We start from the raw sequence: 72,089 nt of genomic DNA, 5'->3' as shown, positions 1-72,089 counted from the left end.
GGACAATTCGGCTAGCTTGGTTCACATTTAATGGCTTTTTAATGGTTGGTGTTCACACCTAAAAAAGGCTAATGAGCTTTCCACATTAACTCCAACACTTTTGGCTAGGCATCACCATTTTATGGCTCACTTATTAGCCTTGGTCGAATCTAGCCTTAGCTCCAAGGGTCTTGTTCACACCTTGTTCATTCATCTTCCATTCCTTAGCCATGAAGGTGACTTTTTGGAAGAAGGTGTAGCCGAACATGGACAAATTCATTAGGTGATATTTTTCTAGAATTTTCAAGAATATTTAAGGCTTATCTTACTTAGTTCATAAGTTTATGAATGTGCCTATTCGGCTGGACCTGTAAGGACTATAAATTCAGCCATTTGCATTGTGTAAAAGACATTTGCCAAAAATATAGCCAAACCTTTGTTCTTGTGAGAATTTTCTTCTCTAAATCTCGTTTAAGATTTCATTGGCTTATCTACCTAGTAGTGGCATCAACCGAGTTCTTTTTACAAAACTAAACTTATGACTAATTTTAGTGTGGCATTCAAAAACAAACTCAATACCGAGGTTCCTATCTGCCTAGATAGTGGTTCGAGGTCCAACTTCCTTTCAACCATCCCAACTTAAGAACCAATAAGTCTCGGGTCGATATTTGCTAGTATCGGTTCAACTTGTTCTTAGGGCAACTATTTACCATATTTCTTCCCATTACCAAAACATTTTGACCAACCGTAAAACATTTCAACCAATCGTAATTTGTTTACTTGCCGAACCTAAACAAAACTACTATCTTTATTAAACCTATTCATATAGTAGAACGAACCACATTGAACCAAATATCCTAACTCTTCTCCTTCTTGAACCTAAACTTCTTAACTAATTTTGAACCCAACCTTAGACATCCAAATCTTCCTAAACTGAAATTACTTTCTTCCTTCAACTTTCAACGACACTTCTTCGTAGACGATCGGGCATCTTACAGATGACTCAAATCAAACCGAGTTGAGCGCGTATCACACGTCCGTGTCTCTGCCCGTGTGGACAAAAATAGGCCATTTGCAAGGCCAATTCGCCACCCTTTCTCATGTTCACCTAATCAACCAAAATGGTACCCTTTCATCAAACAATAGGCAGCCAAAAACATAATCAATATACACAATTTATACCATATCCATTTCAACCACAATCAATACGCAAGTCAATGCCAATTACTTATTCAAATACTTATATCATCAAGCATTAAGTCACAGGCACATAACTTCTCAAGTTATCGACTTCAACCACACCATATAGATCATTTACCAAACTCAAAATATAACTATTTGAGAAATTATGAAACCATAACCAAATTTATACCAAAACATACCAAAATAAGCCATCACTCATGGATAAATATAAAAAACAAACATATGCATTTACAAGCCAACTCTCATGGCTATATTCACAACCACAGTAAAACAACTAGCTTATACATGCCATATACCATATATACACAACTCAAAAGTACCAACTTAAGTGTTTGATAGTGCGATGATGTTCCCAACGACTCCCAGATCCGAGCTAGCTTTAATTCTCTATAAAAATAATAGACAAATAACACAAAGTAAACTTCACAGCGAAGTAAGTTCATAGGTGAATAACTCAATTCATCAAATAAATATAATCAACCAATTTAACCATAATATCACTATATACACATTAATTACAAACCTTTCTTGTAACACCCCTAACCCGTATCCATCGCCGGACTAGGGTTAAGCGGTATTACCGAACATATCGAAACACTTTGCATTCATTTCACAAACATCATAGCATCATAGTCAAATTCATTTCACAAACATCATAGCATCATAGTCAAACATCAAAATAAAGTCCCTTTCTTAAGTCAACGAGACCTTAAACATGCATTAGGAATAGGTCAGGACTAAATCGAACACTTTCAAAATTTTTAGAAATTAACAAAATCCCTCAACTCTATTGAGGTCACACGCCTGTGTAACCAGGCCGTTCCAAAACAGAGTTTACATACTGACTTTTCCCCACGGCCAACACGCCCATGTGCTATGGCCGTGTGGTTCTTCGCTAGCTATTGACTTAAGCCCACGGCCAACAGACACGCCCGTGTGCTATGGCCATGTGGCACAATGCAGGCTTGGTTAAAGCCAAATTGCCACCCCTTTTTGGGTCAACCTGCAAGCATGGAAACAAGCATATATGTACAATCCAATCGACCAATTTTTTTTTATGCTTAAACACATATCACTCATACCATAATATTATCAACCATTTACATACTTATAAACCTTACCTATTTATAATGAACATAATGTAAGATTATATCAAATCATCATACAATCTCATTCCAAAAATTCACCACACTTACCATTTTCTTTATCCAATTAAGCATACTACAATTTCAAATTAACATCACATATCATAAACCATTATCAGCTATGAGTTCAAACACAAATTAGCCAATTCACATGGCTAAATATATATACATTACAAAACATACTTCCACAACTACTAGCCTATACATGCCATACTTTAAATATATATACATTTTCAAAAATACCAAAATGAGGTTCAATAGTGTGGCGATGATCCTTGACGATCCCTGAGCTTGGTAGCTTCGATATCTACAATACAAGTCAAACACACACACAAAGTAAGCTTTCAAAAGCTTAGTAAGCTCGTACTCAAATCATCAATAGTATATGGAACATAAAATGACAACATATGAGTATTTGCACAATTTCAATCCATAAGACCCTATCAACTCAATGAAATTCACATATATAACATCATCTACCACTTAGGTATTATATATACCTGAATCTTCATGTACTTATTCACTTTCATACTTACCTCTTGTTGAATGTTATAAGACTTTCCATAACTTATTCGTATTTTAGACTTCTGCACACTTAGTGCAATAAGATTAGCCGAAGCTAAATATCAAACACTTAGTGCCAAAGCTAGTTTAAATCGCACACTTAGTGCCAAAACTTCCGATTCATCATCATATTATCCAATTCAATTATATACAACCCATGTATAATAAAGACGTCAAAGCTTACTTAACATCATATTTAAGTACGAACTTACCTCGTACTTGAAGGTGTCAACTCGAACGTTTATTCTACAATCTTCGATTTTCCTCGATCTAAATCTAAACTCCTCTTTTCTTGATCTATAAGTATTCAAAATTAATCCTTTTATTCACCAAATAATTCAATTCAATCCATAAACACATATTTAGGGTAATTTGCAAACTAGCCCTCACATTTTCACATTTCGACACTTTAGTCCCTATTTCACAAAATACACATAATTTGCATATACACAAGCTTAGTCGAATTCTCCTAGTACTCATCCTAGTTCACACATTTCATTTATTTCACATTTTAGCCCCTCAAAATAATATTTTTACAAATTAGCCCAATTTACTCAATTTCATCAAAAATTCAAATACAACATATGTCAACGCAAAACATACCTTCCATAATTCACCATTTAACAACACAAAACTCATGAATTCATCCATGGCATATTTCAAAATCATCACCAAAATCAGAAATTGAAGCATGGGCTTTCTAGTATACTAAACAACGATCACAAAAACATAGAAATTATCAAAAACCGAATCAAAACCATACCTTAATCACCAAAAATAGTAGCCGAACCCTAGCTTAGCTTTTCGCTTTTATTTTCTTTTCAATTTCGGTTAATGAGCATGAAAATGAGCTTATTTTAAGCTTTGTTTTGTTAATATTAACATAAAAATCTAAATGACCATTTTGCCCTTTCATTAAACCAATATAAGTTCACCTAACACATGCGTTTTTATGTCCATTCAAACTTCCAATGGTCAAATAATCACATAAGGACCTTTATTTTAGAAAGGCAACTCAAATAGGTACTTTAACATCTAGCACACAACTTTTACCTTTTACACGATTAGGTCTTTTTTACAAATTAGGCACACAAACAATTAAATTTTCACACGAGACTTTCACATATGTCAATTCACTTATAATATGCACAAAAAATAATATTAAAATATTTTCTGACTCGGATATGTGGTCCCGAAACCACTATTCCAACTAGGGTCAAAACTAGACTTTTACAATTCTCCCCCTTAGGGATTTTCGTCCCCAAAAATCTTACCGTTAAGCAGATTTGGATATTGTTATTTCATAGCATCTTCAGATTCCCACGTCGCCTCTTCAATACCGTGTCGATGGCACATCACTTTAACTAACAAAATCTTCTTATTACGTAACTCTTTAACCTCTCGAGCTAAGATTTAGATTGGCTTTTTCGGATTGGCTTTTCTTCGTAAGTCATATTACACTGAATTTCAATCTTAGACAGAGGAATTACATGCAAAGGATCAAATCTGTACCGTCGAAGCATCGACACTTGAAACACATTACGTATCTTTTCTAACTCAGATTGTAGCCCCAAGCTATAAGCAACCGGCCCAACTCGCTCGATGATTTCATACGGTCCAATGAACCTTGGACTCAACTTGCCTTTTCTACCAAATCGAGTCACTTTCTTCCACGGAGACACTTTCAGAAACACTTTATCGCCGACCTCAAACTCAATGTCTTTTCTTTTCAAATCTGTATATGATTTTTGACGATCGGAAATTGTTTTCAAACTATCTCGAATCACTTCCACTTTCTGTTTAGTTTCTTTTATCAAATCAACCCCATAAATTTTATTTTCACTAAGCTCTGACCAATATAAAGGTGTACGGCATTTGCGACCATATAAAGCTTCGTATGGTGCCATTTCAATGCTCGACTGAAAACTGTTATTATAAGCAAATTCAATCAAAAGTAAATATTATTCCCACGTACCTTCAAACTCAAGAATGCAACATCTCAACATATCCTCGAGTATCTGAATAATTCGTTTAGATTGACCATCTGTTTGCAGATGATAAGCAGTGCTAAAATGCAATTTGGCACCTAGAGCATCTTGCAACTTCTTCCAAAATCCTGACGTGAATCTCGGATCTCTGTCTGACACTATAGACAATGGCACACCATGCAATCTCACTATATCAGAAATGTATAATTTAGCTAATTTATCAAGCGAATAATAAGATTAAACTGGAATAAATTGAGCTGATTTCGTCAATCGATCAACTACAACCCAAATTTAGTCTTTCTTTCTTGAAGATAAGGGCAAACCTGACACAAAGTCCATAGTTACTCGATCCCATTTCCACTCCAGAATCATAATCGGTTGTAATAATCCAGATGGCACCTGATGTTCAGCTTAGACTTGCTGACAGATCAAACATTTAGAAACAAAATAAGAGATATCTCTTTTCATTCTGGACCACCAATAATGCTACTTCAGATCATTAAACATTTTTGTATTGCCCGGATGCACAGATAACCGACTACTGTGGGCTTCACTCAAAACCATTTGAATTAACTTTGGATTTCTCAGAACACAAATCCTATCTCGAAATCTCAAGTAATTATCTTTATCAACTCTAAATTCTGAATCTGTCTCTACATCACACTGAGCTCGTTTAGCCGAAATCTCATTATCAATCTTCTGAGCTTCGATAATCTGCTGTAAGAACAAGGGTCTTGCTTTTAATTCAGCTAAAACTGAACCATCATCAGACATAACCAAATGAGCATTCATTGCACTCAAAGCAAACAATATTTTTTGACTTAAGTTTTCAGCAACAACATTTACTTTTCTCGAATGCTAATCAATAACAAGTTCGTAGTCTTTTAATAATTCTAACCACCTTCTTTGTCGTAGATTCAAATCTATCTGAATCATCAAATACTTCAAGCTTTTATGATTAGAAAACACTTGACATTTCAGACCATACAGATAGTGGCGCCAGATCTTCAAGGCAAACACAATAGCAGCTAACTCGAGATCGTGAGTTGGATAATTCTTTTCATGTGGCTTCAATTGTCTCGAAGCATAAGCAACTACTTTTCCTTCTTGCATTAGAACACATCCCAAACCAATTAACAAAGCATTACTATAAATCACAAATTCTTTACCCAATTCAGGTTGTACCAAAACTGGAGCTTCAGTCAATAAAGTTTTCAACTAATCAAAGCTGTTCTGACACTATTCAGACCACTCAAACTTCACATCTTTCTGGAGCAATTTTGTTAACGGAGTCACAATCATCGAAAAACCTTTTACGAACCTTCTATAGTAACCAACAAGTCCCAGAACTACGGTATTTAGAAACATTTCTTGGTGGTTTCTAATCCAAAATAGCTAAGATTTTACGCGGATCAACTCTGATACCAGAGGCTGATACAATATGACCCAGAAAACCCACTTCTCGCAACCAAAACTCATATTTACTGAACTTTGCATATAACTGTTTATCTCGCAAAGTCTGTAACACTATTCTCAGATGTTCGGCAGGTTTGGATTCGTCACGTGAATAAATTAATATGTCATCAATGATTACCACAACAAATTGATCTAAATACGGTCTAAAAGTTCTATTCATCAAATCCATAAAAATAACAGGCGCATTAGTCAATTCGAAAGGCATAACTAAAAATTCATAGTGGTCGTACCTCGTTCTGAAAGTAGTCTTCGAAATATGTGAATCTTTCACTCATAGCTGATAGTAGCCCGATCTCAAATCTATTTTCGAAAACACAGTAGCTCCTTTCAACTGATCAAACAAATCATCAATTTAGGGCAAAGGATACTTGTTCTTGACAGTCACTTTATTCAACTGACGATAATCTATACCCATTCTCATCATACCGTCTTTCTTTTTCACAAATACAACTGGAGCACCCCAAGGTGAGAAACTCGGTCTAACAAATCCTCGATCGGTCAATTCTTGCAACTGAGACATTAATTCTTTTAACTCAGTTGGAGCCATTCTATACGGAGCTATCAAAATCGGATTAGTACTAGGTACCAATTTAATGCCAAATTCTACTCCTCTAACGGAAGGTAATCCCGAAAGTTCTTCAGGAAACACATCAGGGAACTCACGAACAAAGGTACAGATTCAGCTTTCTTTTCTGACACTTTCGAATCAATCACATAAGCAAAGTAGGCTTTACAACCCTTTCTCACAATACTCAAAGCTTTCATTAAAGATATTACAGCAGGTACTCCATTCAAATCACTAGATTCAATTCTGACTATTTCATCATTCTTGCATCTCAAATTAGTAATTTTCCTTTTACAGTTCACCACAGCATCATGTAAGGTTAACCAATCCATACCCAGAATTATATCAAACTCATCAAAAGGTAATAGCATCAGATCAGCCGGAAAATAATTTTCTTGAAACATTAACAAACAATTCTTGCAGACACTATCAACTAGAACACTTCTGCCTAGGGGGTTCGAAACTCTAATCACAAATTCAGTGGACTCTACAGGCAAAGTCTTACTGTTCACTAAATCCATGCATATATATGAATGTGTTGATCCAGGATCTATCAAAGCAATCATAGAAGTATCATAGAGAGTAAATGTACCTGTAATCACATCTGGTGATGAAGCTTCCTCGCGAGCTCGAATAGCATACGCTCTAGCAGGTGTACGAGAGTCAGATCTAACAGTTGTGTCTTTTGTTCCTCTCTGACTACCACTTACATTTCCCAAATTTCTGGGAGGTCTACCACAAGAAACATTTTCACTCTGCTTCGGATTCTGAACATTATCTTTTTCAGCTAAATTTGGACAATCTTTAATAGAATGGTTTCTTGAACCACAACTATAACAAGCTCGATTATTACTCTTGCCCCAGAATTCACCAAAATGTCGTCTTCCATATTGATCACAATCAGGCCTTTCTTTGCATTATCAACACTAGCAATAGACGTGGCTGAAGATTTGTAATTCGATTGTGATCTAACACGATCTCTGTTCAAATGCCCCGCACTAACCTTTGAACGACTGCTATCAACTCTAAACTTTTTGGAGCCAGATTGAAATGATTTACCCGTTGATCTCTTTCGTATCTCTCTAGCTTCAAAATCAACCTTTCTTTTCTCTTTCCCAAGATCTCCCCCTTTACATGCTCATTCAACAAGCACCATGAATTTTTTAATTTCTAGAATACCAACTAGCAGACGAATATCCTCATTCAAACTGTCTTCAAATCTCTTGCACATTATTGCTTCCAAAGATACACATTCACGGACATATTGACTCAACCTTACAAATTCCCACTCGTATTCTGTGACAGACATACGACCTAGTTTAAGCTCAAGAAACTTTTTGCGTTTCTGATCAATGAATCTTTGGCTGATATATTTCTTCTGAACTTTAGCTTGGAAAAACTCCCACGTAACTCGTTCACTCGAAACTACAGATGTCAAAGTTTTCCACCAATAATATGTCGTGTCTCTCAGCAATGAAACGGCACATTTTATACATTCTTCTGGATTCAATGACAACTCATCAAACACTCTTATTGTGTTCTCTAACCAGAATCTGACTTTTTCAGCACCGTCACTTGTTGTAGCTCGGAATTCTTCAGCTCCATATTTTCTAATCTTGTCAACTGGTGGTCTACTCAACTGTATTGGATTCACTCGTGATATAACAGGAGTTTGAGGAGAATCAACCGGGGGCGTAGGTTGTTGTACAGCCAGATTGGTTCTAATATACTGAGTGAACCAATTGTTCATCATCTGATAGAAGGCTTGCTTAGCCTCACCATCATGGCTACTCGTAGCCAATCGAGAATCAGCTTGCACCGTCCTTTGCGAAGGAGCAGGCGCATTACTTTCAACATCGTCAGCTTCAGCTCTATCGGGATCCATTGCTATACAAAAGCACATTTCCATGTCAAGATTCCTCACAGTATCGTAGTTCCAGATATATGGCATGTATAGCTAGACTCACATACGCTATGATAGTCCTAGAACTGACTAAACCATAGCTCTGATACCAACTAAATGTAACACCCCTAACCCATATCCATCGTCGTACTAGGGTTAAGCGGTATTACCGAACATATCGAAACACTTTGCATTCATTCCACAAACATCATAGCATCATAGTCAAACATCAACAAAAAGCCCCTTTCTTAGGTCAACGAGACCTTAAACATGAATTAGGAATAGGTTGGGACTAAACCAAACACATTCAAAATTTTTAGAACTTAGTAAAATCTCTCAACTCTGTTGAGGTCACACGTCTGTGTAACCAGGCCGTGCCAAAACAGAGTTTACATACTGACTTTTCCCCACGGCCAACAGACACGTCCGTGTGCTATGGTCGTGTGGTTCTTAGCTAGCTACTGACTTAAGCCCACGGCCAACAGACACGCTCGTGTGCTATGGCCGTGTAGCACAATGCAGGTTTGGTTTAAGCCAATTTGCCACCCCTTTTTGGGTCAACCTGCAAGCATGGAAACAAGCATATATATGTACAATCCAATCAACCAAATTTTTTTTGTATGCTTAAACACATATCACTCATACCATAATAATATCAACCATTTACATACTTATAAACCTTACCTATTTATAATGAACATAATGTAAGATTATATCAAATTATCATACAATCTCATTCCAAAAATTCAACACACTTGCCATTTTCTTTATCCAACTAAGCATACTACAATTTCAAATTAACATCACATATCATAAACCATTACCAACTATGAGTTCAAACACAAATTAGCCAATTCACATGGCTAAATATATATACATCACAAAACATACTTCCACAACTACTAGCCTATACATGTCATACTATAAATATATATACAATTTCAAAAATACCAAAATGAGGTTCGATAGTGTGGCGACGATCCTTGACAATCCCTGAGCTTGGTAGCTTCGATATTTACAAAACAATTCAAACACACACACAAAGTAAGCTTTCAAAAGCTTAGTAAGCTCGTACTCAAATCATCAACAGTAAATGAAACATAAAATGACAACATATGAGTATTTGCACAATTTCAATCCATAAGACCCTATCAACTCAATGAAATTCACATATATAACATCATCTACCATGTAGGTATTATACATACTTGAATCTTCCCGTACTTATTCACTTTCGTACTTACCTCTTGTTGAATGTTATAAGACTTTCCATAACTTATTCGTATTTTAGACTTCTTCACACTTAGTGCAATAAGATTAGCCAAAGATAAATATTTCCGCACACTTAGTGCCATCTCAAATAACCGAGAATAATTCGAAATTGCACACTTAGTGCCTCAAGTAGCCAAAGCTAGTTTAAATTGCACACTTAGTGCCAAAACTTCCGATTCATCATCATATTATCCAATTTAATTATATACAACCCATGTATAATAAAGGCATCAAAGCTTCATATTTTAAGTACGAATGTACCTCGTGCTTGAAGGTGTCGACTCGAACGTTTATTCTATAATCTTCGATTTTCCTTGATCTAAATCCGAACTCCTCTTTTCTTGATCTATAAGTATTCAAAATTAATCCTTTTATTTACCAAATAATTCAATTCAATCCAAAAACACATACTTTGGGTAATTTGCAAACTGGCCCTCACATTTTCACATTTCGACACTTTAGTCCCTATTTCACAAAATCACAAAATAAACATAATTTGCATATATACAAACTTAGCCGAATTCTCCTAGTACTCATACTACACACATTTCATTTATTTCACATTTTAGCCCCTCAAAATAACATTTTTACAAATTAGCCCAATTTACTCAATTTCATCAAAAATTATTTTAATATTATTTTTGGTGTTTACAGCATGATAGCATGTATGTGTGAAAATTTCGTGAGCTAATTTTACTATTTGAATAGTCAATTTGAGAAAAAGGACTTAATCGCGTAAAATGCAAAAGTTGCATTCTATTTGTTAAAGGTGTTTAATTGCTATGATTTATTAAACCAAAGGTCCTTATGATGATATTAAACCATTTTATAGTTAATGGATGATAATGGCATGGCATTTGGTGTTATTATTAATGTTCATTAAGGTTAATTTTAGCATTTGATTAATAATGTTATTATTAATAAAACAAAAGAAAATTTGTTCATATTATCATCACTTTGAACCAAAAATAAGAGGAAAAAGAAAAAATATTAGGGCTTCTGATATTCGACACTTGTACGGCTTGATTGGTAAGTCTTTTGAGCTCAGTTTTTAATGATTTCTATGTTTTTGTGATTGTTGCTTCATGTTCTTACCTTTAATTTTGAAACTGCTAAAGATTTTGAGAGTTTCCATTAATGAGTTTATGTGTTCTTTGATGTTTGAGGATGAAATATGAAATTTGGATAATAGATTTTCATGTTTTATAAAGTGATTTTTGATGAAAATGCATAATAGGAATTAAATTGAGAAATATGCAAATTGTGGTTGAAATGTGAAATAAATAAAAGTTTTGGCTGCTAGGGACTTATATGTAATTTGGCCAAGCATGGGTTAAGTTGAATTGTGTGAATTTTTAATATGTGTGAAATAGGGACTAAATTGATTAAATGTGAAAGTTTAGGGGCTAATGTGTAAAAATGTCCAAATGTGTATTTTTGGACTAAATTGAATGAGTAGGTGATGAAATGAGTTATTTTTGAATACATATAGATCAAGAAAGAAAGAATTTAGATTTAGATCGAGGGAAAAGCAAGGTTATCGAGTTATCGATCTGATTTGTCAATTTCGAGTTCGAGGTAAGTTCGTATGTGGTAATTTCATTTTAAATGAATGTTAAATACTTTGATATTGCATAAAATGTGATTATGGGATTACAGATAATGTTTGAATTGTGAATGCGACTCTACGGATGTGTTTGATGATGAAATCGACAAGTGAAACTTCCCAGTTGAACCTTAGGAATACTTTAGAATGCTAGTGACATGTCATTAGGTTATTGAGTTGGTTTCGGGCCACGATATTGGCACTTGGGGTGCAAGTGATACTTTTATTTGTCTACGGTCCATGGTATAGGTATTTCAGAGAGGAGTTACCTTGATTTGGCAATGGGCCATAGTATAGGTACTTTGGGATAGGTTACCTTGATTGGCTACGGGCCATGGTATAGGTACTTATCGATTGAGATCTTTAAGTATCTAACTTCTATTCCAAATGGTTCAATGGGTAAACAAATGATGTGATTGAGAAAGAGGTTAGTACGAGGTGACACAGGTATGTACGGAACCAATTCGAGTATTAAATAAAGAATGTTCTGAAACCACTGTTGTGATTTAGCTAAAACCGGACTGTTACATGTTGGAAGGAAAAAAATCAAGGGCCTTTACTGATATTGTTAATAAATGTTCTTGCAGGGCCAATAGTTGGTCAAAGCGTATTCTTTCCTTCCATGGGAAAAAAAATTTTATTAAATCTATTTTACAATCCTTGCCCACTAACGCTTTTTCAGTGTTCATGGCACCTAGAGGGATAATTGAGGAGATTCAATCTAAAATCAATAGCACGTGATAGAGAAGCAACGGAAAAGAGAGGGGTTGGTCTATGATGACTTGGGATCGGTTCTGTCACCCTAAAGGCATGGGTGGTATGGGTTTTTAAGACCTGCACATGTTCAACGTTGCTCTCTTTGGCCGGCAAGTGTGGTGCCTTATCCAATACAAGGAACCCTTTGCTATAGGGTACTTAGTTCCAAGTATTTTCCTAATGGAAATGTCTTCCGTATAAAAAGGGTTGACAAACCCTGATTCACGTGGTCTAGCATTGCCCAAGCTGCGAAAGCTTTGGAAAATGGTTTTGTTTGGCTCGTTGGTGATGGGAAAAAGATCGATGTACAGCATGATAGGTGGGGTTTCGAGGGTTTGTGTGGGGACTCCATTAACCATGCTTTGTTGACCGATGGTGAAAAAGTGGTTAAAAACTTATAGCTTCAAAACAAATTGGTCTGGAATAAGGAGAGGGTATGCGAGCTTTTTGGTCAAACTATGGGAGACCAAATTTGTAATTTACCCATTTCTAAATGAGGATTTGAAGACTGATTGACTTGGATCCATAATCTGCATGGCTGCTACACTGCTAAGTCTGCTTACTTATGGCTCATTCTTAAGAGTGTTGGCTTTGGCCCTCATAGGATTTTTTGGCGCTTGATTTGGAAGCTGAAGGTGCTACCAAAAATTAAGGTGTTTGCATGGACAGTTGGTCACGAGATCTTTCCCACTTATAATAAAATTGCCCGCATTCTTCAGGAGTTTGTGAGGAAATGCCCTCAATGTGATACCAATGAGGAGACCCTTATCAATGCGCTGAAGGACTATCCTTCTACGAGGGATATTCTGATTTATAGAGGACTAGACAACCGGTTACTCAATGGCAACTACATAAGATGTATCGACTGGCTGGAAGATGCTTTTCGAATCATGGATGCGAAGGCTGCGGCTGATTTCCTTACGTTCCTTTAGAACTGTTGGAATAATAGAAACAACAGGATTTTTATGGACAAGAAAGATAATGCTCGGGAGGTGTGGGAATGTGCTATGACCCTTATCGAAGACTTTAGAGTGCATAATCTTGTTAATTCTCCTATTATTCCAACGAATACTCCTTGCAAGACATGGACAAAGCCGCCAACTGGTGTTATTAAAATTAACTTTGATGCGATAGTTTCGAACAGTAGGATGGGTTATGGTGTTATTGCAAGAGACGAGGATGGTTTTATGATCTCTGGAAGTGGGGGGACAAAAGACTATTTGATGAGTGCTGAATGGTCAGAAATGGAGGCGTTTGAAGAAAGTTTGAAGGTTGCCAAGTGGTTGAAGAAGTAGGAATCTAATTGTGCTAATTTGGTTAATAAAATTAATAATAGGAAAGATGATGTCACCATTTTGGGCAACCACATCAAAGCATTATGTATACAATTTGATAATTATGAGTCGGTCAAAGTCAATTGGACTTATAGGAGTTGTAACTTAGTGGCCGATTTTATTTGTCACTTTGTTATTCAAAATTATTGTAATTGGTGTTTTGACATGAATTATCTGACAGATATTCATGGGGTTATTATGGTGGACACAATAAATTGAGTTGGATCCTTTGTGATCCTCTTTCTTTCAAAAAAAACAAACTATTTCGGTCTCAGAAATATAAAAATTACTAAAAACAGGACAACATTACTTACCCAATTAAACCAAGAAAGCTTGTTTTCTCTTTCCTAGGGTTTCCATGTATTTTTGGGGAAGAAGATGATAATAATATTATGATATTTCTATTTAATTTATTTATCATCTATTAATTTTTCCACTTTCCAATTTAGTCCTTTTCTTTTTTCTAATTTTCCATGGATGATTCATCATAAATATCTACTAACTTTTTCTTAATGGTTTAATTACCATATAAGGACCTCAAGTTTTAAATTCCATAGCTATTTAATCCTTCGAGCTATTAGAATTCAACTTTTGCATTTTTATACAATTTGATGCTTTCTATAATTGATCATGAAATCGGTAAAATTTTCTTATCAAAATTTTCATATAACATTCCTATCATAATGCAGACCATGCAATAATTTTAAAATAATTTTTCTTTCTGACTCAGATTTTTGGTCCCCAAACCACTGTTCCGATTTCATTGAAAATGGGCTGTTACATGAAGAATTCAAAGCCACTGCTGAAGATGATCTTGAAAGAGCATAATTCTAGTTAGAGAACACAATCAGGGTTTTCGACGAACTATCTTGTTCACCGGCTGAATGTGTTAAATGTGTGATACTTTTTTTGAAAGACTCAGCTTACCAGTGGTGGAACATGTTGATTTTAGTCGTGCCGAAAGAGCGTATAACCTAGGAATTCTTTCAAACTAAGTTCTGAAAGAAATATATTAGTCAAAGATTTCTGATCAGAAACGTAAAGAATTTCTTGAGCTCAAGCAGAGTCATATGTCTATGTCAGAGTATGAACGAGAGTTTTTCAGACTGGTTAAATATGCTTGAGGATGCAATCCAACTAAGACAGCAATTCATAAAAGATTCGAGGAAGGGTTGAATGAAGATATAAAGCTTCTAGTCAGAATTCTTAAGCTAAAAGAATTTGTTGTCTTAGTTGATCGGGGACATAAAGCCGAGGAGCTTGGTAAAGAGAAAAGACATACTGATTTTGAAGCCAGAGACTCGAGAAAGAGGTCGACTAGGAAGTCATATCAGTCATCGTCAAAGAGACCAAAAGATTATCACAACCATTCCACTGTTTTAGTGGGGTATTCCAATAGAGACAGATGTAATCGACGTTCAAGTCCAAAGCCTTAGGTTACATCTATAACGAGTGTAGGTAGTGTTAGAGGTAACAGGCCCGAGTGCAAGTACTGTAAAAGACCACATTATGGTGAATGTAGATTGAAGAATGGAGCATGTTTCAGGTTGGTTCCTTCTAACACTATCTTAGAGATTGCACAGAGAAGTCCGAGAAAGAAAAGGTTCAGCTTATGAAACTAAGCAACACTACTGCAAGAGGTAGACCACCTTGTAATTCCAGAAATGTGAGTGGTAGTCGTGGTGTAACAAAAGATCCTACTGTTATATCTGAAGCACGAGCACTAGCTAGGGCTTTTACTATCCGCGCATGAGAGGAAGCTTCTGCACCAGATGTTATTACTGGTACTTTCTCTATTTTTGATACTGATGTTACTATTTTGATTGATCCGAGATCAACTCATTTGTATGTATACACGAATTTAGTATCTAGTAAGAAATTACATGTTGAGTCCACTGAATTTATGGTTAAAGTGTTGAGCCCCCTAGGTCAATATGTATTAGTTGATAAAGTTTACAAGAATTGTCCGTTGATGACTCGATGTCACAGTTTTCCAGCTAATTTGATGCTATTGCCGTTTGATGAGTTTGATGTGATTTTGGGCATGGATTGGATGACTCTGCATGATGCTATTGTGAACTATAGATGAAAGTTTATTATATTGAAATGTCAGAATGGTAAGACACTTCAGATTTGAATCAGACAATTTGCATGGGTTGCCTATTGTTATTTCATCTATATCAGCACAGAGATATGTGAGAAAATATTGCGATGCTTACCTTGCATATGTACTGGGTTCTAAAGTGTCTGAGTTGAAGCTTGAATCAATGCTAGTGGTTTGTGAGTATCCTGATGTGTTTCCAAAGGAGTTACCTAGATTACCGCCGATCAGAGAGGATCGAGAGGCTACTATAGCGAGATTTCTTGTTGGCCTCAATTGAGAAATTACCAATGTGGTGGAATTGCAACATTACGATGAAATCGTTGACATGGTTCATATGGTGATCAAAGTGGAGAAGCAATTGAAGTGAAAAGGAGCCACCCAAATCTTTCCTAACTCCACTTCTACATCAAAGTGGGGACAATAAGTTAATAAGAATGATGCCCCCTTTCGAACCAAGGAAGTCGTTGGAGCCACAAAGCCTAACAAGCCGAGTGGAGAATCAAGCAAAGGCAAAAATGAAGCTGTGCCTAACCGTACCCGAGACATCAAGTGCTTCAAATGCCTTGGGAGGGGCTACATCATTGGTCAATGTCCCAATCGGAGCTTGATGGTAGCAAGGGCTAATGGTGAGATTGAATTTGAAGAAGAAAAAGAAGATGAGCCCGAAGCATTCATCAAAAAGGAGGAAGAATTAAAGTATGCTGTGGAAGGGAAAATTCTTATTATTAAGCAGAGTTTGAACCTCCAAAGCATGGAAAATGAGCAGCAACGAGAAAACATTTTCTACACTCGATGCCATGTCCAAGGCAAGGTGTGTAGCGTGATAATTGATAGAGGTAGCTATAACACCCCTAACTCGTATCTGTCACCGAAATAGAGTCATAAGGCATTATAAAATAAAAAATAATTCCAAACAATTAAATACATAATTATATATATAATTATTCATATAATCAAGTCTCGAAAGTTAAATCAAATCATTTACATAAACTAATACAACTTTTAAATTTGGACATTGCATATCATATGTAAAAATAAATAGACGTGCATTCACAAGTAACAGTATAAAATATAATTTACATCAACAATTTCAAATCTGCAGCATTAACATAGTAATCTATACATATCTCACATGATTTACAATTTATTACTATTAAAAGCAATTACTAGGTTATAAACCAACTCACTATATTTCTTGGTTTAATCGGTCAATACATGTATATCATTATACACGTTCTTAACTTACACCTAGTTAATAGATTTATTTAGCCACATACTAAGATAAATAGCACTCATAAATATGGACACCTTGCAAGCATTCAAGACACGTAGAAACTTACTTAATAAAACAAATCCAAATGTCAATTGCGCATGTCTTAACTTAATTCATAAATGAACACCTATTAAATTCATAATTTGTATTAACTCAATGACATTCATAAAGAACCATATGACCGAGTGTACATATCATCATGATGAATGTATGTATTATGACTACGCCCTTGATATAGACTCAATGTAAAACCAAATATTTATTTATAACCGAACCATCACATATACATACATGGTGCGCAATTACCCATATGCCAAAGCCACACTTAACATTAAAGCAATAAATACATGCCAAATAGTTGACTAAATTAATCATGAACCACATGCATCATTTAACACTTAATAATCGAATCTATTTAACTAGTATACTTTCATCCATCACTAATTATCACATTACATAATTTTATCAGAAACGGATTAAGTATACCTAAAAACATACTATCATAGCCGAACCTCATTACTATAAATTACTCACGTATACAAGACTTCTATTATCATTTTATCAACAATCAAGCTTATTAATATGTTTCATTTAAAGACATAACAAATTAAGGCTAAACATAGTAATCAACCTCACCTTTCTAATTCATATTAGAATGAGCACAACCAAGGTAATCAACCATACTTATGATCTATTTCTTCAAGCTGCAACTAAAATCATTAATCAACTTCTATGTACAATCACATAACACATGAGGTATTCATTCATAGCACATAGCAAAATAACCAAATAAACTTAAACCACAAATATGCCAAAACCAAAAATCTAGCATAAATTAAGCCATTTTCGCATGGCCTTATACATAACCAAAGTTCATTATTTCAAAACAAAATCCTGCCTATACATGCCATAATACGAGTTTGATTATTTAAATACTGAAGCTGTAGATAGTGTGATAGACTTTGCTGACGATCCCCGAGCTTGTAACTTGAATCCAAAATCTATAAAACAAAGAATCATATACACAAAGTAAGCTAACATAGCTTAGTAAGTTTAAAGCAAATAAACAATTCTAAGATATAATCGATTCATTTCAAGTTAAGCCGAATTGTATTAACGATGCCAATCTTAACTTCAAACTTACAAGTGAAATAAATGATTACATTCTTATGCATAATACTACCATAGTCGCATGCTATCATAACCATATTAACCCAATGTAAAATCAACTTTCTAGGTTAAAATATCCCTATACAATCAAACACATGTATATACTTATTCGCATAAGCTCAAGAATTTAACTAATAATATCATGTACATTTACTACTAGTATGGCCGAACACATATATGATCACATATATACATATATATATCCAAAATTAATTCCATAATATTCATAACATTTGTTCATATCAAATATACTTGTTTATTTCATATATATTTGTCCTTTGCATCACATAAAACTTATCAAATTTCAAGTCTCACACATACCTTATTAACAATAGCTAACAAGCTAAACCATACCTGGCTTTTTAACTCATTTACAATTCGGTCGCGATTTACCTTTGCTCGATGAACCATTCGGAATTGGATAGGACACTCAGATAATTACACAAATTGTACAATGCCAATGTCCCAGACATGGTCTTACATGTAGTCACATATCGATGCCACTGTCCCAGAGGGTCTTACTCATAAATACATATCAGAATCACATATCAATGCCATGGTCTTACTCACACACATGTATCAGAATCCTATGTCATGACATATGTATCTTAACTATTCCTAAGGTTCATACGGGGCTTTCGGACATCGTAACTTAGTCGAAACCAATTCGGAGATATAGTAGCCAAGCTTGATCATATTCAGCTATAGCTTATATATGTTCATACAATTCATACCAGCATATAATATTAACATTTAGCTACAATTAAATACGTCTATTTATTTATAAACTTACCCTGGATGTTGTAAAAAGAGACGGGGCTACCAGTCGACAACTTCCGTTTTTCCCTGATCCAAATCCGATTTCTTTGGTTCTTGATCTAAATATATTCAAATTAAGCTCATTCAAACATATTTTCATCCAATTTATTCCAAAAACACATAAATGGGTAAATTACCATTTTACCCCTAACATTTACAATTTAGTCCCTATTGCACAAAACACAAAATACACAAAATTTCAAAGCACCCATGTTAAGTCGAATGGTACCCATACCTATACAAGTCCATATATTTCATTAATTTCACATTTTAGTCCCTCAAGTTATTATTTTTGTAATTAAGTCCTAATTACTCAAAATCATCAAAAACTCCAATAGAAAACATGTTAATCTAAAACATATCTTTCATATTTCATCATCAAACAACAAAAATCACAAGCTATCAACAATGGCACAACTCAAAATATTCATCAAAATCAAAAATTAAAGCATGGGTTTTGTAGTACTCAAAGCAACGATCTCAAAAACATAGAAATTATCAAAAACTGACTAAGAACAAACCTTGATTTTAGCTTGGAAGATGGTCGAACTAGGTTTCTTTTCTTTTCTTTCTTATTTAGTTTATGAACAAAGATAAAAAATGAATATGATAACTTTGGTTTTTAATTAATATAAGTTTATTAACTAATCTACATATTTAACCTTTATAATATAATATAAAACCATTATAAACTTGGCTATTACCGTCCACTATATATGTTAATGGTTTAATTGCAACATAAAACCTCCATATTAAAAGAACAATCACTTTTCGGCCCTTTTTAGAATTAACCACCAAATTTTTATTTTACGCGATTAAGTCCTTTTATTTAATCGGACACCTAAATGACAAAATTAAATCACGAAAATTTCACAGATAACAACTCACACACAGTAAATAATTTTTAAATATTTTTTTACTCGAATTCATGGTCTCGAAACCACCATTCCGATTAGGGTCTAAATCAGGCTGTTACAGTAGCTGCACGAATGTTGCTAGCAGCATGTTGGTGGAAAAACTTAGTCTAGCAACCACCAAACATCCGTATCCGTACAAGTTGCAATGGCTTAATAATGGAGGAGAACTCAAAGTCACCAAGCAAGTCATTGTTGCCTTTTCCATTGGTAAGTATAGCGATGAAGTTGTGTGATGTTCTGTCGATGCATGCTGGTCATTTGCTATTGGGGAGGCCATGGTAGTTCGACCATCGAGTCATACATGATGGTTACACTAATAGATACACCTTCAAACATCTTGGGAAAAATGTAACTTTGGCGCCACTTACCCCTAAACAAGTATATGAAGATCAGCTTAAATTGAAAAACTCTATTGAAAAATTAAGAGCAAAAGATCAAGAGGGAAAAAGTGAGCAAGAAAAAGAAAATAAATTAGAATAGAATAAAGAAAAGAATGAGGAACGAGAGAGAAAAATAAAGAGAGTGAGTTAAAAAACCGATAAGAAAAAGAAGGAAAAGTAGAAAATAAGATTGGAAAATTGAGTGTCTATACAAAACAAAGGGAAATTCTTAAATCCTTGTTATTGAAATAGCTCGTACTTGTGCTCATGTACAAGGAAATTTTATTTGGAACTAATGATCTAGATGACACACTCCCTTCTTCTATTGTGACTTTGTTACAGGAATTTGAATATGTGTTTCCGAAGGACATTCTAAGTGGTCTGCTGCCTATTCGAGGAATCAAACATCAAAGCGATTTCATGCCCGGAGCCACAATTCCAAACCGTCTAGCCTATCGAAGTAACCCCGAAGAAACTAAGGAATTACAAAGGCAAGTGACTGAATTGTTGAAAAAAAGGGGTACGTTCGAGAGAGCCTATGTCCATGCGTCGTGCCTGTACTCTTGGTGCCTAAAAAGGATGGCTCTTGGCACATGTGTGTGGACTATCTAGAAATCAAAAAATCACCATTAAATATCGACATTCGATTTCGCATTTAGACGATATGTTGGATGAGTTAAGTGGAGCTCAACTTTTCTCTAGGATAGACCTCAATAGTGGCTATCATTAGATCCGAATGAGAGAAGGTGATGAGTGGAATAGCATTCAAAACCAAGCATGTTTTGTACGTGTGGTTGGTTATGCCTTTCGGCTTAACTAACACACCAAGTACTTTTATGCGTTTAATGAATCATGTTCTTCGTTCTTTCATTGGTAAATTCTGTGTGGTTTATTTTGATGACATATTGATTTATAGTAAGTTTCTGGAAGATCATATTTATCATTTGAAATATGTTTTGGAAGTGTTGCGAAAGGAAACGGTGTTTGCTAATCTTAAGAAGTGTTCATTTTGTACTAACAAACTTGTTTTCCTAGGATTCGTGGTTAGTTCAGAAGGTCTTGAAGTCGACCAAGAGAAAGTAAAGGCAATTCGAGAGTGGCCATGACCTACAAGCCTTAGTCAAGTAAGAAGTTTCCATGGCTTATCTAGTTTCTATAGAAGGTTTGTTCCTAATTTTTAGTACTTTGGCTGCTCCTTTTACGGGAATTATCAAGAAAAACTCTAATTTTCAATGGAGTGAGGAAAAAGAGAAGTCCTTCACGTTTATTAAAGATTGTTTGACAAATGCTCCTTTATTATCCTTACCTGATTTTAACAAAACTTTTGAGATTGAATGTGATGCTTCAGGATTAAGCTAAAATGAACTCAAAAACATACCATGCAAGGAAGAATTCAAAACCAAAGCTTTTCTCCTCTTAAATGGAAATTTTCAATTCAAAACATAAGAAAAGAAAGAAGATGATAGCTTATTTTCCTTTTAATTAACTTAATCTTTTAACCTAATTATCAAATTACCATATTAACCTTTAAAATTCATTAAAATTTCATTAAAATCTTTCCTTGCATATCCACTAACTCTTTAATTGGAATATTTACCATTTAGTCCATTAACATTCCTTTCCATAGCCATTTAGCCCTTTTAACTAATAGAATTCAACTTTTACACTTTTTATGATTTAGACCTTTTTACTTAATTAACTATTTAAACTTCAAATTTTCTTAACGAAACTTTAATGCGGCCTTAATATAATAGACATTTAATAAATAAAATAATAATAACCCATTCGTCTGAATTGTTGTCCCAAAACTATTTTTTCCGACACCACTAAAAACGGGCTATTACAATATATAACTTATTGTTATATATCATTGCGTATTATTATACTAGTTAAGATATGCTCTAAGTCCCTACACTTTTGTACATTTGAAAGTTAACTCTTCTACTATATTATATAATGTTATATCATATCATATAATATATTTATAGTTTATATATATGCATTGATGATTAAACATTATAATATCATATAATTTTATATCTTTTACTATAATCTACGTTAGAATAATATATATGTATTAATATTTTTAGTAATAGTTATATATTATATCATTATTTTATGTATTAGTAATATACTAATTTAGTATATCGGTTTAAGGTCAAGTTAGGTAACCGGTCTCCATTTCGGTAATAGTTATATAATATATTATTATATAATCACTAAAGTTTAATTTTATATTTTTAATATTGTTAATTTTATATATTTATTATACATATATAATTATAGTATTAAAATATTTTATATTAAGATAATATTTTTAAAATTTTATTTCACTTTTTAATTTAACATAAAATTATTATCAATTACTTTTCCTATTAATAAAATTTTAGTATAAAATATACAATGCTTATGAATACATTTTTAAAAATAAAGAATTATCATTTATTTTATTTTATTTTTATTTTAAGTAATAACATAAAATTATATTAATTATTGAAGTCTATCATGGTTGTTTAGTTATGAATCCGAGTTTTGGGTCGGATTTATCTCAAGCTCGAGCTAGATCAATCTTTGACTTGGATCTATGACGGGCTCAGGCTTTCTCGGACTTGGATCATTACAAGCTTAGATCGACATGGGCAAACTTTCGAGCTCAAGTTTATTTTGCCAGCTCTAATGTTTAGTGATGACATTTAGATATTGCATATACTAGCTGATACATATATCAACTAAAATGCTTTAAATAATTATGTGTTTCCAAATAAGTCTTGGGCACGTTAGAAGTATGACAAACTAGCCAGTTCTATAAAATGAAAAATTCTTAAAAGAAAGAAGCAAGAAATGAATATGGTCACGTGTTAAAAAAGGCGGGTACTCATGAAGAAATCCAAGGCATAAGTTTCAAAAGTGGTTCAGTTACATGAAATTATGAATATAATGAGATATCTCAATCAATAATGTCATAACTAAGGATGATGGAGCTGACAAAAGGAAATTATTGTCAACAACGCTTCTATCATACCTTATGAAATGTATCTCGAGCATGAAATTCAAACTCCCAAAAGGTTTAAAACCAAGTGGAGTACATGTAGCATAATAGTGAAAAAATAAAAGTTATAAAATCTAGAATTGACTTGTAAAATAAACTTTCACAAGATACTTGACTTTGATTATGAAAATGATTAACTTTGTTTGAGTGCAATAATTTGACTCTAAATACAAGTTATTTATTTACATTTAGTACATTTTATTAAGTTGATATAAATTATTTGATAATATTATAAAAATAAAAAACAAAAATCCCTAAAGGATTAATGCTTGAAGCATAAAACTTTGAGTTTCTAAGAAAATCATTAAATATGAATATGAGTTTTTCACGTATTTTTAATAATCAATGTATTTATAAATATATGTTATTATTGTTGATATTATGTATTAAATATAATTGGAGTTTTGAAAATTTCCAAGAGCAATAATTATTTGCTGGATAAACTTTATAATAAAAGTATATCCGAAGATCGAGTGTTCAATAAGGACAAATGGTCACACAATAACATCATAAAGAATTGCTATTGAGTATCCAGTGGTGTTTATATAATCAAAATTAATGAAGATCATTTTTTATGTGGATTGGAGATATTGAAAAGGAATATAAATGATCATACAATTATGTTATAAAACGATGGTACTAAAGTACTATTTCTTTATGTGTCTAATACACTCATTGAGTTGGTAATAGTAAATGATAAAATCCATGATTTTTATAAAACTGTTGGCAACATCTAAAGCATAGCAATTGAACTTTATTGTTATATTGATACACATCAACAAAATTTGTTATAAATGTTGATGATTTACTATTCATAAATAATATTAAACGTCTCAACATTAAGTTATAAATGATGTTAAAATAAGAGAGTAAAATATACACTATACCCTTTTTTAATCAACTCTTTTTTCTTTACTAGAATTTTTTTCACAAAGTTTTTCCTAATAATATTTTAACGAGACATATTTATTCTTTATTAATGGATATCCAATGAGTGGTATAAATAATATATTATTATAGATGTCCATAACTCTCAAAGTTGTAACCTCTATTGGAATAATGAGGATTTTATATTGTAATTAAACCTCTATTTACTATTTGTAACTTAAGAAATTGTATTATATTAAAAGATATATTTATAGAAGTATGTACAAGGCTGGTAGAGATGTAGAAGAAATAAAATAAAAGTTCTCTCATTTATCTTTCTATTATATTATTTCTTTATATTTATATTTCCTCTTTATTTTATTCTTTCCTTTCATTATTTCATAATAATTCTGTCTTTTTATAATTACAAAATTAAAAAAAATCAAATTTTTAAATTAAAAATGCAAAAACTTAATGTGTCAAAATTAAAAATAAATGAACTAAATTCAAAGTTTAATATAGCATAGGACCGCTAGCATATTTAAACTTATGGGTGTTTTTTTCTACTTTAATTGGAAGCCAACTAATCTTGGATTAACCTGTCCATATGTACAAAACGTATACCGAAGAGTATCCTGAAATTGATTTTGTTACTATATTAATCATCCATCACTCCAAATATATTTTTGTATCTTAATGCAATAGTTGTAGTCAAATTAGGTAATGGTTCTCAGGGTTTAAATTTTTTTATCTAAAATACTTTTTTTAATTTGGTAAATTTTTCTACCTTAATATCTGAATTAGATAATTGTTTCCCATTAAAGTTTAAACATTTTAAAATTAATTTTGAACCTATAATTATTCTCACAATAAATTTTAATTTTTTTCTCTAACTTCTTTTTAAAATATATTATAGATTAATTTAAAAAAAATTAAAGTTATAATTTAAAATTAATTGTCAAATTCAAGAATGAATTTAAAAAAAAAATCAAACGCCAAACCAAAACAATTACCAAAATTCGGCCAAATAATGAAATAGTTTTATTTTTAAAAACACAAGGAAATTTGAATTACAAATATTCTTATCTATAACCGCACACCTAGAGAGCATCGTACGTAATGGAACAGTATATAGGATCGAAAATATAAAGCATATATGGGAAATTGTCACGTGGAAAGAGCTCTCTCTGTCTATCATAAATAGCCTTCACCATTTTTATTATTTTAACCTGTAGTGCAGTTGTAGATTTAACAGTCTCTGCTTAGCTTTCAAGCTTTTCAAGGTATGGTTTCTTTTCTTTTCTCTTTTTTTATTCTGTATTATCTCAGTCTCAAGCACGCACGAAATGACAACAAAGAATAAAATCCAAAAGGAGATCTCCCATGAAATCCGTAATGTTTAAGTGCATGCAGGCAATCTGCTTTCCATTTCCTTTTTTCTTCTTCTTCGTGATCTTTCTTGGTTATAGCCATTGAACTTATAATCATAGTGGAGAAGTTGTTTGGTAGATTTTTACATCATTGAGTGATGAGATCTGTAGAGAAAAACTCAAATTTCATTGAAAAAAATTACCCCTAAATAGAAAAGCCAAGAAGAAGGTTTCAATTCTATCCAACTGTCCCAATTGCGCTCGGATTTGGATGGAGAGAAAATCCTAACAGATAAAATCTCTCTTTTTTTTTTATGGAGAATACATTGTCATAGTTATCGAATAATTTCTTGACTTTCTTCCTCTAGGTCTAGGGTGAGCCAACCTGGATTTGTAAGGTCTGTTGAGCCTCGCACATTCTTATAACAACGACTGTGAAACTGATATTTGATGATTTGTCATTTTAATTCCTCAAACATTTTACATGTTAGTATTTCAGAACGGATAGCGATGGAAGGTGGTGAGAATGAGAATGGGGGTAAGAAGAGGGGATGCGGTTGCAGCAAGCAAGATTTCTTGCCAGAAGAGTCATTTCAGAGTTGTAGAAGCTATTTGAATGCATTGTGTAACACTAAATCTAGGCTTAGAGACCGGCTGCTGGCACGTTCCGCGGACCATATGGAACTACATGAAATACGTGGTCGTAGCCAGCATGAAATGAAGAAAAGGTTGAATTGGTGGGACATAATTTGGTTTGGGATTGGAGCTGTGATGGGTTCAGGAATATTTGTCCTCACTGGGGAAGCCGCTAGAAATCATTCTGGGCCAGCAGTCGTGGTTTCGTATCTTATTTCAGGTATGACTGCGCTGCTTTCGGTTTTGTGCTACACTGAATTCTGTGTGGAACTACCGGTTGCGGGAGGCTCATTTACATATCTTAGAGTAGAGCTGGGTGATTTCGTTGCTTATATTGCTGCTGGGAACATTCTGTTTGAGTACGTGGTTGCTGGTGCTAGTGTGGCAAGGTCCTGGACTTCCTATCTCGCTACTTTGTTCAACCATGACCCCAATAGTTTCCGCTTCCATGCTTCATCCTTTCCCGAAGACTACAGCCATTTAGACCCTATTGCAGCAGTTGTCTCACTGCTCATCTGCATTGCCGCATGTATGAGCACCAAAGGGTCCTCAAGGTTCAATTCCATTGCCACCATTGTCCATCTACTAGTTTTGCTTTTCATTCTCATTGTTGGTTTGACCAAAGCTAACCCCCAACATTTTTCCAACTTTGCCCCTAATGGCATCCGTGGTATTCTGAAAGCTTCATCTATTCTCTTCTTTGCTTATGTGGGATTTGATGGAGTGGCAACCCTTGGAGAAGAGGTTAAGAACCCGGGTCGAGATATCCCAATCGGCTTAATAGGCTCGATGTTGATTATAATACTACTGTATTGCCTTCTCTCAGCAACATTGATTTTGATCCAACCCTACTACCAAATTGATGTGAATGCGCCATTTACTTTGGCATTCCAAGCCATAGGCCTGAAATGGGCTAAATATATTGTTGCTTTAGGTGCATTGAAGGGCATGACCACGGTCTTGCTAGCCAACATACTTGGACAAGCTCGGTATTTCACTCACATAGGGCGCACTCATTTGGCACCACCCTTCCTTGCAACCATTAACGAGAAAACAAGAACACCAGTTAACGCCACAGTCGTCATGACCCTCCTAAACTCCATCGTAGGATTCTTCACAAGTCTTGACGTGCTGGCAAACCTTCTTTCCTTGACAACACTGTTGATTTTCTCACTGGTTGCATTGGCGCTTTTGGTTAGACGTTACTATGTGGGAGGTGAGACAACAAGCTCCAACAGAAACAAGCTGATCCTGTTCTTGATGTTGATGGTAGGATCCTCAATTGCTACTGCTGTATATTGGGCGATTGGGAAAAATGGATGGATCGGATATGCAGTGACTGTCCCCATTTGGTTCATAGCTACACTTGGGCTAAATCTGATGGTGAAGGAAGCAAAGAAACCTAAGTTGTGGGGAGTGCCATTAGTGCCTTGGCTACCATCAGCTTCTTTTGCCACTAACGTTTTTATCATGGCTTCAGTTGATGGGGCATCATATGTGCGATTTGGAATCTGGACATTGCTATTGCTGGTCTATTATGTTTTCATTGCACTACATGCTTCATATGATGCAGCTAAGGAGACTACTGATACAACTTCAGCAGCTACTGCTACATGCCTTGAGGATGGAGGAGCATCACAACTCCACCATTGAATCTTTTCTGGAGTAGATTATTATTATATATTGCTCTTATTTATTTTCGTTATTTGTAACTTCAAGGTTTAATTATATTAATGCAAAATTATGTTTTTTAATTCGGCTTGTGCAAATTAATTTGTAAAATTAATATTAAAATTTTTAAGATTACCAACTCAAGCATTTCAGGAGGCAAGGCCAAACGTCCAGGCTGGTTTTCTCTACAAAAAGATAAAAAAGGCGGAAGGAAAGATGATCAAATAAGACTAAGGAAATTCTTGCGAATAGAGTAGAATATCGTCATTTAAATAATGAATTACGCACAAGCGAAACACCTGCAGCTCCCCTAATGCTTTGAAAACCCAACACTGGATAATATATATATATAAATTGCTTACAAGCTAAAACAACGAAGATGGCAATGGCACCAACAAAAAGACCTTTGGGTGAGAAAGCACACAGACCTAAAAAAAGGAAAGTTACAATTGATTGCCTTTTGATGCGTTTATATTTTCTAACCAAATTTTATGTCTCTATCTTAAGGAGAGAATTAAGAGATGTACTATTGAACCGCTGAGCAAGACCACGGATCACAAGAACAATAACATCCCTGATGTATCGCGAATGCACCATGAGGTCTACTTCGTTCTCGCTGTCCACCACAATCCTAAGTCGGCGTTGGTCATTACGGAAAACCTCCACCTGCCACAACTTGGATCCTTTAGATTTAAACAAAAATAAAGAATCGAGTCTTGATGAGCAATCTAGTCATTCATCACTAAAATATTTTCTTAATATGAGAGAAAAGGTCCTTGAAAAGAATTATCAATTCATTTGACCTATAATCTAATGCACCAACTAGAAGACAACAATGTGGATTGCATTGTCTAACGACATGAAATTAGCTCTGTCAAGAAACAAACTTACATGAAAAGGAGGAGCAAAGGTTCCACGTATTTCGGTAGCAGGAAAAGAAGTCTTTGAACCCGGCTTTACAACCTTAACTCGTTTTCTATTAATTTCCAGGATTCTTCTCTCAAGGCACCCTTCTCCTGGGACCTGCAACATTAATAATGATAAATGTAGATAATTATGTTTTTCTTTCTGAAATAGAATAACCATATAAAGAACGGAAGGGAGGATATGAAATAAGAACCTTCTTTGGGTTACGATCCTTGTCACATAATACCTGCTCCAGAGATTGAAGCAGTAAGTCTCAGAAATCAAAAAAGTATAAACAAACTTGGCCACTTCATCTGTCAAAGTATCAAGTTACACAGTCTTATAATTTTTTTTCCTAGGATTAAGACTCAAATATATTTCTACTTAGGATGTCTCCACCATTGCTTTTGAAAACACTTTTTGATATCAAAAGCACTTCTACAACCATAAGTATGCAGATAATATTTTTAAAGACAATTACTTTTAGAAAACACTTTTAAACTCGACATTTTTTTTATTATTTAAAATCACCCTTTTAAGGCTCATTTATCATCCCTAATTTTTTCATACTATTTATGTTGGGTATACAATTTTTCTCTTTGAAATTTATTTGCTTATACATTCAAATTCAAATTAAACTTTACAAAAATTTATATTAATTGTTTAAGAAAATATTTAAAATTTATATTTCATATATCAATATATTAATAATGAGTTATAATAAATTATTTTTATATTTTTATTGCAATTTAAGTTGATATATTTTATATATCATAATATTAACTAATTTGAGTATCATTTAAATACATATTCTTTTACTTGACAACATAATATCTCAAAATTTCTAATTTAAAAAGCACTTTTTGACAATGATAAACACTTAAATCTTAAACCAAACTTTTCAAAACTACTTTTCCACCACAGCTTTTAAAAACACTTTCCAAAAACAATGCTAAACTAGTCATTTGGCTCCTTTATTTGGTTTTAATACTTAAAAGGAACTTCCTAAACTGACATAACATCTATTTGAAAAAAATAAAATAATAGTAACTGGTTGGATCTTCACAAAACTCATAGCAAGGAACGTCCTAACTATGCTTGTGACTTTTTAAGTCAAATGGGTGAAAGGAAAATCAGGTTCCTATATCTTCATACTCAATAGTAATTGTTGGAATTCCTTAAATTAAGCAGATTTTCTACATTAGTGCTAGGAATTTCCTTGTACTATTAGCCATAATCAAATTACTAATTTTTAGGGATAGGATAATTTCTAGAGATTATTTAATTTTTTATTTTTCCTGCTATTCTTTAAAAGGCTGTACTCAAATTAGAAGTAATAAGAGAGAATCATTCTTCTTCCTAAAACTTGTTCATGGTATCAGAGCATCAGGAATCCATTTGATCCTGCTCTTACTTCTCTTCTCTTGTTCTGTTTTTCTCTATTAGAAACCCTACTCCCATGGGTGACACCGAAAATTTCTCTAGCGAGATCTCACAAATAACTCAAAATCACGGTCAAGGAATCCCACAAGGTGACCTTAACTCTTCTCTTATAATCACAAATCATCGATTAGATGGAAAAATTTCTGCAATGGTCACAATCATCCTTATGGTTCTTCGTGGCGAGGAAAAATTGGGTACATTAATGGACAAATTCCTCGACCAGCATCAACAGACTCGGTTATACAACTTGGGAGCTTAACAACTCAATGGTTATGGCTTGGCTTATAAATTCGATGGAAGGTCATATAAGCGAACGTATCTTTTTCAAAGCGCCAAAGAAATGTGGGATGCAATCAAGGAGAATTACTCGGATCTTGGAAATACTTCCCAAGTATTCGAGATCAAATTAAAGTTGAAAGATATTCGACAAAGAACACTTGAAGTCACTCAATATTACAACCACCTAAAGATCTTATGGCAGGAGTTACACATGTATTATGAAGTTGATTGGGGCGAGGGCTTGGAACACACCAAGTTCATGGATCATCTTAACAAAGAACGTCTCTATGAGTTCCTAACAGGACTAAATCGTGATCTTGATAAGGTCCGAGGACGAATACTAGGCAGAACCACATTGCCAACCATAGGAGAAGCATTTGCTGAAGGAAGGAAGAGAAACGGCGTCTTATTATGTTGGGAGACGCAAGAGAATTAAAACCATTGGCTTTAGCTGGTCATCATCCTTCCGAGAACTCTGCTCTTATTTCAAGAGGCCCTCAATCTCAAAGGTTCAAAGATGGAATTGATTTTGGTTCAAAAAGGCATGGTGTAGCCACTGTAATGGGGTTGGGCATACCAAGGAGAAATGCTTCAAACTCCATGGCTATCCTAAAGAAAAAAAACAGAAAGAAAACAAGGCAGCAATGATATCTACTACTGAAGAAGATGCTCAGAATGTTAGGCTAACCAAAACTCAACTTGAGGGTCTTCATAAACTACTCGGGACTCCTACAGCCAGTGGGTCACTAGCTATTCAAGGTACTGCTTTAAATACTACACACGAACCTATCACAACTTCCTGGATACTAGACTCGGGTGCATCCGACCACATGACAGGTAATCTAAGTTTGTTTCACACCTATTTACCTTGTCATGATCACTCTCGGATTCGCATAGCTGATGGATCTTACTCGCCGGTGGCTGGAATGGGGACAGTGAGACTTACTGAAAATTTGTCCCTTGATGTTACTTTCTTCAAAAACGAGCCATATTTTTCAGCCTCTCATCTTCAAGGGGAGATACTTAGTGAAGATGAGACCTTGAGCAATCTTCTCATTATACCACAAGACTCTATCAGCCCTACCACCACTACAAAACCTGCTGAAAATCCTACAGCCACTGTTATTCCTGTTTTGGAACCTGTCAGCCCTACCACAACTACAAAACCTGCTGAAAATCCTACAGCCACTGTTATTCCTGTTTTGGAACCTGTTTTTCCTATCTCCACTGTTCAGCAACAAGAAACAAGGGTGATTAATCGTACTAATGAAGAAAAACAGCCCACTCATTCTGAAAAACAACAAGGAAAAACTCAGGGACTTCATGTATACTCTCGGAGACATCAGCTGCCTGAGACCGAAACAGCAGTGCCTATGCCATCTTTACCCGAGGACTGTCCTGAGGAAGAAGTTTCACCTCCTTCATCTTCCATCCATCTTCCAATTGCAGTAAGAAAGGGCACTAGGAGCTGCACTCAACATCCCATTTCTCGGTTTGTATCCTATGGAAACTTGTCTAAATCCTACAATGCCTTTGTTTCTAATGTTGACTCTGTAGAAACTCCAAAGAACATAGACAAGACTCCTATGGAACCCAACCTTAAATTAGGAACTGATAAGGATGGAGAAGAAGTAGACAGGGGAGATATCAACGGAGAAACATTTGGAAGCTGCCTACAGGATATTGAGATACTTAAAAGGGACTCCTGGTAAGGGGTTGCATTTCAAGAAAAATGTTCAAGAAATTATGGGCAAGCTGGGTTTGATTCACATCTACACTCCAGCTTGAGGGGGAGTGTTGGAATTCCTTAAATTAAGCAGATTTTCTACATTAGTGCTAGGAATTTCCTTGTACTATTAGCCATAATCAAATTACTAATTTTTAGGGATAGGCTAATTTCTAGAGATTATTTCCTTTTTTATTTTTCCTGCTATTCTTTAAAAGGCTGTATTCAGATTAGAAGTAATAAGAGAGAATCATTCTTCTTCCTAAAACTTGTTCAGTAATAAAAATAGAAAGATGCATCAATACCACAACCTGAGTAGATTAAGGAAGAGAAAAAACTTATAAGGTGAAAAGAAATACCAATCACTTAAAACAAGGAATATAATCTCACCTCAAACTTTACAGATCCAATATCAAGCTTCTGTTTTACTTCTTTATAAACATCATGCTCTGCAATTTAAACAATCACCAAATAAAGAAAAAGGATAGACATAAAATACATGAAAAGTTGAAGAACAGTATGTACAACTGTTCAAAGCTCAAGTTGGAGCTTTGTTGTGGGACAGACAACATCAACATCTATTTACTAAGAACGGAAATAAGAAAGCCATCTAACACCAGGTGAGCCCATGCTCAGCCAAACAGAATGAGAAGAATTCATTTCCATGTAGAAATGCAATAGAAAACCTCAGAATATTATTGGTTGAAAAAAGAGCAGAAGGTCAGAATTACCGACTGCAATTGGCTCAGTTGATGCAGAAACAGGTTGTCCCTCAATGCCATCCTCCCTGACCGGAGTATAAATAGCAACCAACCTGTACCCCACATCATCAACATTTGCTTCATACATCCTCCCTGTTTCACCTGCAGGATCAGTATATCTTTCAGAACAAATATATAAAGGATTGAAGCCTGGACCCTAAGCTTTAAATCAAGTTAATAAATACGGTTCCTCATAATTTCATAAGAGAAGTTTAATATCTTAAGAATCTTAAAGCATTCAGCACATAACCCCCCCCCCCTCTATTAACTCCCTAGAAGACAGAGCCAAAGCTACCTCTTTGAATCACAATAAGGGTACCCTAAGAGAAATTTAATATCTTAAGAATCTTAAAGCATTCAGCACATAGCCAGGCAGTATATTCGTTTTTTCCCCCTCTTCTATAACTCCCTAGAAGACAAAGCCAAAGCTACCTCTTTGAATCACAATCAGGGTACCCATCGGTCATTGTAACCTGATCAGTCAATCTTTCATAACCAATATGTCAGAAGATTGGAACCTGGACATTATGCTTTAAAGTTTTCAGTTAATAAATCATATTCCTCATAATCTCATAAAATAATTTTGGTATCTCAATAAAGGAATCTTAAAGCTGCAGAGCATTGCAGGCAGTAGATTTATCCTTTATTTCTCAACTCTGCAGCTTCCTACAAAACTAAGTAAGCGGTAACTCTTTGAACTGTGATTCGGGCACTTTAACCTGATCAGTCAATCTTTAGAACAATATGTAAAAGGAACTAAGAAACTAGATTCTCAACTTTTGACCAGAAACAAGGGAAAAAGTATATAAGTGCATCCAAAGATTGGAATTTCAGTCAAACAGTTATGTCAATATCTAAAATCCTTAGCAGACCCATGGCTTTTGCATACCTGGTATGGAGATAAGATCAGGACTACCAACCATTGATCTAAGCCACTGAATTTTACTTTTTCCTTCTTTTCCTCCAAAATAAGTGCCACGTACAGCATATAAATTGGTATGAAAGCCCCTCCCTTCAATCTCTAGCTTATCAATTCTAGGAATCCCTGAAGAAAAAGAGAATTTCAGTATCAAATTAAGGAGCAGAAGGAAAGAACAAATCAATAAATTCTTAATGTAAAAAGTAACAGCGCTAGTAGTTCTTATATTTGATGCTATTTGATATTAACTTATCCCCGTAACTTCCTCCACCTTCCAATGAGGTAAGCACCCATTTTACACCTCAAAGTTTTGCAACATGAGTTTATCCAAACTAAAAACTGGAAGCCATATTTAACTTTACAGGAATCACGAACATCAACTTTTAGTTGTGGTGAGCAGCTCACATAGAAGTAATTACTCTCACACCCACAACAGAAATCTTTCTAATGACCATCTCATTCCAAACATGAAGTTAGACAACGAGTGAAAGAGCTTTAACCATACTAAATTTTTAAAGAGAAATTTTCCTTAGGAGAGAATAAAGTGAAGAATGTTATATGCAAATAACTTTTAGTTGTGGTGAGCAGCTCACATAGAAGTAATTACTCCGACACCCACAGCAGAAATCTTTCTAATGACCATCTCATTCCAAACATGAAGTTAGACAATGAGTGAAAGGGCTTTAACCATACTAAATTTTTAAAGAGAAATTTTCCTTAGGAGAGAATAAAGTGAAGAATGTGATATGCAAATAACTTTTAGTTGTGGTGAGCAGCTCACATAGAAGTAATTACTCTGACACCCACAGCAGAAATCTTTCTAATGACCATCTCATTCCAAACATGAAGTTAGACAATGAGTGAAAGGGCTTTAACCATACTAAATTTTTAAAGAGAAATTTTCCTTAGGAGAGAATAAAGTGAAGAATGTGATATGCAAATAACCTGGCAATACAGGAGCAGTCTCAGCATAAACTGGCTCACTTGACCTTCCAAACACATCCGTCACAATACATTCACATTTTAGGCATCTACCAATGTCCTCGAAGCAAACTTTAAAAGAGCAGGAGCGTTGTGATGGTAAGGGCTCAAAGGATTTTCTATCTTCTGTTTCTGATGAAAAAAACCTGCAGAATACATTATGTTACCCTAAAACAAATGAATAGCAATTGCAGAAATGAGAAAAACAAGAATTTATTTTTACGGCCTTTTCTTGTTCAATTCTTTTTAATTCTATAAAACTGATTCCCTTCATAATTCAGCTTCATGTTACAAAAGTTCCATAACAAAGATAGGATTAGGAACTTTAGTGATTGATTTAGAATCTCAACAAGATTATGTATGATGTGGAAATACCATTGGTAGCACACATCTTTTTTGTACTTGCTCCAAACGCATTGTTGGATTTCACTTTTTGAAATCACTTCAACTGCAGTTAGTACATCACCTTCTATTGCCTTCCCAGTAAGAGCAAGCATCTCTACCATTGGAAGCTCTAAAGGGCAAGAAATTTTGAAATTCAAATCAAAATAATGCTATTGAAATTGCAAAATAAATAAATAACAAATATTTGGTACTTAATATCGATTATGATATTCAAGTGCTAGGAGGAGGGATGGAAGATTGGATAAAAATTCTATGCTCTCTAGTAGTACTCCCCTTTCATATACCAAAACAGTGCTAACATCCATTGGTTGCTGGTACGAAGTATAACTCAGTAAACAGGCTTGAAATCATAACTTGCATAATCGAAGCTGAAACATACAAGACAATAACAGCAGCAGAACTAGACCAGATGGGACAGAAGATACAGGTAGAAGAAATTTTCACAACAAACAAATAATGAAATTCTAAAAGTCTTCCCAATGAGATGGGAATTCCACATTCCAAATATCCATTGCCTTTGAAGAAATATTTGATTCAAATAATGCTTCCCTGCCCAAGAGACAAAGGCAAATACTTTGCTTACCAGGGAAAACAATTTCAGTTGGTTCAGACAGCTTAAGTTCTCCAACAACTGAATCTGATCGAACTGGTGTGTACCTGAGAGAAGCATTTATCAGCTTAAAATGACAAGTACAGCTACAATTTAAGCAGTAAGATTGTTGGAGACTGTTGTAAATAAGATATTAGGATAAATCCTACAGATTAGATACTATTATGTACAAATTTTTAGGGATTTTATTTACTTCGATTTCTTTCCTTAAGTTGATTCTTTAACTTGCATAAATAGGACACCTATTATGTGAATAAACACAAGTTTTCTCTTCTCATAACTTTCTTCTTTCTCCTTGGTTTCTACTTCTGTTACATGGTATCAAAGCACAATTTAACTGGAGCCGATTATCTAGATCGGAGCAAGATGGCTTGGATTTATTTATGAAGCATCGATAAAGAGGATCGCTTAACCGAAAAACCATCCTACCAATGATACCAAACAAGTGGCTAAGGGAAAATGCTCAATTATTTTTACGATTTCATAATGCTATTGAACTGATTTCTCTGATTAATCACTATAAATTTTTTAAGGAGCCAAAGGATTACTTGGATTTTTTGTATTTTGGGAGACAGAATATCTCTTATGAACGAGTTATGTCAAGCGTTCTACTGCTAGAGAAACAAGATAGTCTCTCGAAGCCTATTTTACGGAGTTTAAAAAGGTGTATGATAGTCTCTCGAAGCCTATTTTACGGAGTTTAAAAAGGTGTATGAAGAGATTAAAGTTTTGTTGCTGTTTAGCCTAGATGTGAAAGTTCAACAAACTTGATGGAAAGTGTATATTTTCTTATTTGAAGCTCCAAAGGAAATTGAACCATCTTACAGAACTCGTTTGAGCATTACATACTCTATTGGTATTGTGAGTCAGTTCATGTCTTCTCCAATAGTCAAACATTGGGTGACCTTCGAACAAATTCTTTGTTATTTAAAGGGAAGTCCAAGACAAGGTTTATTATATGAAAATCATGTAAACACTAATATTGAGTGCTTCTCGTATACAAATTGGGCAGAATCAGAAAAAAAAAATAGGATTCTATAACAAGATATTGTGTGTTTGTTGGAGGAAACTTAATTTATTGGAAAAACAAGAAATAGAAAGTAGCATATCGGTGTAGAATCAAAATTCAAAGCTATGGCAAAATTTGTGTGTGAGATTGCATGGGTGTATCAATTGTGAATTTGGATTAAAAATTGTATTGCCAACAAAGTAGTGATGTGACAATCAAGATGCTATATATATATATATACACTCTAATCTAATATATCATGAGCGAACTAAGCATATTGAAGTTGAATGACACTTTATTCAAGAAAAGATTCAAGAAAAGTTTATCTCTACAGGTTATGTTAAAGCTAGAGATCAACCAAGAGATGATACAATCCCAACTTATATATCTTGTCACTGGACAATTCACAGGCAAACTATATGTCTCAACAAGGTTGTTTCCTTGATTTTTACTTCTTCCCCGCGAATGTCTGAAGAAATTGACGAAAAAAATAAAAATTTGAAGGTTTTGAAATAATTTTCTTGTGTATTAACTCAAGTATTTACATGGGTATATATACACAATTATGTTGAACTACTTAAGAAATACAATCTCCACAATAAATAGAATAAATAAAATCCCAAGAAATTAGATCAACGTTGATTGACAAGACTATCAACAGTCAATGGTTAACACTCCCCTTTAAGTTGGTGCGTAGATATCACACATGCCCAACTTGTAGATCAAATTGTGAAAAGTTCTATTGTTGAGTCCTTTGGTAAAGATATTGGCTAATTGCCGATCAGATGCCACATGAACTAAGTTCAGAATACTAGTAGTCAACTTCTTTTTAATGAAGTGTCTATCAATCTCAATATGCTTTGTTCAATCATGTTGGACTAGATTTTAAGCAATAATTACGGCAGTTTTGTTGTCACAATTCAAGGACATTTTTTTCCCTTCTAACAACCTTAATTCCTCTATCAATTTCTTCAACAACAAAAGCTCACAAACTCCCTGAGCCATTGCTCTATATTCTACCTCAGCACTCAAACGAGCAACTATACTCAATTTACTTCTCCACGTGACACAATTACCTCCCACAAGTGTGCAATATCTGAATGTTGATCTTCGACCATCTAGTGACCCAGCCCAATTTGCATCCATAAAAGCTTCTACTTGAAGATAACCAAGTTTAGAGAAAAAAAGACAACTTGCATGAGGTTCTCAAGGATCATGCATAAACTAGCTTACTAGACTAACGAAATATGTTATGTCTAGTCTAGTGTGTGAGAGATAAATTAATCTCCCCACTAATCTCTAATATCTTTCCATGTCCTTAGATTTTCTAACTCTCGCTTTCAACTTGTGATTGTTCTCTACAAGTCATTATGCTGGTTTACACCCCATCACTCTTGGTTTTGTCAAGAGATCTAGACTGCATTTTCTTTAAGAGATGAAGATTCCATCCCTAATCTAGCAACCTCAATTCCTAAGAAATGCAATTTTCCCAAATCCTTAAATCTCAATTTCCTGAGCCAACTACCCTTTTAGCCATGTCATCCCTTCTTTGTCATCCCCTATCATTGGTTTACTAAATCTATCAAACCATCCTCTAGTGTCATGAGCCGCACAAAGACCCGCAACCAAGGCACACTCTGATATTCCCTCTTGTTCATTAGGGATCATTCAACCTGACAGGATTGACCCATTGCTTAGAAAAGACGCAAGGTCCATCTATTTGGATTCTAATTAAATTGTAAACATTGTATTTTACCAGGGTAATTATTGTAAATGCTAAAAGATAAACATGTATAGAATTTGAATCCATTAAAAATCTCTTATTGTAAAGGGAACTAATCTTTAATCATTAATGTAATTTGATTTGTATCATTGAATCTGAAATAGCTTAGCTATAAATAGAGCTCTCTCTCCCTTCATTTATATTTATCCCATTCTTGAGTTAAAAATATATATTGAAGGCATTTACTCAAACACTTAGTGTGAGATTTTTCCTTTGGCTTTTTGTTTCTCATTGCTCTTTCGCATAAGTTTGCTTCTGCTTTGCTTCGGTGCCTTAGAGAATTTTTGTAAGAATTTTCATTTTTTGAGAATAAGCTGACTTAAACAGGATTTGAACCCAAGAAATCGCCTAAAGTCGAAAAGTTTGCCAGACTAAAGTTCTAACACCATAACACTAGAAAATTATTTCAAATCGTACAAAGATTTCTTCAATCTACAAACTTACCCTTGGGTGTTTACATTACCAAAACCAGGAGGAATCTTCGTATAAACCTCATCTTCCAAATCTCTATGCAAGAACACATTCTTTATATCAAATTGCTGCAAGTCTAAATCAAGGTTTGTCACACACAATAGCAGGATTCGAATAGTATTCGTATTGGCATCAAGGGCAAGTGTCTTTTGACAGTTCACTCCATAAAGTCTGAGTGAAACCCTTAGTTATCAGTCTTACTTCAAACCTCTCAACCAATCCATCTGCCTTTGTTTTATTGTGAACACCCACTTGCATCCAACTAGTTTCTTTAATTGCAGAAGAGCAACAATTCCGAAGTCTCATTCTTTGCTAGAGCATTCATCTCTTCAATTATGTCACCCTTCCACCTTGGATCATTAAAAGCTTCCCGCCAATCCTATGGAATACACACAAAAGACATGGACAACGCAAGAGCTTTATAGAAATGAAACAATGACTCAGGAAATAAAGTTAGATTAGGATGTTTGGTATAGGAACTGACACCTTTCCTTTGAGCTATAGGCAAATCTAAATCATTAGGAGAACTAGGAATTATATATGATTTACCGAGAGAGGTAGATTCTTGGCATTGAGTAAGGTGCATGATGGTTTCTACCTTATTTCTTCGTGAGCCTTCAAATTCGACTCATTCAAGCGTTCCATAATCTCCCCCGAACAGGTTTTTCACTTTGAATAAAATCACCTAAAGCAACAATACTAGGCATAGTTGTAAACTCTTCTGTACCATGCTCCCCCTAAAAAGGTGACTCCTTGATGCTGAAGTAGGATTCATCTTCGCAAAATGTAACATCCATACTGACTATCTTTTAATCGGAGGATGATAAAATTTGTAGCCCTTTTGTGTAGGAAAGTATGCAACAAATACACACTTAAGGGCACGAGGATCTAATTTTCCAACATTTCGAGACTCAACAAAACAAAAACACCCAAACACCTTTAGAGGAATTGTGTAATCAAATATGCAACTACAAGAACATTTCCTTAGTAAGGCTTTGGGAGTCATTGTGACCATTAAGGACCGAGCTACTTCTAACAAGTGTTTATTCTTCCTTTCTACCACCCTATTTTGTGCACTAGTTATTGGACAAGTTGTTTTATGGATGATCCCATAAGACTGTAGTAAGAAACAAAGTTGAATTCCGTGCCATTATCAGTTCTCAAAAATTTCCCTTTCGTATCAAAATTAGTACTAATCATCTTGTGAAAAGATTGGAAACAAGAGAAAACATTACTTTTTGATTTAATTAAGTAATCTCATGTCATCCTAGTGCAACAATCAATAAAAGTGACAAACCAACGAGTTTCATTTAATGAGCCAATTTTACTAGGTCCTCAAACATCAGAATGAATAGTCATAAAAGGAACACTACTATTATTTCACAAAGAATAAGAATTTCAGGTATGTTTGGCACATTCAAATGCATCACAAACCAATGAACCAAACTGTATCTTTGAAAACAAGCTTGGATATAACTTTTCTAAAACATAAAAAGATGGATGCCTTAACCATCTATGCCATTATATTATTTCCCTTTTAACATTCTTATTTCCACCAAAAGGAGTTTTAACACTGATCCAAATCTAAATTCTCCTCCAACATGTAAAAGTCATCATGCATTTTACCACTGTCAATCCTCTTCCCCGTTTAAAGATTCTAAAAGACAACAATTAGGGAAAACCTCATGTTTACAATTTATGGCTTTAGTGATGACACTAACTAATAGGATGTTGACAGGAAATCTAAGGACATGAAGCACAAAAGATAGTGAAATTTTGGGAATACAATTGACAAAACTTGATCCGGTTTTTAGAGGATATTGAAATATAAGGACACTATCTTTGGTTGGACAAGGAGAATAGTTAAAAAGGTTTTTAAAGGATCTCATCATGTGTCTATTCGCTCCAGAATCAATAATCTATGACAGTATTAATGTAGGCATTAAGGGCTTTACCTGATATCACAAGATGAGACATTGCATTAGAGGAGCCAGGTTAAGACAGAAGACACTTTAGATGTTGAATTTCATCTATAGAAAATGTCTTGGTGGTAGTTGTCTCTTTGGATGACTGTGGTTTCAGAAAGATTGGCTTAACCACAAGTTGAAGTGGTTCGTTTTCCTCTCCTTCCTCTATGGGTCAACCATGTAGTTTCCAACAAGTTTCCTTGGTGTGTCTCGATTTACCACAATACTCACAATGCAGATGATCTTTATCTGAATCCTTGGCCTTAGGATGCTTTCGTGAACCTCTAGCAACCATTCCAACATTTTCAATAGGTGTTGTAGAGCATAGCACTCCCAACTCTCTTCTTGTTGCACATGAGCAATGGTTCTCCAAGTGAGGGAAATGGTATCTTACCCAATACTTGAACTCGTATTTGACCATAATCATTATTTAACCCAATGAGGAAATCATAAACCCACCCCTTGGCAATCATCTTTTTGAATTTGACTACATGTCCAATACAATCTGCCTAAAGATCTTGTTAGTAATCCAATTCCTGCCATAATCCACTTAAGTTTTGAAAAATATTGAGATTGTCATCTCACTTTGTTTGATGTTATGGACTTTATTTCGAATTTCGAAGACTTGAGCATCATTCCCAACCTTCAAGTATGTAAGAGTTGCTACCTCCCATATCTTTGTGGTGGTATCGAGCAATAGATAGGTTTTCGAGATATGAGGCTCCAGCATTGATAAGCCAAGAACAAACAAGAGAATTTTTTGGAGTCCCACTTAACAAAGGTAGAATCTTTTTCAACGGGTTTCTTGGTAGCTCCAATAATATATCCCTACAAGCATCTAGCTTTGATGAATGCCAAAAATGAACATGACCATGCGAGATTACTTTTTTCATCCAACTTTACGAGGCTAATTAGTAAAGAGGGATTATCCGTCTAAATACTAAAACTTCAAAACCTAGCTTCCCAAAAAACTAGTCCCAACAACCAAAAAACAATAAAGGAAGGCCGAAACAATGCCTAAGAGCCCAGCAAAACTGACCGGAGCAATGACGACCTTAAGAGGTGTGTGTCACACGCCAGTGTGTGGATGAATACGCAAAAGCTAACGGTGGTGAGTGAGACCCACGCGCAAAGAGTTGGCCTACCAAAATCAAGGGTTTTGCCGACAATGAGGTTTCGATTCTTCCTAGGGACAATGAGAAAAAAAGAGAAGCATAGGGTGGAAAGTACCAAATTTGGGTTTCTAGGGTTTTGAAAAAAAAAGAAAAAAAATTGAGTTTCAAATCTGGAATTCTAGCTCTGATACCATAAAAAATTGACGAAAAATAACAAATTGAGGGTTTTGGAATAATTTTCTTATGTATTAACTCAAGTATTTACATGGGTATATATACAAGTATGTTGAACTACTTAAAGAAATACAATCTTCACAATAAATAGAATAAATTCCAATAATTTAGCCCAAGAATTCATATCAGCCTTGATTGACAAGGTTGTCAATAGTCAATGGTCAACAATGTCCTATGATGAACAAATGAAACTCGTCGATAGGAATTCCAAACCTTAAACTCGTTAAGAAAGAGTCTTAAAACTCTAAATATTGGAATAAATTCTAGCTTCTTTTTTTTTTATTTTTTGCTCCCAATCAACCTATTAAATAGACATTACATAAGTTTACTGAGTTGAATAAAATACTTATAAGCTAAGGAAATTAAAAAAAGAATCATCAAAAAAACTCCTAAACCCTAATACAACCCAATACCATAAAGATACTTTTAATTAAAGAAATCTCGTACAAATATAAAACTCAAATAAAATCTCCTAATACTTCTAATAAAATAATAACAAGAGATACCTTCACAAAAGCTTTGAATGGAGCTCAGGTTGATTGTATTTATAATAGGCTAAGCATGATTAATATCTATGCTCCAACTTGAGGGGGAGTGCTGTAAATAAGATATTAGTTAAGCTAAATCTTAGAGGTATTTTTTATATATTATGATGTGGAGATTTTTAGGGATTTTGCTTATTTTGATTTCTTTCCTTAAATTGACTCTTGTAACTTGTATAAATAAGATACCTTATTATGTGAATAAACAAAAGTTTTTTTTTTCTTATCATAATATTTATTTTGCTTTCTTCTCGATTTCTACGTCTGTTACAAAGATCAAAATTTTTAGGGTTAAATAGCAAAAAAAAAGGAAATAACTTTTAAGCTAAATATGGCACGAGTTATTAAGTAAAATTATTTGGTGGTGACAACGTAACTAATATTTTTTTCAAAGAATATCCAACCTCCAAGTAACATGAGTATGATGCAATGCTTACCCAAACAACAGACGACTGTTGTAATCTGCATCAGTGACCTCATAAGTTTTATGGTTAGCCCCATTGATGAGAATGATTGTTCCATCACTTGTCTCTCTATACCAACTAAACAGACTTGATCCCTCGTAGCCACCAGAAAATTCACCCTCCCCAGAATATATTCCTGAAGTCAGCTGCTTTACATGAACACTGGAAACTGCTGGAGGTGCTGCAATACCCAAAACCATTTGAGCTCAACAAAAAGTTTAGAACCATGAACATGAATCATCATGGATACTTGGGGTCGGGTCGGGTGGGGTGAGACCGGGAGGAGGGGGAGTAAAGACTAAGGTTGGCAAGTGAATATTATTCAGTATGGACAAAAAATATATATGTAACCAAAATGAATTACAGATATACCTGGGATAACTTCTGAGCTAGAAATTGCAACTAATGGCTTTCCAGATTGACCATCGACACGAGTGGGTAGCCATTGTAGTACTAAATAAGCACCCACATCTTCCAGTGATGGAGTATATGTGCTGCTAAAGTAGAAGGTATTAATAAATGTCCATTTTGCATGTGCAAAAGGAATTAGAAATCATGTACCCTATCACATCAAACTTAAACTTACAATGTCTGACCACACATAACAACATCTTCAGAAGAACTAGATATATCTATCAAATCCAACCCATTTGGCTTGGTCTTTGTTCTATGCCAAGTATACTTTCCAACACCTTCCTGTCCACCAAAATATGTTTTTTGTGGGACAATCTCCTGGTTCTGATGGCAATCAGGAATGACTAGGGCCAAACCTACTGGATCCGCTGATACAAGAAAATTTGGGCATGATAAGAGGAATAAGCATGGTACCAAAGTGTCCAAATTTAAAAATTAACAAACAAAACTAAAAATGAGCAATACAACTCACCGGGAGAAATCTCATCAGATATTATGCTCCTAGGAGTCCCTTTGATTCCATCTTTGCGTATGGGAGTGTAAACAAGTTCAATACTTCTTCCCACATCATCAAGAGTTAAATCAAGAAACTCTGGAAAGATATGCAAGAATTTCAGCCTTGCATCTCCAAATGGTTATCTAGAAATTTTCAATTAACATTCAAAAACAAAACTCACCATCACTACTTAGTTTCTCCTTGATCCCATTGGCTTTCAGTCTAAACCATTCATGTAAACAATCTCCCCTCTCCCTGAATCAAGAACAAGAATTTTAATTCAACAAGGTCTGTGTACTACAAGTCAGACATAAATTAGCTCTCTCATCAAAGACGAAGGCATTTCACCAAGAGTCTCACCCTCCAATATATGAAGCAATGAAGCTCAAACGTTGTCCCTCCATGATTGATCCAAGAAACTCCAGAGACTGACAAGTAGGGGGACCTGCATTTCAATTTTAATTTCCAAATTATACCTATTCAATTATTAATGATCAAAACTTGGTATAGGTAAAATAAAAAGTAAAAACTAAAAGAGAAGTCTTAGAAAGCTAACTCTATACCAGCTACTATAGGTCCAATTTGTTCAGAAAGAACAATGGGACCACGAGCCCAGTCATTTCTCACAGGCTCACATGAGACTGAAATAAAGAAACCAATATCATCAACGGTCGGCATATATGATGAGCTACTAGCACCCCTAATCTCACATTGCGAACCATCTGAACTAGTCTGCAGATATACATATTTTATTAATAAGTTACAGAAAACAAAATTCTATAATGCAACATCAAAGAAGTTTTCAAATAAATTTCCATGTATGTCAACTTAGAATACTAATTATGAACTTCATCTATAATAGCAATGTTTCATGAATACTGCATACAATTAAGAAGATAGTAGTTTACAGAAAGACAGTCAGATAATTACCTGGAACCAACGAAAAACGGAATCACCCTCTTCACCACCCCAGTAGTTTTTCTCAACACTCAAAATAGTTCCTTCAACAGCATCTCCAACTATCTGAAGAGCAAGCAATCTCGGGCTTCCTGGTCATCAAGAAGCACAACACAAGAGTGAAACCCAATCACTCCAAATTTAGCAACCAAGAATGCACCAAAGCTTATTCTCCTTTAGAAGAAGAACAAGACAAATAAAGGGCTTAGATGCCAGGAAAATAAAAATCCCTCCATTATTAAATTGCAAACAGAAAGTTACAAAAGGATATTAGACATAAAAAAACTGTAGACTCAGTGCAATCTATATTAGACATGTCACAATGCAGATATCAAATATGCATTTTCCATGCTTGCCGCCAAAAGATTATTCCAAGGAAAGCATATTTGATCATAACAGAACCACATGTTGTATAATACAAGTTTCTTCAAGCATCCTTTATAATATACAAGATCATTTTTGTTGCATAACGGTAAGCTTCCTAAAATTGTACGAAGTTAGATAGAATTAATTCAGAAGAAATCAATATATTAAGATGCTAACAACATTCAACCTGCTCATTTGAATCAATCAAATACAGTCTAGCCTTATCACCAGATGAAACACAAAGCCACCAAGTAGATGAAACTGGGTAAATGAGAGAATTTTACATCCCTAAACATCAAACTTCTCCTAAGTTCCATTTTCTCCAATTCAACAATTATTCTCCATTCTCCAATAAACGTAAATGCTATTTTTTTTTTTAAATCCACTACAAAAGTTCAATTAGTTAAAAGTTAACAAGTTAGAGGAAGAAAAGATGAATAAGAAATACTGAGATAAAAGATAAGATGTTACCAGGACGAATACGTTCCTGTCCCAAGCAGGTTCTTGGCTCACCTACAATCCCATCATCACGCACTGGAATACACTGAAAGGAGATAAATTTACCAATTGCATCTTTGGTTACACGATACTGAAGAAGCCCAGAAACCTCATGAATCAGAGTGCCCATGTCATTTTCAACCTACAGATTCCAATAACATATGTAGTAAGAACAGAACTCATTTACAAAAGCTTAGCTTAGATGCTTTTAGCACCTTTATTTTTTTTCTTTAGATTTTGGTAGTTTTTTTTTCTTATTATCAAAGCAGAGTCATACGATAATAGAGTTTCATTAAACTTAATACATTTAAAGCATCAAAACTTGACAAAGGGACTAACTCAACCATTTGCAAGTAAATGAAATCATATTAGAACCCTGGGTATAACTGAAATGTATACCTCATGAAGGTACCAATTGTAGATACTTTTTCCTTCTTGACCCCCTATATAGCCATATGATGCTGTCAGTATACCACCTTCACTATAATCACCCGTGATAGATAAGAAATTCAGGCTGGGGGGAAGAGCTGTACAGGTCAGGATACACACATGTACATCAATCACATAAGTGAATTGTTAAAAACTCAAACGAGGAGGGGGGAGAGTTGAGATAAAAAATCCCAAGTTACAAGTAAACCTTCCTGCATTCATTGTTCACTTTTCACTGGAATTCAACAAAAAAATACAAAAATTAGAAAAAGAAATTACTTACTCTCCACTACTCTTTCCGTTATAACATATACTGATTCACCAGATTCACCATTAGGAGTCATCGGAGTATATTTTGCAACAATATAACAGCCAACTGCTCCTAATGGTATGCGGAATGCCTAAATAAAGGTCAAAGTCAACTCAGAGTTTGCATCAAGTATAAATGTGAGAGGACAAGGAACTACATGTGTGGATATTTTAGTAACAACCAACCTTAGCAACTTTGGAAGTGCTCATTGCTTCAAGCTCATTCTCACCATTGAGCGTTGACGAATTTGTCTTAAACCACTGTACTCTGCTTGAACCTTCAGTACCTCCCATGACAGCACCGGTCACAGTAATCTTACTGTTCTCCCTCAAATCGCCAATTATCTTAACATTTGTTACTTTTGGTGGCGCTGGAAATTTAAAAAATAATATCACAAAACAAAGGAAATTAGTAACACAAGAAAGCAGTCACACCAAGAATTAATTCTTATCTATAAGGATGATAAACGTTAAGGACTAAACTCTTGATATCATAGATGATATTTCTTGCTCCAAGGATTACATTCATAAAATGAAAAGCATAAGTTATAAGCAAACTGGGAACATAAAGAATAGTTTGCAATCAATATAAGAAGATAATAATACCTCACCATACAAATTAAAATGGCAAAAGGGTCTAAAGAGCTCTTCGTAAAAAAAATCAATTGAGCCCTCAATCACAAAAATATATATATATATATATATCAATTAGGGCATTCCATTAACGGAAACCGCCGTAGAATGATTTCACTGTTAACAGACACTGATGTGGCTGACGGAAGTAATAAAAACTGACATGTGGCATGCCTTGAGGATACTTATGTGGCACGTCAACATGTTTTTAAAAAACCCTAAATAGTAACTAAATAGTGCATGTCTAGAAAAACCCTGACAACTTAACATCCATGTTCATTTAATATGGACATCCATTTCCTAGATACATTCTGAAGATGGTTTAGAATATTATAAAATTATTAAAAATATAAATAATTATAAAATTATTTAAAAGGTAAAAATATTAAAATTAAAAATTATTAAAAATTGTCAAAATAGTCAATTACACATAATACGATCAAAATATCACACATTATGATGACTAAAATAAAATTTGATACAAATATATACATATACATGCACATATACATATATATTACACACACACATGTATATGTATATTAAAATTAGTGTTAATATTTTGTGCCACCATTTTTCTTAAAAATACCTCTTATTTTTAACATGCATATATGTATGTATATTCAAATTAGTGTAGATATTGTGGTTTCTATTATACATACATATATGTGTGTAATATATACATATATTTGTGCCAAATTTCATTTTAGTCCACAATATCATGTGATATTTTGGTCCTACTATATTTCATCGACTATTTTCAGTTTTTACAATTTTTAATAATTTTATAATTTTAAAATATTTTAAAATTCTTTTGTTTTTATGATTTTTAAAATTTTAATTTTTAGAATTATTATAATTTTTACCATTTTAATATTTAATGTTTTATTATTTTTTACCATTTATATATATAATGTTCTGAACCACATCCAGAATTTGTTGTCCAAATTAAAATGAACTTGCACATCAATTTGTCCAAGTTCATTCGAACATGCATTTTAATAATTCTTTTATATATCTTTTTTATGATTTTTTTTTATTTTTTAAAATATATGCTAACGTAGCATGTCAAGTCAGCATACTTATCGACATGACATACCATGTAAGCTTCTCATTGCTTCCATTAGTCAGTCAGAATTCGTTAATGGTCAAACTGATAAAAACAGTTTCCACTAACAGGACTTAATTGATGTTTTGTCACTCAAAGCTCAATTGAGTGCACTTTTCCTTAGGAACTTAATTGATTTTTTTTTTTATTTTTTACAAGGGTTTTTAGATCCTTTTGCCAATTAAAACAAATATATTTATTTGGGGTAACATTCAACAAGCCTGATGATGCCATGGACGAGTGAACATTCTTAAAATATTGGAAAGGAGTAAGCAGTACAATGTCTATTATAGTACTGATGATAGAGAAGTCAACCACAGGTTGCAGTGGGCTCTCTTTTTTTTCACAGATTCTGCAGAATAAATAGGATAAGCATTCTCTAAAAGCAAACTAAGAGTTACCCCATAAAATTAAATTAAATCAATTACCAAACTTTTCTAGTCATGTATCTACTACCAGTTTAACAACAAACAATGATAAAATATACATTACCGTGAAACATAAACATAAATGAGTATACCTTGCCTCACGGTACCAGAGACTATTGACACAGATTCCCCTTCCTGTCCTGAAAACAGTGAATATTACCACATTACCATCCAATTTACAAGTTGCTTGATGGTAAGAAAGTTCAAAAAGGGCAAATTGGATATACCCTCAAAGTTTATAGGTATATATACAAAAGCCAAGCGTCGCCCAACATCTTCTTTCGTCAAAGTATACTCAGGTGTACCACTTGTCACTATCAGAAAGTCTCTGTCAACAAATTCCAGTAAAAGGATGAATGAAGAACTAACATAAGGTAATGTGATGTAATGTAAGAAAACTGTGTGAAAACGATGGTGGGATTAAATCTCTAGATAAATTTCATGAAAATAATCCAATCATCATAATAGTTGAGTGATTAAGACAATATCTCCATATGGAAGAAAGTACAATCATGCATAAGTGTAAGAGAGCCCAAGTGAACAAAAATGTTGTAAGAAGGAAAAAATAAAAAAAATTGTAAAAAATTGCAAAAGGAATTAGGTTAACTTCAAATTTAGCAAAACACAAGAGGAGAAAGGATTAGATCCACTTATGCTCCAAAGTACTCATTTTAAAAGTGTACTAACCCGGTCTCCTTATTCTCGCGTAACCACTCAAACTTGCTCGGACCCTCTCTTCCTCCAAAGTAATTGCCAACTCCCCTGATAACATTCCCTTCTACAGCATCCCCAACAATTCGGACATTATTAACGGATGGAGCAGCTGCAAACATATTTCAATTATTTTAAATTGGAATTAAAAATGAGAGAAAGCACAAAAGAAGATGAACGACAGGGAATAAGCTCCCCATAACATCTAATTAAGTACTCAACTTAGAATCCCTTTATTGAACTAGAAAAATGAAAAGAAGAGATAAGCAGATTCAACAGGAAATGCAAAACTAGTTCTACTCAAAGCTGCCAAGACTTCAAGGAGACATCTATATCTTTTGAAGAATGTTATAACAAAGTATAATTTGCAGCTTACATGATACAATGATATGAACAGTTAATAGAAATGCAAACAACTGCTATAGAAATCATATAGAACTAATATTGAAATAAGTAATCTGCCAGAGAAAAAACAAAAGCATATTTTTAAAAATGAGATACCACCAAAATTGAGTGACATATTTAAGAAACAAAATTAAATTATACCAATGCTAGAAGATGAGATATGCATAGACTTTTCCGACATACCTGCTTTTACAAAATCAGTATACTTATATTGAGGCTCCCCTTTGGCACCTTCTTCTGTTACTGGAGTATACATAAAGACCAAACTGGAGTCAATGTCATCTAAGGTCAATTGATACTCTTCATCCTCTGCTCCAGCAATTACCACCGGGCTGCTGTTCCATCTTTTCCTTAACCAGCTGAAAATGTGGAAAACAAAAAATTTATCCGTAAGGCTTTCATTTAAAAGAAACATGTAAGCAGTATGGGTATGTCGTAAAACCACTTTAAGAAGCATTCTTACCTAGCAACACCCTTCCCAGGAGTCCCACCACACCATGCAACCTTAGCGTGACCCTTGATTACATTACCTTCCACCAGTTCTCCATGTACTTCAAGGTTTACAACCTTTGGAATTCCATTCCCTTTACAAGGCAGAGAAGCAAGCTTTAGAGTGGAGAAGCTAAGAGAAGTTTGTACAAAGTGAAATAAACACGGTATGCATGTGCATATAAATTTGAAGATATGAACAGGTTCTGCTCCGAGCATGCACGTGCACTAAGACATATTGCAAAACAAGGAACCAAATTGAGGAAAATTCAATAACCACAGGACATGGTAAAAACCTCCTGCAACTGGAGAGGATATGGCAAAAATTGGAGGATACTCGGTTTCCCCTAAAACTGGAATGCATTCCACTTTCAATATTTTATTTATGTCTCCCTGCTTCGGCCAGTAAACCTAGACAATCACATAATACCATATTGAACAAAAGAACAATAAAGAAAAGATGTCATTGCAAGGCATAAAATATAAGTATTAATCGACCAATATAAATTTAAAGCAGAAGTAACAATCTAGCATTAATCAATTACCTCACCATTGACGTCAGGAATAGCAGTGAAATTCGAAAGTGTTCTCTCACCCAGAAACCATTTATACTTTAAGATTATATCTGAGTCAATGCTCAAGGTGCTCTCCTGAACAAAAACTATGTGACAGCGACAAGCATCCTCTTCAAAAGGTTTGTCAAGAGAGGCTTCTTTAAGCAGATAACCAGGAGGAAAATGATCCTTCCATTGCTCAAACAGGAAGCGAAATGTTGAGTCTGTTGAGAAAACCATACATTTTAATACTCAATTGCCACAGCAGTCCATGTGTTTTTTACATGCATTTACACCCGCCACCCCAAGAGCAATGAGTCACATCGAGCAATCTTAAACTCAGTCCATGTACCACATACGATTTTAAGATATACTACCAAGGAAAAGTTGTTCATGTTAGGAGAACATACAAAAATTTCAAGGATTAACTACATTCTGTCTTTTCCCCTTTCCTATTACTGTTGTAACAACACAACAAGCATCAAAGAGCATGCTTTGACAAGAACATCTCCCTTTCCCTTTTTTACTGGCATGTGTACCTATAGCTGGAATCACACAAATGCACTGAAACTTCTCCCATAACTACTAAACACCATGTACTCAATGAATTATGTAAATAGTTAACCATACTAAAAATGACATGCAATCTCAAAACACTATTGAAACTATCTTATTAGAACCAATTTGCAATGCAAATGGTAAACGAGTTATCATAAAATACAAACCTGCAGCATGCTCTGGACGAGAAAACTCCCAACCATCCCTAATGCACAAAGCCGTATGTGTAGGATAACGCTTTGCAAGTGCTAGCTCCTCTCGGGAAAGATCTAAAAGAATGGCCCATATTAGTTCCAGAGAGACTAAAGCAAACTTAGCTATAGATTGTCAAAAGCAACGTTAACCTCTCACATAGAAAGAGTTTAATGCATAGAACAAAAGATGAAACATTAGAGTTCCTAAACCAATATATTGCCAACTGTAAAGTACCTCTATCATTAAATTTCTTCAAGGTCGGCCCAACAAGTAAAATGGAAGCTGCTTCCAAATGAGGCATCTTAAGTATAGGGTTCTCCTCCACTCGCAAATGCTGAACCACATCACAATGAGAAAACCCGTTATGATGTTGAGGAAATCTGGGATTCTTATTCCAATATTCTCAAGGTTTGATAGGCTAAATAGAAGAGATTTTATATACTTATTTAGAGGATTATGTACAGCTAACTTAGAATTCTTTCATGGTATTAGAACCATTAGACTTTGTTAGGTATTTAGTTCTGATTTGAATCTGATTTTAGTAGGATTTGACTGTGATTTTATTTACTAGAATTCACTTATTAGTTTAAATAAAACATCCTAATAAATTAGGGTACTTTGTTTTCATATTTTAGTTTCCTTAATAGAATATGAAACTAAGGTTTTGCATCTTATTTCCTAAATCGTAAACTTCTATTTAAGAGGAAAATTATTAATGAATAAAGGGAATTGAAAGCTCCAGTAATTAAGGTAGGAAACTTCCTCAGAGTTCGACGACCATAAGCAAAAGTAGGAACTGATATAAAGGCAAAGATCCTCTCTTTGAATTTGATTTTTGTGTTACTAGTTTGGATACTCAATCCCAAACTCAGGACCATAAAAAGTTGGCATCAAAGCGAAGCCACAATGGACATTTCGAAGAACTATAGGTACAACTATTTGAAGAAATTTGGGATTCTTATTCCAAGATTCTCAGGATTTGACAAACCAATTTGAAGAACTATATGTACAACTATTTGATTTTGTATCTACAACAGACATCTTAGTTTTAAAAGGGAGATTTTTCTTTCTTATTATAGTTTACTTTTATGTGTGCATAAGGCAGGAAAGTAACGCTGTAAAATTCCTCATAGTTTGTCTTAGAATTTTTTCATGATACATACCAACTTATATTACAAACTCACGGTACAAACCTCAAGAACAGGAAGATAGGGAAAACCCTTTAGAGTTGATATTCTATTTTTGCTGGCAGCTAAAACCTGTGTAGGAAATATGAACTAAACTTTATCAATATTATGCAATAAACAGCCAGAATTATATAACAAATAACCAATAATAAGCAAACAATCAAAATAGGATATAACCTGTAGTCGAGGTTGACTTGCCATTGCAAGGGATTTCAACTTGTTTTGAGCAACAGAGAGAAACTAGAGAAAGACAGGGAACAAGAACGAAAATGTACAAAATTTAGAAGGCTAAAATAAATTTTAAATCTTAACATGATCTCAAAGATAAATATCAAGAGCTCACCTCCAAGTTCGGTAGCTGAGGTAAACTTATAAGTGAAGTGATTTGATTCCCAGCAAGATATAATTGCTACACAAGCAATAAACATGTTAGAACCTTGAAGCATTAAGGACATTGACGTTTGCTCTCGTCATTCAAGAAAGACAAACCTGTAGGGCTTTGCAATTCGCAAGAGGTTCAAATCCTGGCCCTTTGAAATCATTAAAGCTCAAATCAAGAACCTGTAAAGAATTTACTCTCATCAATTCCCAAATTATTCAAAAAGATAAATATAATAAATTAGTTCTTAAACAAAGCAAGTAAAAGACAAAAATGTGTAATTCAAATTATCAAACCTTCACTCGTGTCAATATTTCAACTCCTTCCAATGTTGATAAGAGATTGTCTCTGAGATAAACAAACTGCCAAACAAAATAATTAGCAGAAGGAACAACAATATGAAATTCAACGGAACTTCTCCAGTAATATTCTAATCTCATCCCATAATACAGCCGATATGAACAATAAAATCAGACTGATTCCACTTCAGTTCCTAAGTTGCTCATCCCTGCCTCAAACTGAGTTCTAGTCTAGATAAACAATTTCAAGCACACATGCTTTATAGTTATACAAAGTTGAAGATATCAAAACTAGGTCAAACCTAACAAATAAGGCCTAAAAATAGAAAAACCCCATACAATGGAGCAACAGATATAAGCCATACACCAGCAACCTAAGTGCTAAATTTCGTGTTGGACCCTTAGTGTATGGATGTTCTATGATATTTTACAAAGGGAAAAAAAAAAGGACATTGTTTGATATGGAGCAACTTCAAATGAAAAAAACATACAAAATTTCTAATAAAATTGGATAAATTTATATAAGGATGCCTGGCAAAAGAATTAGTTTACCTCTAGATTTGGTGACAAGTTCAACCCACCAGCATTAAGGTTGCGCACTCTATGGCCCCTAAGATCCAATCTCTGGTAATGCAGTGGAAAAACAAAACAACTTTATCAATTAGAAGCTTAGCCAGAAGACATATGGCGTTTTATGAGGATCACTAAAAAGCCATAGAGAATACAATATGCACACACAAAGATATATATATATATAGTGAGAGAGAGAGAGATGGGTAAAAGAGATGTACATCTATGTAGATAAATTTACAAAATCATCAAAAGAGAACTACAACTTTGATAACATATGAACTACTCGCAGATAGCCACTTGGAGAATAGGGATTAACAGCTCATCTTAAGCATGTCTAGGCTAAAGCTAGGGTATTCCTAGTATGTTCAATGGTTAGGCGTTCATTCACAAGGAAATCACCAGAAAATTGAAATCTCCAGTACATAGTTGATTCAAAGACAATTTTTTCTCACTACAATCATCCTTACAATGGTCACTTTAAAGAAATCCTATAAAACAGATAAGACAGCAAAGATCAACATAACAAGGATAATTTATATGTTTTCCAGAATGGAAACAAACTTTCAATATGGAAAATCCACTGTCAAGCGTTCAGGTAGAAATAAAGAGAAAAACCAATGCCACTAAAACATTTTAAGTTCTTTATTCATAAATCATAATCATATCACAAATGCAGCGGCAATGTAAATCAGATCCTAGAAAGCAGACTGCATAGGTCCAATCATACCTAAATTGCTGACAACGTCATTGTTAACATGCTGATGAATACCATAAGACATTCAGTGATGTAACAGATATTCTTACCACATCATCACCAGCTTTGATCTCCACCTGAGGAAGAACAATGAAACGTGAATCTCTACTTTCTGGGGTCGCTGCTTTCTTCCGCCCAGATAAATTAGAACTCCTATCCAGGGATGATGACAAAGACCCAGATCTTAAACCACTGGATACCGTAGGTGACCGTGTGATTGGAGAAGAAACCTTTGAGATTGTCTTCTTACTGGAGCTACTGGCAGTGCCATCCAGTGATGAAGAACTAATCTTTTTCAAGGATGAAGAGGCTGACGACGATGGCTTTACAGTGGACTTTCTCAGAGTTTTTTGTATACTTGTATCAGACGCAGTTGATGTACTTAAACTTCGACCCACAGGTGACACTGGAACCGACTTCCTAGTCTCAGAAAGGTTTGCTCGGGGTGTTAGTTTTGTTGCCGATGAAGACAGTGAACTTCCTCTGAGTTCTGGTAGGGACCGCCTAACTGAATCAGTAGCCGACAGGGTGGAGGGTTTCTTGCCTGCAATAGAACTAGTATTGTTTTGCTGTCTTGCAGTAGAGGCTGATGACTTCTCAGACAAGCCTCCTGTGCTGTTCCTTCTTGTCACGGCAACAGAATTGGATGATCTCAATGAAGAAGATACAGTTGATCTAGCAAAACCTGAACTTAATTCAGATCCATTTCTAGTATCACTTCTCTTTCTGGTTGAATTAGCCGGTGCTGAGACTTTTGGCTTTGCTGCTTCACTAGATTTCCCAGGTTTAGCAACCTTAGTCACACTTTCTGCAGGACTTTCAGCGAAATGGTGATCCAAATTTAGGGGCTTTATCACCGGATCTTCACCAGGTTGTGCTTCGGGGTCCTCCATTTTAAGCTACAATACTAGTTCTAGCAAATCAGAAACAAAAGTGTCCTTCAGCCCCCTAAAAGTACTAATCAAAAACTCAAAACTGATACTTTCACAAACTGTTGCCCGTTTGAGAAAATACCAAATGACAAAAGCAGAAAGGAACTAAACGGAGCAGCGGAATATAAATTTGGGACTCCTTATCTGAGCCACTCTAACCAAAATAATCTTTAAATTGCGGTTGCCTCAAAAGCAAATCAAAAAAGAAAAACCCAAATTCCTCTTTATTTTTCGTTTCCATTGCAATATGAGAGGTGAGTGTGCCTAGTTTGGTGACCGACAATGGTTAAAAAGGAAACGAAAGCAAAAAAGTATTGACTTTAAACGTTAATAATGCACACTCACTGTAACCGATGCTTATGTAAGTTGCCTCTTTCCTTCCTTTAAAACCAAACCGAAATAATAATAATAATAATTATACAAAACAAAAATGGGAGCTCTTTTTCCTTCCCACTCCCTTCACTTTTCTTATCTACCAAACGGATAACAATGCAACCAAAGTGGAAACATAATTACGCCAACCTTTTCAAAAGAAAGATTGTTCTAAGAAAATTACTTAAAAAGAACAAGGTTCGGCAGATAAGTAGGTATGAGAATTAGAGGTAGAGAAAGATAATGGTTGGATCTAGTAGACAATGCAGGTTGTTCAGCAAAAATTAAATGTTTTTACTCAGATCTAACGGGGAGAAGAGGGAAAAGAGGAAAGAAAGAACAGAAAAAGAAGTCTTACCTAAATGTACAGCAATGTAGATCCGGAGAAGAGTACTATTACAACTAGGGTTTTTATATTTTAGCAGAAAATAAGATATAAATTTGTTAAGATGGGGCAAAAAGCAAAGCAGGAAAAAGGTTGAAGAAGATAAGACGAGCTGAGAGAAAAAGAAAAAGGAAAATGGAAGCTTAGTAGTTGAAAAGCAATGCAGAGAGGAAAGGGTGCTGCTTATGTGAGTGCGAGTGTTTGTTTTATTGTCTTCAAATTATTTCTGTTTGTACTGATTAAAATGGCGGAAAATAGAAAACTTACTGTTTAAAAAAAATCTGGCGAGTCCACTCAGTCAGAACTCTAGACGTGACTCGAACCGTTTTCTTTCTGGATAATGTTTTCGAAAATAATTTTCATTTTTTCTAGAATGTTTGCTGGCGTACGAATTACAAATGAATGAAAATAATAGAAAATGAAGAGAGGAAAAAATTTATTACTAGAAGTCACATTTAGAATGGACAAACATTAAAAAATACAATATTTACTCAAGTTCCTCTTACCCTCAACCCAAAACAACTTCTTTAATGAAACTAAATAAAATAAAACAATTTGTCACAACTTTTTGTGTAGCTAGTTTTATTTAGATTCTTTTTGTTGGTATTATTTACATTTTTTTTTTGCAACAAATTAAGGTTAAATTAGCATAAAATGTCACTTTTTTTTAATTACTCCCTTGGGCCATTTTTTTATTTAGAGAAATAGGTTGTTCTCAGAAGAGAGAAAGGGAAAACGCATTCTCTCTGCACAAGTGGCAGGAAAGCACACCTAACTCTCTCTTAAAAACTCTAACCATTTTTAATTTTTTTAAGGTTAAGGTTTAGGGCTTGGTTTATATTCTAGGATTTAGGGTTTTTAGGAAGGGTTTAAGGTTTATAGTTGAAACCCCAAAGGTTTATATGTAGATTTGAGGGATCGGGGATGTGATAATGCGCCTCAGAACATATACATTTCATATGTCATGATGGGATAGGACCATCACTTCAGAAACCCATTGTGAGGAAATCTGGTTTCGGGGTAATAATGCTTGATACGATCAAGGGTCGAAGTCTAGGTGTAGGTTCCAGTTAACGGTTGTGATGCGGTCACGGGTTCGAGTATAACCGAGGGCCAACTGACGGTCGTTTCACGGTTAAGAGTTTAAGCTTTTTGGATACCCGCAAACGATGCCCTATATATATACCATACCTAATATTGATACCATAATTATATGAAAAAACTCTAAGGACTTTCGGTGTAATCAACGTAAATTTTTTCTTTATTTCCAAGCGCCAATATCTTTGACTTTTCATTCTTATTCGAAGGCTGACACTGAGGTGGACACAATAGGGCTCTCAGGTAGAGAGCGGATGTTCCGGCACTGTAGAGGTTAAACTCGGGTCAACGCAGTAACGGTTGTAGTAATTAATGACTTGTTTAATAAAGACAACCATCATCGCCCAGAAAGGAATGTCACATTTACTACACCGCAACAGCCACTCCCTGCTTGAAAGTCCTCTTGCGTCCACGACGGTACTGGCCTTCAAATAAGAATGAAGGTTAAAGGTATTAATTGCCTAAAAATGGAGAAAACAATTATACCGATTATAGTGGAAAGCCCTAAAGTTTTTCTGTATGGTATTTATAAGGCATCATTTTTGGGTATCTGAAAAGATTGAGCTCATGGTCGCATAATAACTATCAATTGGTTTCCCGTTATACCTTGATCCATTACCGCATAACAACCGCCAATTGAGGCCTCTACGTAGACTTCTACCATTAACAGTAGAAAGCAAAACCACCCCGAACTTGACTTCTTTGGGATATGCTTCAGAGGTAATGGTCCCTAATCGACATGATATATAAAATGTGTGTGGCTCAGAGCGATATCGCATCACCGACAACTTAAGAATACCTTGAACATTAAAGAAATATTTTTAGCGACTAGAATTGTTAGCACCTAAAAATGATTTATAGAGTAGAGGTTGAGAGTGTGTGATAGAAGATGTTTGAGGGACAATGAAGTTTGGTGTGTGAAACCCCTTTTATAGGTGCAGGAAAAGGTCTATTTGGAAAAACAAAAAAATCATTTCGTTGAAAACGTATTGCAGGAGTGAAGCACATATTTGAAATGTGGTTAAAACGACTAAAAAATACGAAGCGTCAAACTTTTAATTTTGGGCAGAAGAAATTTTGTTAGAGAAAGCACACCCAGTAGAGTGAGCCTTCCTATTGACATAGTAACCTCTAAGATCGTACACATCATCGGTACTGCTTACGACATGTGGAATTGAACTACCACAAAAAATATCCTTCAGAAATTGAGCAAGACCTAGTCATTGACATGGTTTTGTAGTTCCAACTATTTAATATATACATTACACTACTTCCACTATTCAGGAGTTTACTCCTTGCACTAACAAGTAGGCATTTCTCGACAGGTTACAAGCTTGTCCAACATCGATTCCATAAAATGCTAACAACTGGAGTACCATCAATGCATACAGTGCATCATACCTAACGAATATACTATTCTAATAGTGTATATAATCGTACGATGGGGGCCTACGATATGCGCATAAGATGTCAAACTTATCCAAATGCATCAATTTTGTACTGAAAGGGACGTGTCATTTGCCAATGACCTCAGTTGTAAAGGAAACATAATTCCCCCTAGTCACTCTATTTCTGAAGAGGGCGATAATGTATGCTGGAAAGATAGCGGGTGGTGGTACGTGGTGTGATGACGTCATGAAGGAGATCTAATGAAACACAATGAGGGTAAACACTATGTATGTAGTTTTCCACTCACGTCGAAACCTCGATTTTTTAGTCACGGAGCACGCTACGCTCACCCAGGACATGTTGACGACATCCTATCGTATGAACCTAACAATAGGGACTTGGGATTGTTAGAGATTCCAAGCACTTCGGTTCCCATGCGCACATGTGATTGTCACATGTGGGAACGTAAGAATTGAGTACGCGCCTTACATCAATGATATTTACCGACTAGAAAGGATTTACAGTGTGTGGAGTCCTGAATTCCTGACTGTCCCAGATGAGATTATGTGGTCATCGTGCCCAGCGTGCCATACGAGTTGGCGCCAAACATGGAGCTGCATCACATCCCGAAAGATATCCCGAATTCCACAATGATAAGAAACAACATGCATATTAGGGAGAGGGATAGTCAATAGATATTATGCGGGTATTGTAGAAGCTCAGGGCATACGAAGAAACATGTTCTCTATATAGAGATACATTAGGGCCTCAGCGTCAATAAGATTATTTTCTTCCAAATAATATTACAGATGCAGTGCTTCCTTTATTTAGGAAATTAAAACTTGTTATGCATTGTTAACTTACGCATGACTCACGTTACATAGAAACGAAGATAAATATAATGTTTGAATTAAATGGTTTATTTATTTACTTTTGTAAATATTTACATCGCAATATTAAGAACAACAAAAATACATTACTCGTGTCGTCAGGGAGAATGTGTGCCACAAGATGATGGACAACGATCGAGTGGAGGATTTTTGCGTACAACCAGAGGTGCAATCAGATGTATATCCGGAGATGCAATTGGAGGTACACTTTGAGGTGTATCTAGATGTACGAGCCTATAGACTTCTTTCTCAGCATCATCGTTGTTCGGACTCCCACCTACCAATTCCCCATGATCTTCGTCTTCGGGTTTGCCAACGTCATCCTTGTCTTCCGTGGTCGATTGTTATGTGGTCCAAGCCTTTCATCGTGTATCTAACACTCTAGCGGATGATGGTTGTGCTAATACCCACCTTGGTAAAGCAGTGATGCGGGCGGTGTTTAGGTCACTATAGGCAATTAACCATAAGGTGCCCCAAATCCTGTGTACGTCGACATTGCCTTGGGCATCGAAATCAACATTGAGTGTTGCATAGGCATTTGTATCAGTGTCGAGTGCTACATCAGCATCGACATCATCATTGGTGATGGTGTATGCCCTGACATTTGGCCCGATATATGGGTCTGTTAGCATCTAGCCTGACATTAGGGTCGGCAGGGGGTGAAATATATGAGGGACATTAATGTAGGGAAATATGTACTTGCGGGAATAGAAAAGCCAACCACTTGCGGCAATGGTCTGTAGTGTGGCGGTGCTTATGAAAAAACATGGGATTAGTGTAATGAATTGAAATAAGTTGAGTGAATAAACTTATAACACCCTAAAGTAGGGTTTAAGAGTTTTTAGGGGTATTTTAAGGATTTTAGCTTTAGAGTGCTCAAAATTCTGCAAGCATGGTAATCGTAAATATTTTTGTCTATGGCATTTTGAAAATTAAATCAATTTTTGAAAAATATACTGACAAGGCTTTTAATTTTGAAATAAGGATTAATTTGTAAAAGGGTCAAAATTCTATGTGTTTATGAAACAGTTTTACCAAAATTTTAAAATACAACCTAAAATCATTCCCCACTTACAAATTTCATGTTAACTCTTCTCCTTTGCTAGTTTGTGCTGTCCCTTGCTCTCTTAACCTTTTATCTTTGATTTTCCTTATTAAATCTTCATCCTTATTATTCTTATCATCACCCAAGTCAATAATCTACATAATATTTCAAGAAAACACCCTAAAATCTCATTGATTTCATCATCTTCCTCACTTGTGGGTTTTCTCGAATTCATGTTAAAAGTTCAATTTTCTTCCATCGAAGGTAACTGTTCATCTTTCTATTAGTTTTAGATACTATATAGTCTTTAAAACCAAGTTTTTAACCATTAAATCGCATGTTTTGTTTAAAAGCTAAAAATTGTGTTGTTAGTGATGGATTCCAAATTTTTGAGTAAAAACATAATTTCAAAATGTTATTCAATTAGTTTTGCATGATTAGAAGGTTTCTAAACTTAGTTTAAAGTTTTGTTAAGGATTTAATGAATATTCGTGAAAATTGCCATAAACATGTTGAAAATTTCGATACGATAAACCGAGTAGTTATGTGTAGTTTAAAGGTTGAGAATTAGTCATAGGTGATTAATTAGATAAATAGAATTTGTTTTAGACAAAAAGATTAAGTATGGCCGAAGATATTTGGAAGTCAAGTTTGCAATGTCGAATGTTTCGATTACATGAGAACATAGCTTAGGCTTATGTTTTTTACTGTTTGAGTTGAGTCCTTAACTAATTGATGATTGTGTTGTTGTATGGTTTATTGTATTGAAGCTTCGGATTCATCAGGGCCTTGTACGAGTTAAGGAAAAGCTAGTTTAAGCTTTCGGTATTTCAACAAAAGCATAATTGGTGAGTGTTTGGAATCGCTATTAGTAGACACGATTCAATGTGTTATTTGGGAATTTAGAAGTAGCCTAAATCTCTACTCTAATTTCGAGTTTAAGCTTTCTTGTACTCATGTTTAACTTGTGAAATATGTGTTTGTAAAGACCCGATAGTTAGGGGTGTCGAAAAGTGAGGTTCGGGACTCCATTTCCGTAAAATGAACCCGTAAATAATTTTTATTAAATATTTACAATGTTAGTTAGTAGTGAATTAGATTTTGGTTAAGTAAATTTTTGTGATATTAGGTGTTGTTAAGGTACATGGATTAAATCGCGTAGGAGTTAAAAGTTGAATTATAAATTGAAATAAACTAAAAGGACTAAAATAGTAAATAAGCATTTATTTAATGTGGTGGACGTCACTAATAATGTATGATGTATATATATTACTTAATATATGTATGCTATAATAAATGGCATAAAATGTATGTAAATTTTATTATATAATAATATAATAGAAACATAATAAAAGAAATGGTAGGAAAGTGGAAAGAAAGAGGATTGCATGCAAATTAGAAAAAGAAAGAAAAGAAAAGAAGAAAAGAACACGCGGCTAGGAAATTAAGAGGTTCAAGCTCAAATTGGTTAGTACAATTTCGTCCCTTTTCTTGTAAATTTTATGTTCTTGGAATCCCGATACCTAGGGCTACCCAACCTATGTTGTAATTTTTAGAATTGTTCAAGATTTTAGATGTTGACATTGTTGAATAGTTTAAGTCTTAGGGATTAAATAGATAGATTTTTAAGTTAGAAATGGAAAATGACTGAATTATCAAATTAATTATTGATTTTGAGCAACGTGGACTAAATTGAGAAAAATTTGAGATTGAGGGGTCGAATTGGAAAAGAGGAAGCTAAATTTAGCTTAGAGTGAAATTAGTATAAAATTTTGAGTTTAAATGTGGAGGTTAAATTAGTCTCGATTTAGGGACTAAATTGAAGAATAAGCAAAATATAATGTGAAAATTAAAAATTTAATGTGAAATTGAATTGTGTAATATTAATGTATTTTAATTGTTTTATTCCGTAGCTAACGTCGTACTAGAATCCTCGAGTAAAATAGGGAAGGATAAAATCGACGTTGAATAGCTCAGAATTCACGGTTTGTGTTTCTATAATTCGAACTACGTTATAAATTATTGCATTTTTAATTGTTGTATATGGTAAGCACCTGAGGTGAGTACTTTTGTACTTTGAAATTGAATTGAATTCATAGTCAATTGAAATGGATTGATTTGGTATATTATGAATGTATTGAAAATATGAAGATTGAATTGAATATATGTTTATATGTTATAATATGTATATATGTGAAATTGAAACATTAGTTGTATTGAAAAGTGAAATGAAACCCTATTAACTATATCGACTTGAGTCAGATATAGATGGCATGCCATAGGATAGGAAGAGTTCGAGGATTTCTTCGACCTCAAGTTGATGAGGCATTGGGTGCCAATTTGTTTTGGTTTAAGCGATGAGACATTGGGGGTCAATTTATATAGCGTTGGGCACAATTATTACTTTGGATTTATCCGATGAGGTACTGGGTGCCAAATTGGTGTGTTGGTTGGATTCGTATATCCGTCCGAGTTCGAGTCATGTTAATAAGGGAAAATTTAATAATAATTTATGTGATTGATATTGAAATGGCAAGATGAAAAATGAATATGAGATGATAAATATTGAATTGGAAAATATGAGAAATGTGATATGAAATGATAAAATGAGATGTGAAACTTGAAATGAATTCAAGTATTGATCAAGAGATGAATCATGCCACTGCACGAGTTGAAACATTCAAATGTTTTATGAAATGCCTTTGTTATATATATACTTGAACATGTGGAATTTAGATGACATAATAAAGAATGGGAAAAAAATTGTATCATGGATTTGAAATATAAGTGCATAATATTTCTTGTTGCATTCTCACATTTTGATTACTTTTATTAAGTGAAATTGTTCAGATTATAGAAATACCACTAAGTTTTACTCAGGGTGCGGTTTTGTTTCTGTGCGTAGGCTAGGTACTTTCCAACTTATCGTTGATTCAGGATCCAATAATGAATCCCGAGCTCAAGTGTGGTGATGTTATATTTTGTAATGACATGTACCTAGGAAGCTTTTGGTTGATAGTGTGATGATATTTTGGATTTTAAGTGAATTGATGTTTATATGTATATATGTTGTAGTTGAAGTTAGGTTTTGGTATGTGTATTAAGTTTTAAAGCTTGATATCCTTAGTAGCTAGATGTTAGTTCAATATTGGCAAATTTGGTATAGATGAAAGTCTTGAATGGTTGATGCACTATTGAAATGTTTGAACATATAAAATGTGGTACCAATGAGGGTACATTTGTTAGGCATATTAGGTGATGGATTTGGTATATTTTGAGCATGTTTAATCGTGTTTTGAGTAGGTTAAATGATTGGTAATCGAGTTGCTTAGTGCCCAAGTAAGTAAGGAATGGTAAAATTGAGTTTTAAGGTACATTTAGGTGCGCACAGTCGTGTGCCACACATGGGCAACACACCCGGGTATGTGCGCTGGGTGTGTTGAAAAATAGTATAGGGGTGACATGGGCTAGGACATAGCAGTGCATCTTAAGTCAGTGAGTTACATGGGCTAGGACACGACCTTGTGTCCCAACTTCGAGAGTCACATGGCCTGGGGCATTCTACATGATCATGTGCCCCCTATTTTTAAGACTTTTTAAAAATGGTCTTAAACTTTTAAAATTGTTTCAAATTAGTCCCTGCATGTTTTTAAACTATTTTTAAGGTCTTATAGACTCGAAATAAGAGTTGTAAGAGTAATTTTTACTCTGAGTTGGAATGAATTAGCAAACCTAGATAGTCGGAGTATGGACCAATACTTTGATGCTAATAATTGGAATAGTCTTATATGTATTCGACTTCTAGCATTCAAGAAAGGAGAAATAGTGATAAGATTAGTAGCATTTCGGTGTGAGCGGTGTGGTTTTTGTGGGGTGATCCAAGTAAGTATTTTACGTTAATTCGTAAGTGTTTATTTATCCATTTATGTTATGGGAGAATAAAGGCAACGTGGTAGACCTTTTGTTGGTATTTGCGATGATATTTTGACGTTTTCATAGCGTATTTGTTCTTAGGATTTAGAGATTTGAATCTTGATATGTGACTATTGCTCGAACTTATTTTCGATGTTTGAGACTATTATGATGGTCATTTTGACGGTATTTGATAGGGTAAAGGATGCATGTTGAATAGACTTATATTGGAATGGTTGATATGCTTAAATATGCCGAGTTTTTGTAATCTGGAGCAGAGGTATCGATATTTATGTGTAAAAACAATACATTTGAGATATTTCAATGTGCAGGAAGTCAGAACCATACTTTGGTATTAGTACCATATCATGAGTATTGATACTCACGGTAAAATTACCGATACTTTTTTAGAGGTACCAATAATTTCTTGTAACGCCCCGAGCCCGAGACCGTTGCCGGAGTCGAACACGAGGTGTTAACAGACTTATTTCATTGTAAAACACAGTTCATTTAAAATTTCGGACAAAGTCGGCTAAGCTGCGTCCTTGTCACCTTAAAAATCATATCTCGAGTTCCAAAACTCGAAAACAAGTTCCGTAAATTTTTCCTGAAACTAGACTCATATGTCCATCTACAAATTTTTTCTAGAATTTTGGTCAGGCCAATTAGTACAGTTTATTAGTTAAAGTCTCCCCATGATGAGGTTCGACTACTCTGACCTTCATGCATTACGACTTAGATATCTTCCTGTACAGGGCTTCAATACTTATGCTGTTTATTTCTAAAGAAACTAGACTCGAAAAGGAATCTGTACATATAGGGCATGACTTCTAATTATCTCTAGTTAATTTGTAGTGAATTTCCAAAGTCAGAATAGGGGATCCAGAAATAGCTCTTGCCCTGTTTCACGAAAACTTAAACATCTCATAAACTACGGCTCATATGATCTTTTCGTTACTTTCATACGAAAATAGGTTCATCAAGGTTCGATTACATAATTTATTCATTATTTAATTCTATTCCTACTATTTTTAGTGATTTTTCATATTCACATCACTGCTTCTTTGTCAGATATCTGTTTTTAAGGTAGACTTTACCTATTTCATAATTTCCATGATTTAACTAGCCCTTTAACATACATAGCACAAAATGTGATCGTGATTAACCATTCCAATGGCTAATCATTGCCAAGCCTTTCCACACCTCTCAATAACCATATATATACAAAATGATTATAACGCTATGCTCAAAATATATAAGCCATTTTCGCATGGCTATCCAAATATATACAATACCAAGTACTTGACTAACAACAAAAGGGTAGTCCTATACATGCCATTTTCAGAGTTCATCTAAATGAGTACCAAAAGGGCTTTCATAGTGTGGATGACTTGACTTTGACACTCCGAGTCCGATGGTGACGAACCAAAATCTATAAAAAAGAATCAAAGAAGCGGAATAAGCATTTAATGCTTAGTAAGTTTTGAGTAATGAAATCATGCACAAGCTGAAGTATAGCATTCATACGACTAAGCGAATAATTTCATATACACATATTCTCGAATCATCCCTACTTCACATTTCCAACCCTTATATTCATACATAAGGAATCAACTTGACTAAAAGCGGAAGCTTGTTAATCGATTGAGCGAATACTATTTAGAAGGAATCAATTATTTCAATGCACATCTGAAACATACCTCATCGTTGGGATTTTACAAGCGTATTAATTGAAATTATTACAGCAAGATCGCTCATTCCCAAACCCAAGTATCTTGATTTAGCGGATATAACCACTCGCACAAGGCCTTGGTCTTAGCCGGATATGGTCACTAGCATAAATGCCTTGGGACTTAGCCGGATATAGTCGCTAGCACAAATGCCTTGGTCTCGGCCGGATATAGCAACTTCGCACAAATGCCTTGGATCTTAGTCCGGATATAGTCACTAGCATAAAAGCCTTGGGACTTAGCCGGATATCATTGAATAACCATGCACATATATCAATAAATCATGACACATCCATATTTCATTTTCATTACCAAAGCTCAAACACAAGACACTTATCACACTTACTAATTTCGGCTCAATAGCCACATACAAAAACACGATTTTGATTGGCTTTATAACATGATCTTTATACACATTCGGCTACCCGTCATAGGTATAAACTAATCACCTCAATATATAATTCAAGTAGAATCATTATATCACTGTTTATTTGTCATACCTATATGTCATGACCTAATCGAATCATAATCTAAGTTCCATTACTCGAAAACTTACCTCGGATGTTGTCGAACGATTTCAACGTCTATTCGATCACCTTTTCCTTTCCTTTGTCGGATTTAGTTCCCCTTTGCTCTTGAGCTTAATTTAACAAATAAATTGATTTAATCATTTTGAACATCAAGGAGAAATTCAAGGTACTTAGCCCATGTATATTAGGCACTAGAGTCATATATGTATGAAATCATGAATCAAATTCAACATATTAGCCAATATTCTCCTTTAGCCGGTTTTCTAAGTCAAGATAAAGCCATCAATATGCTTACCTATAGCCGAACGTACAACATCAATCTATGTATTCATTCATGTGGCCGAATATGCATGTCTATGGTGAGGCCGATTGTATACTTAATACATTCTACAAATATGGTCACTTGTATTGACTAATTAATATTTTGTTTCAAGTTCAAAGCTCTGCTAAAACACATATATACACTAGTAATCAAATACTAACATTTGCACTTCACCTTAATAGCTAACTTAGCTACCCTTAATTTAACATATAATTGTTCATAACAAAATTAAAGCATCCTCTCCATTCCATCAATTCAAAACACAAACATTACTCAATAATATTCAAAGTCACATTCGGCCTTAGCACACAACTTCTCTACTTCATCTAACATGAACAACAACTATATTTCTCTTCCACTTCCTACCATGGCCGAATGCTTCATGAAGTTGCTAAGACCTACCTTTTTCAAATTCTCACACACACTCACATCCAATCCTTTTTGTTGAGCACTCAAACTCTATCATCTTCATACCTCATCAACACAACATCAAACACCAACCAAGAAGACAACACCCATGGCCGAGTATCATCTCCCTCACATAGCAAAGATTTAAACTATGGGCTAGGTAGAACTCAAGCTAACAACTAAAAATATACATGAATCTCATGGAGCAACATCAAACATACCTTAGCCTAGTTACATGCATGGCCTAACCTCTTCAACCTTTCTTCTTCCTTCCTCCTTAGAATTTTCGGCCAAAGATGTTAAAGGATGAACATTTTTTTTTCTTTTCTTTGTTTTCATCACTCTTCATACCCTTATTTTATTACTAACTCTTTTATTTTATTCTTTCCCACATGAAACATTAACACACCATGTTTATAATATGCTATGACCCATAGCATGGCCGGCCACTAGCTCAAATTTTGGGTAATTTGACATGCAAACCCATCATTTCTATAACATGCATTAATAGGCCACTTTACATTTGCCTAGCACATTTCTAAATTTTCTCACATAAGTCCTATTTACTAAAATTCACCTACAATTAACAAAATTCAAATATGAAATTTTCACACATGCATATATACATATAATAAGCATAAAATATGACAGTTAATTATTTTTATGACTCGGTTTTGTGGTCCCGAAACCACTTCCCGACTAGGGTCACATTAGGGCTGTCACATTTCTGGAGTTTTATTTTTAGGTGAAAAACAAAATGTTGTTTCGGTATTAATTTTTCAATCGGTATCGATGCCGTGTAAGGAAAATATCGATACCTATGTGCCAATATCGATACCTACGCACTTGTATTGGAAATTTTGCCAAGTTACTCTAATGCATGTTCAAGTGTTAGTAAATGATTAATTAAAGTATGTGTAGTAATTTGTAAAGATAATTAAGGATTTTTTTGACTTAAAACTTATGCAAATGTTAAAATACAGTATGTTCTATTAAGAAATGAGCCATTTGTATTTGTATAATGTGATACGGTGGTGTGACATCTTGATATTTGAGCTCGGCGACCGGGTTGGGTATAGGGTGTTATATGACCTGTATATTACGTAGACACAAGTGATATTTCTCTTTTCGAGGCTGATGACGATCCCATCATATGACCGTGTCCCCTCCTATGCTGCTGCTGTGGCAGTTGTTATTACCTCTTACGCTAAATTTGCCTTCTCCTCTCCTCTAGCTATAGTAGATACAACTTTCTGACGAGTCTGAACCATGGTAGGTACTCGACATTTACCCCCGTGTCCACAAAGAAAATTGGTTCGCGGACGGGTAAGGACTACATTCTACCTCCCAAGCCTCGATGTGCTCCCTGTGCCGCTATATCCAGTTGTCATCGTTCTTCCCCCGCATATCCACCATGTGTAGCTCCTTTAGGTCTTGTAGTGGTGGCAAAATTCGTTGCCTCCACACGAACTGCTACAATAGTTGACCCAATTTGTGTATTTCCACCATCGTGTACACTACTAACGAAACCTTAGCGTCCCAAATCTCCTGATTTTTCAACACTTCTGACAGGATGCAAGATTTGATGTCGGTGTCAGCGTACAACATCCATTCAAACAGAAAAGAAAAATTGTAAATATTGTTATGTACAATTTTTTTTACTAGTCATTACGTAATTAATATAGGTTGAAATAATAAGTAACTAAAGTTGTTTTCTGACCGTTGGTCTAACAGTAGCCTACAATCTTCCAGCTCCTCGGCTAGTCCCACGTAACTTGGCCCATGGTTCCACCTGTACAAGCGATATGTTAGTCAAAACGTATAATGAATAAAAAAAATTTACTATACAAACTACATATAATGAATAAAAAATGTCACCAAAGGGAACATGTATGGGTCCGTAACTCTAAGATGTAGAATCGGTAGTCACCACCAGACCTATAATTGCACCAGGTGTAGGCAACCACCAATCAACATTAGATTCTATACCATGGCCCGATACATCTCCCAATATAACATGGACAAGACGACCGATCCCTAACTTAGTTTTCCACATTCATTGATGTCCACTAGATGTAGTATCGACTTTATGTGCACCAAATTTCGAGATTTTGCGGGCGTTAAAATGCCCCTGACTAACCTCATGATGAATGCTCGGGTGTATTGTTCTATGACCTCCCCAGTTTAGTCGTTAGGGAGCTCGTCAAAATTATTCTCCAACCAGTTGATTGATATCCGACCACCTTTAAATTGTCCGGGACCTTCCCCAACAGTGCTCTGCAGAGGTCCACTTTACCCAGAACGAGTGCTGATCCCTTAATGACTGGCCCATCCATTGGAAGACTGAGTTGTTGTGTTGTGTCCTTGATTGTGATTGTACACTCGCCGCATGGAAGGTGGAGAGTGTGTGTTTCGGGCCTCTATCTTTCCACTAACACACTATTAGTGTAAGATCGAGTCTGTAGCCCCCAGTCATGCGAGATGCATGCAAGAATCCAACATGTTTCAAGTAGCTACGAATTTCAAGGATTGGAGGCTTTCCCATATTATGAATGAAGCCCTCTAGAACACGGTCATCCACCTATTTACATAATAAAAAATATTAAAATAAAAAAAATAATTAAATTTAACATAATTGAAAATAACAAGATTTAAAATTTTGTCTTATCGTTATTGCTTGGGTGGTGGAAATTTGCTAGTTGTCAAAGTATATTAGAGAGGTGACAATTCGTGAGAAGTCGATTTGAAATGAGATAATTAAAAAATAATATTTTTAAATGAAAATATTGAAAAATTTAAAACGAGAGAGTTAATAGAATGATGTGAATGAGAAAAAAATTTGGGGGTATTTATAAGAAAACTAAAAATTTTACAATTGGGGGTTTTAATTTTTTTATCATTGGTGCGACAACGTTCAAAAAGCCATTGCTTTTTTCCATTGGGGGAAAGCGCTTCCAAAGGCCTAATTAAAAAAAAAAGGGCATATAAGCTAATTTTTCCCAAATTAAGAGATCTTTGGCATCAAATTTTGTGTCCTCCCAAAAGAAAACTTATTCACAAGAAAAGAAAGTAGTATATGAGATCATGATTTCCTTTTCATATATACCTAAACCATGGATAATCACCATATTTATCTCTAATATGGTATAAACCACGATGTTTGGCAAACTTTTAAATATTTAATCTAACCATTCTAGTTGGAATGAAACCTCAATATGTTAAAAATGTGCAATTCACTTCATTGCATAGAGAACTAATTGTGCACTTATTTGTTCATTAAATACAATACTTATTGTGCAATATGTTTTGTAATCAAACTGTCTTTTACTGGATTGTACTAACTTTTCTTAAAAAGTTTTTTAAGAGAGTTCTTTATTATAATTGTATGCAAGTGAGGCTACAATATTTGTGGGTGTGGTTAGGCTTAAATCACCTCTTATACTGTGAAGATTATAATGAATTGTTATTTGGGAAAGACCCTAAAAATATAGGATTTGATTCGAATTGTGTAAACAATCACCTTTTTTCATTGTTTATCATTTTCAATTTTAAATTGTTTCTTAAGTAGCAACTTAACAAACGACTAACACTACAACTTTAACACTTACACAAACAAATACATAGACTAGAAGAGAATAAGTTAGGTATCAACTTACTAAAATGGCACAATTG

General features: G+C 34.6%; 2 protein-coding genes across 7 annotated transcripts; one reads left to right on the top strand and one right to left on the bottom strand.

Moving 5' to 3' along the window:
• The first annotated feature begins 25,480 nt into the window (after positions 1–25,480).
• On the top strand, positions 25,481–28,130 carry LOC108482705 (cationic amino acid transporter 1-like). Of its 3 annotated transcripts, XM_053028814.1 has the most exons (3): positions 25,481–25,653; positions 26,109–26,138; positions 26,232–28,130. In XM_053028814.1, exon 3 carries the CDS (start codon positions 26,251–26,253, stop codon positions 28,027–28,029), a length of 1,779 nt encoding a protein of 592 aa, XP_052884774.1. In that variant the 5' UTR covers positions 25,481–25,653; positions 26,109–26,138; positions 26,232–26,250; the 3' UTR covers positions 28,030–28,130. The 3 variants fall into 3 exon arrangements, with proteins under 3 accessions (XP_052884774.1, XP_017641314.1, XP_017641315.1); XM_017785825.2 differs by lacking the exon at positions 26,109–26,138 and having other exon boundaries at positions 25,493–25,653; XM_017785826.2 differs by lacking the exon at positions 26,109–26,138 and having other exon boundaries at positions 25,494–25,653; positions 26,240–28,130.
• Positions 28,131–28,286: 156 nt separating this feature from the next.
• LOC108482703 (187-kDa microtubule-associated protein AIR9) lies at positions 28,287–57,586 on the bottom strand. Of its 4 annotated transcripts, none has more exons than XM_053028811.1 (38): positions 57,361–57,586; positions 55,455–56,317; positions 54,630–54,701; positions 54,075–54,140; positions 53,889–53,960; positions 53,743–53,808; positions 53,577–53,639; positions 53,406–53,471; positions 52,447–52,546; positions 52,185–52,286; positions 51,451–51,683; positions 51,202–51,316; positions 50,880–51,000; positions 50,600–50,775; positions 49,988–50,123; positions 49,528–49,628; positions 49,393–49,440; positions 47,318–47,502; positions 47,106–47,223; positions 46,793–46,920; positions 46,367–46,535; positions 45,503–45,621; positions 45,136–45,304; positions 44,933–45,017; positions 44,754–44,827; positions 44,549–44,668; positions 44,249–44,444; positions 44,035–44,156; positions 43,636–43,843; positions 36,051–36,124; positions 35,438–35,576; positions 35,027–35,208; positions 34,052–34,207; positions 33,133–33,264; positions 32,792–32,850; positions 29,168–29,200; positions 28,939–29,070; positions 28,287–28,713 (listed from the first exon to the last, which is right to left on the bottom strand). In XM_053028811.1, the coding sequence occupies exons 2-38, from the start codon at positions 56,295–56,297 to the stop codon at positions 28,537–28,539; spliced, it is 5,157 nt and encodes a 1,718-aa protein (XP_052884771.1). In that variant the 5' UTR covers positions 56,298–56,317; positions 57,361–57,586; the 3' UTR covers positions 28,287–28,536. The 4 variants fall into 4 exon arrangements, with proteins under 4 accessions (XP_052884771.1, XP_052884763.1, XP_052884762.1 ...); XM_053028803.1 differs by having other exon boundaries at positions 44,035–44,159; positions 57,361–57,500; XM_053028802.1 differs by lacking the exon at positions 57,361–57,586 and adding an exon at positions 57,067–57,336 and having other exon boundaries at positions 44,035–44,159.
• Positions 57,587–72,089: the final 14,503 nt, after the last annotated feature.

Source organism: Gossypium arboreum, chromosome 1, assembly GCF_025698485.1.
Source record: "Gossypium arboreum isolate Shixiya-1 chromosome 1, ASM2569848v2, whole genome shotgun sequence".
Taxonomy (NCBI): Eukaryota; Viridiplantae; Streptophyta; class Magnoliopsida; order Malvales; family Malvaceae; genus Gossypium; species Gossypium arboreum.
This window is presented reverse-complemented; position numbering and strand designations above follow the sequence as displayed.

Bases quoted from the DNA above. Each gene is read 5' to 3' on its own strand.
- LOC108482705 (XM_053028814.1), top strand. From the start codon at position 26,251: ATGGAAGGTGGTGAGAATGAGAATGGGGGTAAGAAGAGGGGATGCGGT.
- LOC108482703 (XM_053028803.1), bottom strand. From the start codon at position 56,297: ATGGAGGACCCCGAAGCACAACCTGGTGAAGATCCGGTGATAAAGCCC. The intron at 53,961-54,074 runs GTTTGATAATTT...AATTCTTTACAG, and splicing joins AAATATTGACACGAGTGAAG to GTTCTTGATTTGAGCTTTAA. The intron at 51,684-52,184 runs GTTTGTATTTTA...TTTTCTCAACAG, and splicing joins TCGTCCAGAGCATGCTGCAG to ACTCAACATTTCGCTTCCTG.